The 71,262-nt window shown below is 48.1% G+C and overlaps 2 protein-coding genes across 3 annotated transcripts in view; both read left to right on the top strand.

The window, feature by feature from the left end:
- Positions 1 to 14,665: 14,665 nt before the first annotated feature.
- On the top strand, positions 14,666 to 41,501 carry LOC140703880 (uncharacterized). The gene is made up of 3 exons (XM_078387951.1): positions 14,666 to 14,712; positions 16,106 to 16,230; positions 37,559 to 41,501. The coding sequence occupies exon 3, from the start codon at positions 37,619 to 37,621 to the stop codon at positions 38,939 to 38,941; it is 1,323 nt and encodes a 440-aa protein (XP_078244077.1). The 5' UTR covers positions 14,666 to 14,712; positions 16,106 to 16,230; positions 37,559 to 37,618; the 3' UTR covers positions 38,942 to 41,501.
- Positions 41,502 to 45,603: 4,102 nt separating this feature from the next.
- Positions 45,604 to 71,262, top strand: part of LOC140703819 (uncharacterized) — a 70,766-nt gene continuing 45,107 nt past the window's right edge. The window contains exons 1-2 of one of the 2 annotated variants that reach the window (XM_072987761.2): positions 45,673 to 45,941; positions 53,528 to 53,619. The gene's annotated coding sequence lies outside the window, so the exon portion shown is untranslated. Of the gene's footprint in view, positions 45,942 to 53,527; positions 53,620 to 71,262 lie in introns of both variants that reach the window. The other variant, XM_072987760.2, reaches the window with a different exon arrangement.

The following is a 71,262-nucleotide window of genomic DNA, read 5'->3' as shown; positions in this document are numbered from 1 at the left end:
GACAGACAGGTAACATCAGTGCTGTATGTAACAGGAGCAAACTTTTCTGGAAATCCCCTCTGACCCACACAAAGACACACCACACACACACACACACACACACACACACACACACACACACACACACACCTACTGCCCACTAACACTTCCTTCCAAGTCCTCTGGTGGGAAACGGGGGGGACCATAGAGATGGGGGGAGAGAGGCCGGCAGGTGCCTGGCTTCCGCTTCTGGTCCCCTGGGAGAGGTCGATCCTCTCTACCTCCTTCCTACCTCTATGGTTCCTCCCCTCCCTCCTCGCTTAACGGTTTCCTGAAGGGAGACAAAGGAGGAGGGGTAATAATTATTAAGAATAATTAAGACCCCCGCCCTTTCGTCTTCTTGGGGAAAGGGGAGCCCTCAGGAAGAAATAAGTTAAAATATTAAAAGACAAATTAATATAGGATTTAAATTAAAAGGTGAAAAAATTGAAACTCTCTGCTAAAATGGGGTTCAGGGATTCACTTGTAATTGTCAAAAGCCTGCCTGAAGAGACGGGTGTCTTTAGCCTTTTTTCGGGAGGGTGAGAGGGGAGGGGCCATCCCTGATCTTCCCAGGGAGAGGGGGCCAAAACAAAACTTAAATCACAAAATAAAGCGGGGGGAAGACGAAATGAATAATCAAATGAGAACCAGGGCATGAGCTGAAGGGCCTTGGAAGCCACGGAAGATGCTTTTTCTTCATGGGCACCAAGTTGTCAAAGCCTCGGGTTGACCCAAAAGGCTGGATGAAGGGGAGGAAGAGGGTTCCCATCGGGCGACTGGGATCTGGGGGTCTCGTGGGCTCCCCAGGGGGCCATCTGGTGGGGCCAAAGGGGAGAGATACCTAGGAAGCGGGACTGAGAGGGGCCCTGGGCCTGATCCACCACAGGGCTCTCCTTAGGCTCTGATGACCCTGTGAAGGAGCGCTCTCCAAATCACCCAGTCCTCAACGGTCCTGCTGAGCTCATGCATCAACTCCAGGCTGGGGCTTCTTTTAGGGAGTCCGTCCATCTCATATTGGGGCCTCCTCTTTTCCTGCTGCCTTTCCTCCTTTCCCAGCCCGAGGGTCTTTCCCTGCCTTCTCACGATAAGTCCCAAAGGAGTTTTTGTTGCCTGGGGTTCGAAAGCATCCAAGTTCGGTTTGTGCCACAGCAAAGCCATCTACAAAAGGACGAGATTGAGATGCCATTATGAGAATATTTGGCCCCCAGTGCCCTGGCCCCAACCCCCACCTTGTTAATTCTGCCCGGAGGTCCAGAACTGTGGCTGATGGGGCGATGTGTACATCTGGTTCTGTTGTGAAGGAAGCCCGTTTTGTGGAGAGTGTGTGAGAGCCAAAGCACTCTCCTCCCTTGTCTGTGGACTGCACAGGCTTCCTCCGCTCCAGGGCGAATGACCGATGCACAATCACACACACACACACAGAGAGAGAGAGAGAGAGAAAGGCGAAAGCCTAAACTAAGGCGGGTTCTGTGTGCACAACGGGAATGAAGTCATCAGCAAATGGCTGACAATGAAAGGACCTTATGCACTGACAAAGAGTCAAGGAAGGGCTTCCATAGATGGACCGAGCTATCCTCAGGGAAGGGCTTTCTATCTGATCTTCATTCAAAAGAGGCAAATTTTCACAAATTCTTCCATTCGCAGAAGGGTCAGAAGATCTGCCTCTCTGGAACCTTGAGCACGGCTCCTTCTTTCCATCCTCAGAGGACTGGGGGGTCCCGATCCTTCCTTCCCTCTCCAGACTCCAGGAAGGCCAGAGGTTCCCACCAAAAGCCCTGCACCTTCCAGGTGGGGAGGGGTCTCTGTCCCTTCATAATCTCTCCTCCCTCCCACTTGCTATATCTTCAGTTCCCCCCACCTTTGTTTCTCTTTCCAAGGGGAGGGAAAACACAGTCTGTATCGGCTCTTTTCCCTCCAATCGGAGAAGGGGGGAATGCTTTTCCTAATTTGTCTGTCCCCCCCCCTTTTCCCAAGACTCCCACCTTCCCTCCTCCTTCCCAGTTTAGGGGAGAATCCAAGGTGGGGAGAAAGAGATAGAAAAACCAGGGAGGAGCCGAACAAGGAAGGATTGGGAGGGAGGCAGCTGGGGAGGTGGAAGAGGGAGATGGTGGGGATTTTGGGTAGTGGGAAAACGTTGTGCCTTTTCCTGCCTCCCTTCTTGGGTCTCCATCCAGACCCAGGAAAAGAGATGTATTCCCCTCCTCCTTCTAGATCCCCAAAACTGGTGGGGGGGGAAAGGAGGGATTCCTAAGGAGCCCCCCCCCAATCAGGTCAATGGCAGGGTTAGGATCCCACTAAGAGTTCCTGATCTCTGTGAAAGGGTGGGGGTTGGGGGGCGAGCAGAGAGGCTGGATGGAGGGAGGATTCAGGAGACCTGGGTTCCAATTCCCTACCAGCGGGGGGGGGGAATCCCAGCCCATCCTCCCTCCCTTGGAGAAAAGAAAAAGGCTCAGGCTGGAGGAAGGAAGTTAATGGCAATAATGCGATTAACCAGGCTTGACTCACAGGGTGGGCCTTTCTCCTCCTTCTCTCCTGTGGGGCGGCCTGGCCTCCTGCCCCCCTGGAGAGAGGAGACAAGGTGGAAATGGGAAAGCAGCTCACAAAGGGGCCTGAAGAGAGGTGGAAAAAAAGGGGGGATGATGCCTGGGGAAGAGGGGGAAGGAGGGACTGAAAGAGAGCTAAAGGGTGGAGTGGGGGGCAAGGCATTTTGTTATTTGACCTGCTCTCTTCCCCCTCCCCAATTCCTGATCCCATGGATTTCATGCCTCCACTCCATCATCTCCTCTCCTCCTCTGCTCTTCCTCAGTAGCATGTTGGACGCCTTCCGACCTGAGGGGCTCATCTTCCAGCATCTTTTAGCCTTTTGTTTCTGTCCATGGAGTTTTCTTGGCAAAGGTCCTGGAGTGGCTTGCCAGTTCCTGCTCCAGGTGGATCACGTTGAGTCAGAACTCTTCACTATGACCTGTCCATCTTGGGTAGCCCCGCACGGCATAGCCCATAGATTCTGTGAATTACTCAAGCCCCTTCGGCAGCAATTTGTGAAGGGGAAATGGAATGATAGGATAAAATTTTAAAAGAATCAATGAAGAGGTGTTTTTGCAGAAGAATACTTAATTTGGTTAAATCTATTATGAGTAGAACAGCGATTGAGAGAAGGAGTAAAAATTAAATTGAAGGAGAGGCAACCTGTTCCTGGAGAATTTGAGATGAACAGAAAAAAGGAGAAAGAGAGAATTGGTAGTATTTATAAAATATTGGCAGAAGAGGCAGATCAGTTTAAAACTGATGTGGGAGGCAGACTAAGGAAAAAATAAAGAGGAATGGGAAAGTGTATGGAATAGAAGCGTGTTTAATACCATCTCTCTCTCTCTCTCTCTCTCTCTCTCTGTTATATTAATGGATGGTCATTGGGGTGAGGAGGTGCACTATTATTTTTTTCCGTTTATGTTTTTATTTTTCTCGAATGTAAAATTTTTTTGTAGGCATCCTTCAGTCTCGAGACTATGGTAACATGCTCTGTATAGAGGTCTTGGAACAGCGTCTTTTGTGGCTGAGAAGGCCAATTCTAGAGTGACAATCTCTTCCACATTGAAGACAAATACAGTCTGTCCCCTGTCCAGCTCCCTGGTTTTGCTTGTTTCGGGACTGCCTCTTTGCCTCGGCCTGCTGTACAAGAGTCTCTTCAAATCTGGAGAGGCCAGGATGCACCGCCTGCCTCCAGGCTGAACGCTCAGACGTCAAGGTTTCCCATCTGTTGAGGTCCATTCCTAAGGCCTTCAGATCCCGCTTGCAGATGTCCTTGTAGTGCAGCTGTGGTCTCCCTCGGGGGTGGCTTCCCTGCACTAATTCTCCATACAGGAGATCTTTTGGAATCCGACCACCAGCCATTATCACGACGTGCCCAAGCCAACGTAGACAGCGCTGTTTCAAAGATGTGTACATGCTGAAAATTCCAGCTTGTTCTAGGACTACTCTATTTGGAACTTTGTCCTGCCAGGTGATACCAAAAATGTGTCAGAGACAGCGCGTATGGAAGGTGTTCAGTTTCCTCTCCTGCCGTGCACAAAGGGTCCAAGACTCGCTGCAGTATAGGAGTGTGCTCAGGACACAGGCTCTATAGACCTGGATTTTGGTGTATGCCGTCAACTTCTTATTAAGCCATACTCTCTTTGTGAGTCTAGAGAACATGGTGGCTGCTTTCCCAATGCGTTTATCCAGCTCGACATCTAGGGAGAGAGTGTCAGACATCGTTGAACCAAGGTACACAAAGTCATGAACAACCTCCAATTCTTGCATGGAGATAGTAATAGAGGGAGGTGAGTCCACGCCCTGGCACATGACTTGTGTTTTCTTCAGGCTGATAGTTAGTCCAAAGTCTTGGCAGGCCTTGCTAAAACGATTTATGAGTTGTTGGAGGTCTTCAGCAGAGTGGGCAACAATGGCTGCATCATCGGCAAAGAGGAAGTCCTGCATGCATTTCTTCGCTCTCAATCTAGTGAGATTAAAGAGCTTTCCATCTGATCTAGTCCGGAGATAGACACCTTCTGTTGCAGTTCCAAAGGCCTGCTTCAGCATGACAGCAAAGAAGATCGCAAACAGGGTCGGCGCAAGGACACAGCCTTGTTTTACTCCGCTTCAGATGTCAAAGGGATCTGATGTTGAGCCATCAAAAACTACAGTGCCCTTCATTTCCTCATGAAAGGACCTGATGATATTAAGGAGTTGAGGTGGACATCCAATCTTGGGAAGTATTTTAAAAAAGTCCATCCCTGCTAACCAAGTCAAAGGCCTTTGTGAGATCTATGAAGGCCACAAAGAGTGGCTGTTGTTGTTCCCTGCATTTCTCCTGCAGCTGTCTGAGGGACAATACCATGTCGGTGGTGGATCTATTAGCTCGAAAACCACACTGTGATTCTGGATAAACTCTGTCTGCAAGCACCTGGAGTCTCCTCAGTACAACACGGGCCAGCAGCTTCCCTACAACGCTGAGAAGAGAGATACCACGGTAGTTATTGCAGTCGCCCCGTCACCTTTGTTCTTATACAATGTGACGATGTTTGCATCCTTCATGTCCTGTGGTACTCCACCTTCTCTCCAGCAAAGACAAAAGACTTCATACAGCTCAGTGGTGATGATCTCTTTACAGCACTTCAACACTTCAACAGGGATGTTGTCCTTTCCAGGTGCCTTGCCAGAGGCAAGGGAATCCAAGGCCGCTTTTATTTCTGCTAAAGTTGGTGCACTGTCCAGCTCTTCCAAGACAGGCAGGCACTCAATGTTATTCAGTGCCTCTTCCGTTACTACATTCTCTCTAGAATATAGCTCAGAGTAGTGCTGCACCCAGCGTTCCATTTGCTGTGCTCGGTCCTGGATGATCACACCTGTAGTAGACTTCATGGGAGCAGATTTCTTCTGTATTGGACCAAAAGCCTGCTTGATACCGTCATACATTCCCTTGATGTTACCTGTGTCTGCTGCTATCTGTATCTGGGTGCAGAGCTGGAGCCAATAATCAATGGAACATCTCCTGGCAGTCTGTTGGACTTGGCTACGAGCAGCTCGAAGAGCCTGCAAGTTGTACTCACTAGGACAGGCTTTGTATGCTGCTAGAGCTCTCCTCTTATCCTCGATGGCTGGAATCAGCTCCTCCGAATGGGCTTCGAACCAGTCGGCCATCTTTTTGGTCTTCTTGCCAAATGTGGACAAGGCAGTGTTATAAACAGCGTTCTTGAAGTGTTCCCATCGTTCAGGTGCATTTGCATCAGCCGGGCCTGGAAGGGTTTCCTGAAGCGCTTGGGCAAATTCCTCCACTTTTCTTTGATTGCGAATCTTGTTGATGTCTATATGTGGTCTTCCTTCCTTTTTAGTGTGATACAACCTCTTTGTTCGCAGTTTTATTCTGCTACACACCAGGGAGTGATCAGTATCACAATCAGCACTCTGGTAACTGCATGTGATCGTAATACTGGATAGGCTAGAACGTCTAGTGAGGATCAAATCAAGCTGATGCCAATGCTTCGATCTTGGATGTCTCCAGGAATCTCTGTGTGGAGGCTTTGTATTAAAGAACGTGTTGGTGACACAAAGACCATAATAACAGCAAAACTCCAGCAAGTGTTGGCCATTTTCATTCATCTTCCCAATGCCGAAATGGCCTAGACAGGTGGGCCAAGAGTTGTGATCAGCACCAACTCTAGCATTAAAGTCTCCGAGAATGAACAGCGGCTCTCTTTCAGGGACTTTTTTGATAGTAGCCGCCAAATCGTCATAGAATTTGTCTTTGACTTCTGTTGTGGATGACAGTGTTGGTGCATATGCACTGATGAGGGTGACCAGTCCTGCTGATGAGTGGAGCTGCAGAGACAGGATTCTTTCACTCCCCACAGTAGGTGGAACAATAGATCTGAGCAGAGTATTTCTGACTGCAAAGCCAACACCATATTCCCTGGTCTCATTCAATGGTTTTCCCTGCCAGAAGAATGAGATTTTTTTTTCTTTGACAGATCCCATGTCTGGCAATCTCGTCTCTTGCAGGGCAACAATGTCCATCCACAGTCTACTCAGTTCAATGTCGATTACAGCTGTCTTGCGCACATCGTCTATTTCCTGTAGGTTGTCAGAAAAGCCAGGGAGATAATCTCGAGGCAAAATCCGGAGCCGGAGTCCCAAATGTAAATAAAACTTTTTTAAAACTATATTAAAAAGAAAAGAGTTGCAGGAGAAAAAAAGGCATTCTGCCGACCTTTTTTTTTGCAGAGAGGGATCCCTAGAACGCACGCATGCGTGCACACACACACGCACACGCGCACGCACACACACCATGGAAAGGGTGGAGGAAGTGGAGGGGCAGCCCGCTTTCTTATCCCAACCTCCAAGCTCACCCCCCGACCGCTCCCTCCTGGCCTTCCAGCCCAGGCCTGGCCTTTCTCAAGAGACCTGGAAGGGCTGGGCGTTCAACCCCCTTCTCAGGCCTTCCTGGTGGGTCTGCAGAGGGGCAGGCCCCCCACCTGGCTCAGTCGAATCTCCTTGGCTACCTGGAGAGAAAAGGGCGGTCGGATCTCCTCTCCCTCCTGTTGTTGAAGACTCACAATAAAGCAAGTTTACAATTTGCTCCTGTGACGTTCCTCTTTCATGTCACAACGGTCAGGACACTCTCTCATCCACACTTTATTTACGCTGCCACCAACCACTCCTTCATAAGACTCTTCAGACAAATGTATGATTTTAAAAATAAAAACTTGTATTTTATTGATAACAACAGAAGGAATGGTCAATCACTTTATCAACTAAAATAAAAAGGCAATCAGTAATAATAAAGTATCCCCTCATACACACTATCACTCAGACCTTAACTCTTCATAACTCTCAACTCTAACTCTAACTCTCCATAACTCTTACCTCCTAACTGTCCCACATCATTCACTCCCCCCCCTTATATACACAGCTCCACCTCCTGGAGTCCCACCTCCTGCTCTGCTATAGGCAGATGGGTTCCAGCATAACCATGATAGGCAGATGACGTCATTGCAGCCGTCACATACCTTCCCCCTTAATAAGTTGTTTTGTGATGAAAAGCTATAGTGCTTTTCAACACAAAACAACAGCAAGCAAATACATTATTATCTACAACATTTCAATAACACACATAAAATAACACATTTCTAAGCATACCTATACTTACCACTACTTACATATAATAATGCATTGAAAACACACTCGACATTTCAACACATAATATAACCATTTACATTCACATATACATTAAATGTCCATATAAGTTCATCCGTTGTCTTCTGGTCTTCTGGATAAGGCGTCAGCCACACAGTTCAGAGTCCCTCTGACCATCTTAACCTCGAAGTCATAGTCCTGTAAGAGAAGCGCCCACCTCATCAGCTTACTGTTCTGGGCTTTCATTGTCCTTAGCCACATTAGAGGTGAGTGATCAGTGCACAAGGTAAAATGACGACCCCAGATGTAGGCCTTCAATTTCTTAATTGCAAAAACGATGGCCCAACACTCCTTCTCAATGGTTAGACATTTTCTTCTCACTTGGATTCAGCTTCTTGCTTAGGTACGACACAGGATGTTGGTCTCCGTCGTCATCTTGTTGACACAGCACCGCTCCAACACCGGCATTGGATGCGTCGGTATAGATGATAAACTCTCTGCTGAAGTCAGGAGCATGCAGCACAGGATGGTTGGTTAAAGCTTCTTTCAGCCGACCAAACGCCACCTCGCAGTCTTGGGACCAGGAAACACGGTCACTGCTCCTTTTCTTCGTTAGCTCCGTCAATGGTGCAGCAATTTCACTAAAGCAGGGTATAAACTTTCTATAGTACCCTACCAGACCTAAAAAGGATCTCACTTTCTTTTTGGTATTGGGTCTGGGCCATTTAAGGATTGCATCTATCTTGGCCTCTAGGGGTTTGATAAGACCTCCTCCAACTCTATGACCCAAGTATTTCATTTCAGTGCTACCTAGCTGACACTTACTGGCTTTGACAGTTAACCCAGCGTCTTTTAGCCTTTGTAAAACTATCTCTAAATGATACAGGTGATCTAGCCATGTGTTGCTAAATACCCCAATGTCATCGATATAAGCCACAGTAAATGCACTGAGCCCTTGCAAAGTTTTGTCCATGAGCCTTTGAAATGTAGCTGGTGAATTTCGCAGGCCAAAACTAAGAACCCGGAATTCAAACAGACCAAATGGACTACAAAATGCTGTTTTCTCTTGGTCCTTTGGGTCAATTCTTACTTGCCAGAACCCTTTCGTTAGGTCCAGACAAGATATGAATCTGCAACCCCCAATGGTTTCAATTAGGTCATCAAGCCTGGGCATAGGATACGCATCAGGTTTGGTTACTGCATTTAACTTTCTGTAGTCCATGCAGAACCTGATGGAACCGTCCGGCTTGTCCACTAAGACTACCGGGGCTGACCAAGCACTAGAAGAGGGTACAATAATTTGGTCTTTCAGCATTTCATCCAGTTCTTTGAGCACTTTCTCTACATAAGGACCTGTTACTCTATATGGTGTTAAAGATTGAGAGGAAGCATTCCCTATGTCAATTCTGTGTAGCACTCCCTTGGCAACACCAGGCTTGCTTGAGAACACTTCTTGATATTTTGTAACCAGAGTCCTAAGACTACTCTGCTGTTCACTGGATAGACTAGGGCTGATCTGCACATCTTGTGGATTAAACTTCTGCTGACCCCTCCCTTCCCAGAAGGGTACCTCATGTTCCTCTTTATCAGCAGCTTTCATGGCAAACAGCACCTGGTTCGTTTCTCTATAATAGGGCTTAAGGGCATTGACATGAACAACCCTCCTGCCTAAACTTCCATCGTCCTCAATAATATAATTAAGGTCACTCATTTTCTGAATCACTCTATATGGTCCATCCCATTTAAGTTGTAATTTGTTCCCCTTAATGGGTCTCAGCCTAAGAACCTCATCCCCTGGGTTGAATTGACGTTCTCGTGCTCGTTTGTCATACCACTGTTTCTGTTTGGCCTTTTTAGTTGTTAAATTTTCCACAGCCAAATCCATATTTCTCTTGAGGCAGTTCATTAGTGAATCAATATAAGTTACTACATCGTGGGGATCATCTTCAATACACTGTTCCCAATTCTGCTTGATTAAATCTAGTGGTCCCCTTACATGTCTCCCAAATAATAGCTCGAAAGGACTAAACCCAGTACTTTCCTGTGGGACTGATCTGTATGCATATAAGAGTAGTTGTAACTTTTGATCCCAATTATTTGGATTCTCCTGTAAGTAAGCTCTGATCATCCTGATGAGTGTACCATTAAATCTTTCCGTTAACCCATTACATTCTGGGTGATAAGGAGAAGTTTCGAGGTGTCTGATACCACATATCTGCCATAACCTTTTCATAAGTCTGGATGTAAAAGAGGTTCCTAAGTCTGTGATAATCTCAGAAGGGAAACCCATTCTACTCATATAATTTACTAAAGCCTCCGCTACAGTCTGGGTCTCTATGTTTCGTAAAGGAATTGCCTCAGGGTACCTACGTAGTGGCATGGTCCACAATGGTTAAAATAAATCTGTTCCCTCGCTTAGTGACTGTGGGCAATGGACCTATGATATCCACTCCTAGACGTTTAAAAGGTGTTGAAATTACTGGTAAAGGACACAGCTTTGCTTTTGTCTTGTCACGGTTATGTCCCTGTTTTTGACATACAACGCATCTCTGGCAGAAACTCCTAATATGTTTTCCCATATCAGGCCAATAAAAGTTTTGGGCTATTCTCTGTTTGGTCTTATTTATCCCCAAATGAGCTGAGAAAATGTCTGCATGTCCCTTCTCTAGCAGCATAGGGCGATATTTATCAGGAACAACCAACTGCTTTTTAATCTCAGGCCCTCCCTTTGCCATAATAATCAGTTTTTCCTTATAGAGCAACCCACACTTTATAATGAAACATTCAGGACATTCAAGCGTTAATTCTTTGTCATCCACCTTTTCAAAACAGCTTTTTAAAGTGGGGTCTGCTATCTGATCCCTGGCAAATACACTTTTCTGAGGTATTTCTAACGAAAACGCCTCAGCCTGGGGTATGTTCTCTTCTTGTTCTTGAGAGCCAGCACCATTACTAGCTTCCCTTTGTTCATGTTGTGATCGCGTAATCACCAAGGCACTCTTGACATGCTTTGTTAAGTCAGTGCCAATAAGACAAGGTGTAGGAATTTGAGAAGAAACCCCCATTCGCCAAACTCCTCGCCATCCTTGATAATCAACTAAAACATCTGCCACAGGCAAGCTCACTAACTCCTTCCCAATTCCTCTGAGAGTCATATTCTGATCAGGAATTATACATTCCTGAGGTACAATATCAGAGTGGCAGATCGAGCAAGTGTCTCGTAAAGCAGTGTAATTCTGTCCTAAAATTTTTATCCTGTCCCCAGCTGATTCCAGTAGCTGAGAATTTATCTGAATGTACAAACAATGTCTTATTTCAGCTATTGGCAGATCCTCATACTCTGTATTCTGGCCACTAGAAGTATCCATTTCTGAAGAGCTAGCTGCTGCTTCTGGCTGCGTTCCCATGGCAACAGGGCTATCTCTAGAGGGACTCATTTGACTGTTCTGTATACAATACACAGACTTTGCCTGTTTCAAATTCACCTTCTGAGGAGAAATTTCTTTCTTTTGAGTTGTGTTAAAACACTGGGAAGCAATGTGTCCCCTGCCCTGACAAGCAAAGCAAATTTTATCTCCCCATGAGCCTCTGTTAGTGAACTTATCTGATTTTTCTTTTCCCTCCAAAATCTGGTTCCTGGACTGGCTCTGCCCAGAAGTTTTACCCACAAAATGGCTGCCCATTTTAGCCTGACCCTGACCTGGCTCTTTGGAGTACTTTGGGTCCCATGTTTTCCTCATACCTTTTTCCTCATAACTTACAGGCCCCCTTATTTGTGAAATAAAATCAGCAATCTGCGCAGCCTGTCTAATGTCAGTAGGTTTCCTTTCCTGAACCAAATATTTAAGTTCACCATAGAGTAAGGAATAGAACTGCTCCAAACCTACAATATTTTTACTGTTGAAAAGTCTGTACATTCTCCTGTTCCAACCACCTGTCCAAACATCTCTCTAAGTTATGACCCAGCTGTGTGAAAGTTTCATCTGATTTCTTGGTGAGCTTTCTGAATTTCTGTCTGAGGTGTTCTGAATTAATGCCAAATCTAAGAAAAACCAACTTTTAAAACTCTGAATAATCTTTACTGAGTTCAATTGGCATATCAGCATAGATTTCTGCCATTTTCCCACTAATCAGAGACCTTAAAACTACAATTTTCTCTGCTTCTCTGAGGGAAAAATCTGAGGCTGCTCTCTCAAAACTTGTAAGGAACGCTTCAACCGAATCCCCTTGTTTATAGGATGGAAATTTCTTTAAATCTGCTTTTGATAATTGGCTCTCCTCATTTTCCCTATTATTATTATTGTTCTGGTTCAGTAATTCCATCCTTCTTATCTCCAATGCCATACGCTGTTTCTCCAGTTCAAATTGTCTCTCTCTTTCTTCCTTCTCTAGGGCAATTCTCTCTCTTTCTATTCTTTCCTCCTTTTCCATTTCCATTTTCTCTCTCTCCAATCTTTCCTCTTTTTCTATTTGTCTCATTCTATATTCATGTTCCTGAGCTAATTGAATTTTCCTCAGTTCTGATAACTGTTCCCCATTAATTTCTTCCTCCCGCTCTGAGGTAAATCTGTCCCCTTCTCCATCAATCACCTCTCCAGTTCCCTCAGACATCTCTGGAGATTTAGGCTCACTTTCAGCCATTTTACTGCGCGTCAAAGGCATGTTTCTTACACAAAAGGCTCCTGACTATTTCCAAGCCTCTGTTTAAAATACTTTTTTCCTTTCTGTGTTAAGGTCTGATATATATTAGCAGTGTGTTCCCGCTGATCTGACACTAGAAACTGTAACTAAGCTTCTATGTCGTCTTCTTTTCCCCTTTTCTGGGCCTCTTGCCAACTAAGGATACTTATTTTATATTACTGCCTTTAGAATCACCACAGCTCTCTCCACTCACTGGAGCTGTTTAAAATGGAGATCCCTCAGCTTTGCTGGGCTTGGTCTGTCCTCTCAGAGTTCACCTAACTCAGGACACTCTGACCAACTCGCCACAGCCTCTGCTTTGGGGCTACTCTCCCTCACAAAATGGCCACTACAGAGCTCATAAATCAGTTTTCCACTCTGAAGCTTAAGTGCTTCTCCACTAGATTTGCTCCCCTTGAGTCAAATCTTAGAGATGCCCACACTTTCCACTTCAGGTGACCCTAACTGAAGTCCTTTTGCTCTTGCCACTTTAGCCAAGTCTTTACTGGCCAACTGGACAACTGGACAACTCGTATCCCACACGCTGGCACCAATTTATGTTGTGACGTTCCTCTTTCACGTCACAATGGTCAGGACACTCTCTCATCCACACTCTATTTACGCTGCCACCAACCACTCCTTCATAAGACTCTTCAGACAAATGTATGATTTTAAAAATAAAAACTTGTATTTTATTGATAACAACAGAAGGAATGGTCAATCACTTTATCAACTAAAATAAAAAGGCAATCAGTAATAATAAAGTATCCCCTCATACACACTATCACTCAGACCTTAACTCTTCATAACTCTCAACTCTAACTCTAACTCTCCATAACTCTTAACTCCTAACTGTCCCACATCATTCACTCCCCCCCCCTTATATACACAGCTCCACCTCCTGGAGTCGCACCTCCTGCTCTGCTATAGGCAGATGGGTTCCAGCATAACCATGATAGGCAGATGACGTCATTGCAGCCGTCACAGCTCCCAACACCCAACCTGCAGAAGCAGGAGGTCCACCTGTGGAGCCGCCATTGGCAAGTGGGACCTCCACCCTCTGTGGAAACAGATATGGGGGGGCTTTTCCTCTATCAAATGGGAGTGGGAAGTTTCCACTGCGGGAGGGGTGGGGAAAGGAAGCCCGCAGGGTAGGTTAGGGAACCCTTGAGTCTTCAGGTCCTTTTTTGACTACAATCCCCATTATTCCCAACCATCTGCCATGTGGCCAAGCCTTCCGGGAACTAAAATTCAAAACATCTGGCGGGCCAAGCTGTTCGCTCTCTCCGCTCCAGGATAAGACAGGAATGCCGCCGGTGTGAACCCCAGGCTGCTCCAGCTTTTGAGACATATTATTATTATTATTATTATTATTATTATTATTATTATTATTATTATTATTATTATTATTATTATTATTATTATTATTATTATTATTATTATTAGGCATTTTTATTTCCTGAGAAGGGGAATCAAGTGGCTCACCATATTAAAAGAGCAGAATTAAAAACATCAGAAGTTAAGCATGTAAAGAAACCTGTATAGCAATTAAGAGAAGTGCAGCCTAATTAAAAGTGGGGAAGGGGGGCTGTCCAGGGGACCAGCAGCGAGGGGGGGGAGGGAGGGCCTGGAGCCGGTGACCTGAGTGTCCGAAGTTCCCCTCCCCCCTCCTGGGACTGAACGGGGGGGGGGAGGGCGCTTCTCCTTGAAAGCTCACTCTTTCAAGCATCAGTTTTTCAACACATTTTACATTTCGACTGGGCTGACTTTCCTGGATGCCCTGCAATTCTTTGAACACTATACATGTGAAATTCCTTATTTTGGCATTCCTCCCTGCCTGTCCTCTGGAAAGTGGAGGATTTGAGGAGGTCCGCAGTTTCCCCTCCTTGGACTGAACGGGGGGGGGGCTGTGTGTGCCAGTTGTGGGGTGGGTGTGAAGATGGAGAAGAAGAGGGGGTGTCACGGGAGAGGGGCTTGTGTCTCCGGGCGGGAGGAGGAGGAGGAGGGCCTTCTTTTGGGGAAAGGGGCTGAAAGGCTGCGGGGAAGGGAAGAGACCCCCCAGGCTGCCCTTTTCTCCTCCCCCCAAGAAGACCAAGGGAGGGGGGACGGCTCTTAATTATCCTCATTAATTATTACTGCTCCCCTTCCCTCCCCCCAAACGCCTCCTTTGGGGGGGGGGGAAGGGAGGGAACCATAGAGCTAGGAAGGACGTAGAGCGGCCCCTCCCGCTCTCTCCTTGACCGGAAGCGGAAGCTGGGCGCCTGCTGGCCTCTCTCTCCCTCCCACCTCTATGGTTTTTCTCCCCCTTCTCCCGCTGGAGGACCCGGAAGGAGGTGCGCCGAGGTCGGTAGAGGTGTGTGTGTGTGTGTGTTTTTGTGGGTCGGTGGGGGCGATTTTCAAAGAAACGAACATTGGGGGGGAAAGGCAAAGCCAATCGCCCCCCCCCGCGGTTGCTCCGCCTGGAAGGAAAGAAGGACCCTCGTTTCAACCCCCCCCTTTTATTCCTCTTCTTCATAGGGGGACGATTTCTTCAGGGGAGGAGGGAGGGAGGGAGGGAGACGGTTATGATCCCACGGGTGGGGGAGAACAAGGAAACACTCCTGTCCCCCCCCCCTTGCATGTGTGTGAGTGTGTGTGTGTTCAGGGAATAGTCCTCAGGTTTTTTTAAAGGGAAGGAGACTTGCCCCATTTCTCTCCCTCCAACGCTGTTCTTCCTCTGACTCGCCGGGTGACCTTCTCCCCCCCCCCCCGTCCTCCGCCCACGTTTGCCATGGGGCCTTTGGGGTGGGAGGGGGGCATCCAGGAGGAGGAGATGCCCCGCCCCTCATGGGGAGGAGCCTCAGGGTAGGCGGGGCATCTGTCTCTCGCGCGCCCGCCTCTTCTCCCTCCCCCGCCGGGGGGGGGTGTTTCCTTCTCTCTTTGGAGGGAGGCTGGGGAGCCCCTCCCATCACAGCCCCCCTCCCTCTATGTCTCTGGGTTTGTGGATGGGTGTCTGTGTGGGGGGGGGGGGCTGTCAGGGTTGGCCTGGGGCTTTCCTGCGAGGACCTCCCCCCTCCCCCAACAGTGGGTGGGGGTGAAATAGATGGGGAAGAGAGAAAGGGAGGGGCTCTCCTCCCCCTTTTCTGTCCTCCCCCTCCTTCTCCCCCTTTGGCCAAAGGTTGGGACAAGGACTTGATGGGGGGAGGGTGACCAGAAATGACTTTTGGGGGGGGGAAAGGGAAGAGACAGATCCGGACCCCCTCCCCCTAGCCTTGGGAAGTCCTTCCCGGATGCTGCTGTGCTGCGTGGTTCCCTCCATGGGGTGGGGGGGGCAGACGGGGGTCCACAAGTTCCCTCCAGTTTGGCTCATCCGGCCGTGGCTTCTCACTCTCATCTTTTCTGGTGGCCGGTTTGAGGTGTCCCCCCCCCCAAAAAAATACCGTTTTTTAAAAGTTAAGTTTTGTTCCCTGTTTCAGCCATTTGTATTGCTTCTAATGTGCCCTTTGCCCTCTTTGTGGGGTAAAGGTGGGTCTAATTAGCACTAAGACAAGCCCCCTATGAATCTCTGGAATCCACACATTCATTACTTCATACCCGTTACGTTCCTCTTCAACCCAGGCAAGGGCTCTCAGAGCGGCCGGTTCCCCCGTCCCAACCAGGAGTGTTTGGGGGACGGAGGGCAGGAAAGCCTCTCTGCACATCCTGGAAAGGGGTGGAGGATTAAACGCATGTCATCTTTTCTCCTTCCCGCGTCCAGTGTCCTTTGAGGAGGTGACGCGCCGTATTGCCCCCAACTCAGAGGCTGGGATCTTCTGGATCAAAACTAGAGATGTCTGTGCGGGGAACTCCTGCTGGAGATTTCTCGTATCAAAGTATCTCCAGGTAAGGATCCCATTGCCTCTTGGGCCGAGACTGTGAAGGAATGATGGTCGGTTGCTCCGCAGGGAAAGGAGGAGGACCCCAGTTTCAACCCCTCCTTTTTTCTCTTCCTTGGGGCCTTGCTTGGGAGGGATGGGAGAAGGGGGAAGCGGTCCTAACTGTGCCTCCCCGAAGCTCACCGCCTCCTCCTCCTTTGGCCCAGAGGTTGGGACAGTGACTTGATGGGGTGGCGGGAGGAAAGGGGATTTTGGGGAAAGGTGGGGAGGGGTCCGAGGCGGAACTCCTCCCCCTGGCCTTGGGAAGTCCTTTGCTCTATCCCCCCCCCCCGTGCTTAGAGACCCCCTTTTCCTTTTTTGCTTTTCTTCCTTCCTTCGGGGGGTGGTGGTGGTGGTGGTTTCCAAATGGAAGGAGAGGCGGTGACTTCGCCTCTTCCCCCCCTTTATTCTCTCGCCCCGCCGTTTTCCCTGCCCCCTCCCTCTTTTCTTCCTCCTCCAGACCAACTCTCTGGGTGACTCCACACACACATACCAAGGGATTTGCCCCACGCTTCACCTTGGGGCCTTTTGGATTCACTTTTTTTGGGGGGGGGGAACATGAGGTCCATCCTTGTTTAAAAAGTTACGTTTTGTTTCCTTTTTTGCCGTTTGTTTTGCTTCTAATACCCTGTTTGCCCTCTTACTGGGGCAAGTGTTGGTCTTGGGAGGGATAGGGACACTCTTTCTTGAAAACTCCTTAGAACAGTAGCACTAAAACAAGCCCTGGATAAATCTCTGAAATCAACACATTCCTTCCTTCATACCCATGACCTACCTGTTCAATCCAGGCAAGGGCTCTCGGAGCCGGCCAGTTCCCCCGTCCCAGCCGGGAGTGATTGGGGGACGGAGGGCAGGAGAGTCTCTCTGCATGTCGGGAAAGAAGTGGAGGATAAACGTATGTCGTCTTTTCTCCTTCCCGCTTCCAGTGTACCTTGATGAGGTGACCCCATATTGCCCCCAACTCAGAGTGTGGGATCTCCTGGATCAAGACTAGAGATCTTTCTACGAGGACCACCTGCTGGAGATTTCTGAGATTAAGATCTCTCCAGGTAAGGATCCTGTTGCCTCTTCAGGCTTAGACTGGGAAGGATGATGTGGTTGCCCCACCGAGATGACTCAGTCAACGGAAGTGCCCTGAGCGTCTGTGTCGGGAGCTCAAAGCTCCTGTGCCACAGTCAAAAATGTGACCCTACATTTAAGGAAGCCTTTTGTTCTGCTGCTGCACACGACTGGAGAGTTGGGATCCAGTGCAGGTTTTGGGTCTAACTTTATTTTTAAAGCATCAATTGTCTAGTACGTAAACAATACAGTAGCCATTCTCATAACTTACTCCCTCCTCCCACCCCACTCTCTGTCCCATTGCTGACGTGGGATATAAGAACTTTGAAACATGTTCACATGTCAACCTGGCTCACGACGCCCGCAAATGCAAGAGCCTCAGAGGCTGAGATTAGCTTTGCTACTCATCATTATCTATGAAAGTTTCTCCTTCCTCAATAAATACATTAATGTTGTTCTGTCCATCTAACACATGGCTTAGAAAAGGCTTGTAAACCAAATTTTCCTGATGTCCTCTCTCTCTCTTTCACACACACACACACACACACACACACACACACACACATACACACACATGCTGTGTTGTATATAATGACATTTCCAAGAATTGAACTGTGGATCCCCTCACCCGCTCCCCCTTTGAACCTTTTCTTGCTGGCCATCTCTGTGGGTCTGTGCACATACAGAGGTCCCTTGAAGCATATCTCGTCTGTGTGTGTGTGTGTGTGCGCACGCGCGCTTGCGCACTTCCCTTTGCCTTGCGGGGCTTCTCTCCCTTTCAAGCAACTGGGGTGCAGGCGCTCCTCTTTCCCTCCCTCTCACCTCTTAGTGTTAAGTAAAAAAGGGGGGAAGGCCTGGGGGGTCACTGTGCCTGTGCAGTGGGGAGGGGCGATGGGGGGGCTCATTTGGAAGCCATTTTCTTAAGGAGAGGGAAAGGCTCCTCTGGGCAACGGAGGTGCCTGAGGTGGTTCTCTTCCCTCTGGAGGGGGGATCTCTCAGGTTTTCTCTCTAGGTGCAGTCAAGGAGGGCTTTTTCTGCCTTTTTCAAGGCTTTAGGGCAGGTAGAAGTTCAATAGGATGGGCCGTCCCCTTCCTCCAGGTCTCCACATTGACCACAAAAACTCTTTCTGCATCAATTCAGCTGAGCAGAAACGCCCTTCCTTTTCAACTCCCCCTCGCCAATCTCTCTCTGGTCCTTTGCTTTTTTTCCTTTTCTTGTCTCCTTTTCTCCTCCTCTTCCCCTCTTTCCATTGCTCTTAATCATTGTTCCAGGAATGGATGTCAGGCTGATGGGGCGATAATTATTTGAGTCTCTTTTTTTCCAAGGAAATCTTTGGGTCCATTACAAATATCTTGACACCCCCTCCTAAATTCAGGTTTGGAACATTCCCGTTCTACTTGGCAAAACTACATGTCTTCCTTCTGGAATTGGAATTGTATTTTGTCCGTATGTGTTTGCTTCTGGATTTTACACTTGTATTCTCAGATAAACGGATACATACCGTATTATCTGTAAAAATAGGCACAGGCTCAGTTACATTAACATTTAAATCTTGAAGTAAACGGTTTGATCCACATTAGTTCTTCAGTTAACTCATGAAAAGAACACATTCCTGCTTCTGTGTCACTAGTGGAAATTCCTGTTTGTTTCCTGGACGTCCACATCACACAAGCCTCCCCCAGATAGACTGCTAAACCTGAAATTGCCTTTCTCTCTGCAGGATCAGTTGCCCAGTCAGCATCTGCAGATGCTTTTAATTCAAGACTGCTTCCAACCTTTAGTTTCAGCTTGTGATCCACAGTGCCCTTTAAATACCTTAATAACCTTTTCCCTCCATTCCAATGGTTGACTTGTGGCTTCACACACTTCTGACTTAAGATGTTAACACAGGCAGTGATATCAGGTCTTGTCCATACTGATAAATACAACAAAGACCCTATCACTGATTGATACAAGGGAATGTTTTCAAAATCTCCTGAATCATTATCTTTATAGAACTCTGTCACCATAGGAGTAGAAACTTTGCTCCAGACATGTTACATTACTTAAGCGAGTTCTCTATTTTATCTTTTTGACTTAGAACAAAATGCTCTCATTCAGCCTTGCTCAGATGAACCCCTAGGTAATTTTGAATTTCTCCTAAATAGAGTGGTGCCTCGCTTAACGAGCACCCCGTTTAACGATGAATCTGCATACCGATGCGGATTTTGCGATCGCTTTTGCGATCGCATTACGATGTTGACTATGGGGGAAAATCGCTTTGCGATTTTTCCCCATAGCCCAATTTTCCCCCAGCTCAGCGGTGGGAGCTTTGAAGCCCCGCTACTCAGCTGGGGGAAAATCCCAGCGGTGGCCTCAGAAGGACACTTCCGAAGCCACCGCCTGCATTCCCCTTCAGAAGGGGCATTTCCCCCCAGCTCAGCGGGAGCCCCGCCGCTCAGCTGGGGGAAAATGTCGGCGGTGGCCTCGGAAGGACCCCGGAGCCACCGCGGACATTTGCCATCTGAGCTCTCAAAGGGCCCCCCTCCGACATTGGAGAAAGCCCTTTGAGAGCTCAGAAGGCTCTCAGCAGCGGCAGGGGCAGGGTAGGGGGGTCCCAAAGGCTTCCAGACCTTTGCCTGGAAGCATTCGGGACAACCTCCCACCCTGCAGCCGCTGCCACTTGAAGCCGCCCCGCGCCGCCTACCCCACCCGTTCTCAGACTTCCAGGCGTCTGAGCACGGCTGAGGTAGGCGGCGCGGGGTGGCTGCCGGCGGCGGGGACAGGGTAGGGATGTCCCGAACGCTTCCAGGCCTTTGCCTGGAAGCCTTTGGGGCACCCCCCCACCCTGCAACTGCCGCTTGAAGCCGCCCCGCGCCGCCTACCCCAGCCATTCTCAGACTTCCAGGCATCTGAGCATGGCTGGGGTAGGCGGCGTGGGGCAGCTGCCGGTGGTGGGGATAGGGTAGGGGTGTCCCAAAGGCTTCCAAGCAAAGGCCTGGAAGCCTTCGGGACAACCCCCACCCTTCAGCCGCCAACGCTGCCGCTTGAAGCCGCCCCGCGCCGCCTACCCCACCCGTTCTCGGACTTCCAGGTGTCCGAGCACGGCTGGGGTAGGCGGTGCGGGGCGGCTGCCGGCGGCAGGGACAGGTAGGTGTGTCCTGAAGGCTTGGAAGCCTTCGGGACACCCCCCACCCTGCAGCTGCTGCCGCCGCTTGAGCGCGCCGCCCAGCTGGGGGGAAAGGCCGGCAGGTGCTTGGGAAAGAGAGTGGAGGAGGTCCCCGCACTCCTTCCCGAGAGCCCGCCGCCCAGCTGATAAGCGGTTCCAAAATGGCCGCCCGTTTCGCACCTCGCTTACCGAGGCACCGAAAATGGCAGCCCTATGGAGGATCTTCGCTGAACAGTGATGTTTTGCCCCATAGGAACGAATTAAACAGGGTTTAATACATTCCTATGGGTTTTTTTGTTCCGTTCAGCGATGTTTCCGTATAGCGATATTAATCCTGGAACGGATTAACATCGCTATGCGGGGCACCACTGTACGTCATTTTAAAGTGTTTGAAAACCGCTCAATGCGTTCCAGTGGGCTGAAAACTCACTATCCAGTGAAGATCCTCCATAGGGGCGGCCATTTTCCATGCCTGTGCAGGGAGGAATCTGTCCCTAAGCACAGCGGGGGGCCATTTTCTTCAGCTGGTGGCCATTTTTAAACCCGATGATCAGCTGTTTGCTGATTGTCATAAAGCGAAAACCGGTTCCCGAAGCAGGGAACCGGTCATCGCAAAGCGGAAAAACCCCATTCAAACCATCGTTTTGTGATTGCAAAAACCTCACCGTCAAGCAGATTCGTTGTTAAACGGGGTAATTGTAAAGCGGGTCACAACTGTATTTAACATCCTTATTAGTACCCTGTTTGATCTTCCATGCACAAGTGCATATGGGACATCCTCTATAGCAGAGCTCCAAATCCTGCTGCAGCTGAGAAATTTTTGGCTAGATTCCCATCATGTAACATTGAATCCATCATTGTTTGCAACGTGCCCCCATGTCTCTCTGCCACCCCATTTTCACTAGGATTCATGGGATTTGTAAACCTGTGAAACATTCCTTTCTTCCTTAACCACGCCCTAAACTCATTTGAGATAAACTCACCACCCCAACCAGACTTTAGAGACCCTAATTTTTGGTTAAATCTTTTCTCAAATACAGTGGTGCCTCGCATAGCGATCGCTCCGTTGAGCGACGAAATCGCTTAGCGATGCATTTTTGTGATCGCAAAAGCGATCGCTTTGCGATGTTCCCTATGGGGTATTTTCGCTTTCTGATGATCGCAGGGAAGCGATCATCGCAAAGCCCCTATTTTTGCACAGCTGATCAGTGGTTTCAAAATATCCGCAGGGGAAAAAACATGGCCGCCCGCTGTTTTTTGGGATGGATTCCTCTCTTTGGAGGCACCAAAAATGGTGGCACTTTGGAGGATCTTCGCTCAACATTGAGTTTTAAGCTCATAGATTAATCGCGTTTTAATTCGTTTTTATCGGCTTTTTTATTTCGCTTTGCAATGAAATCGCTTAGCAGCATTTTTTTTGAACGAATTAACGAGGCACCACTGTAGTTCAGCTCAGTCTCTAAACACTTTAAGAACTTCACTTTTGTGTTTGAGAATATGCACAAAGTTGTACCTGGAATAGTAGTGAACTAAAACAAGTAACCACCTATTCTGACCTTTTGTGGGAGATAAAGAGCGTACCAAATCAGCATGAACCAGCTGAATAGGTATTTTAGATGCTACTTGAAGATACAGATTTACTGTAGGAGAGGTTTTAGACTTACTCCTCTTGCAGACACTACAATCAAGATATGTCTGACAAGATATATTGGTGCCAGGTCAAAACTTTCCTGTTCCAGAAGGCTTTTAATTGAAATAATATCAGCGGTGGGTCCTGATGGCAATTTTTAGAGTATATATTTTAATTGTATTTTAATTGTTTTGTCTTTTTATTGTATTTTATATGTTGTAAGCCCCCCAGAGACCTTCGGGTTGTGTGGGCGGCATATAAATTAAATAAATAAATAAGATTTGGGGCACAAATCAGACACGCATGGGCAAGTTTTGTTAAATATCCCGAAACTCGCATGGCCTAGTCTTCTATGTAATAAATGTATGCATTTGTTATGCTAAGGTTTGTTATAGACAGTTTGTATAGACTTCCTTTCAGTCATTACATATAAGCTGTTTTCCAACTTTCCTGTTGTAAGAGTTCTATTACCTTGCTGTAGATACTATTAACCACTAGAAAAAAATTATCTGGTAACCTGTTTTATCCAATCTTGCAACACTCAACAAATTGTTGTGTATTGCAGGTACACGCAACAAAGAGTTATGCCAAGACTTTTCACCAAAACTTTCCCTTGACCTGCAACATTGGTTATTTGTCCGTCTGCCAGACTTGCGTTTGATCTGTCACACGTCTCTAACATTTGTTTGCTCAAAAATGATCAGAGGTTCCACTGTCTAAGACCCAGACATCCAGACTCTGATTCTCAGCTTGTACAACAGATGCTTTTGAACTCAGTCCCGCTTTCTTCTTCTTAGACAGAAGGAATGGTGCAGTTCCTCTTTAAGTGTAAACCTCTAGTGAATTGTGAACCATTTGTCTAGCTGTCCGCCCATTCGTCTCTGCATTGATTTCCTAACAGATTAGGGCCTCAGTATCTAGCGCAACACCTCCTCCCACCTAGATCCGCCCGAATCATTCTAGTCAAGAGTGGCCGCTGAGGGGCCTGACACCGAGGGAGGCCTGGAGAGCAAGAACAAGAAACTGGGCCTTCTCGGCAGTGGCCCCTTGCCTCTGGAACAGTCTGCCCTCAGAAATTGGTCTGGCTCCCTCACTGGGTGTCTTTAAGGGCAAACTCAAGACCTGGCTCTTTAGGCAGGCCTTCCCTCCCGTCATCACTTAATTTATTTCTTCCCTTCTTGAATTATATTAATGCTGATTATTTATTGTACAGTGGAGTCTCGACTTACGAACGGCTCCACTTACATACTTTTCTACTTCCGTACTCCTCTGGCCACAAGATTTCCAATCGACGTAGCCGGAGAATCGACCTACGGACCAAAGAGGAAAAAAAACCAAGCGGGAGAGGCGGGGAAAGCGGGAAATGTGAACTGCTTTCAGTTGACTGTTGGCCAGGGAAGAGAGTAGTCTGCTTCCTTGCTCGTCCCGGCGGCTAGAGAGAGTCTTCAGCGAGTTAGTCTTGGCTGTTGCTCCCTGGTACTGGGCTGTATTTTTATTTTTTGGATTTTTTTTAAATTTTTTTTATTTTTGACTGTCTTTTTTTAAGAAGAGACGCTGCCTGTCCTGGGTGAGTACTACTGTATTCTGTACTGTACATTTACTGGGTTTTTTTGCAGCTTGGTGGGGGGGGTTAGGGCTAGGTGGGGGGGTTACACTATGTTTCTATGCTCTGATGATGGGTCTCGCAGTGTAGATTTAAAATGTGAAGACTCTAATATTAAATTAAAATTAAATGTGAAGATTAGACTATACAGTAATTTTTAAATGTAAAATTTACTGTATTTATTTTTGCATTCTGTGCTTTCTAGGGTTTGTGTATGAGACTTCTCTTTTGTTTTAAAATGTGTGGGTTTCAAATGTACTGTACAGAAATTTTTCTGTGACCGTGGATGGCATGGTATAAAATGGTTTTCCCCCCTTTAAATCAGAAAATTTTCTGTGAGGGTCTGCGCTGGATGGCACGCATTGTCGTTTAGTCGTTTAGTCGTGTCCGACTCTTCATGACCCCATGGACCAGAGCACGCCAGGCCCTCCTATCTTCCACTGCCTCCCGGAGTTGTGTCAAATTCATGTTGGTAGCTTCACAGACACTGTCCAGCCATCTCATCCTCGGTCGTCCCCTTCTCCTCTTGCAGTCACACTTTCCTAACATCAAGTTTTTTTCCAAGGAGTCTTTTCTTCTCATGAGATGGCCAAACCTTCAGGATCTGTCCTTCCAGTGAGCACTCAGGGTTGATTTCCTTCAGAATTGATAGGTTTGTTCTCCTTGCAGTCCAGGGGACTCTCAAGAGCCTCCTCCAACACCACAATGGCATGCACTGTACAGAAAAATGGGGTTTTAATGCTTGCTGATTTTTGAAGCAAGCGAAATGCAGTTTAAGACTCCAAAATTGTATTTTTTCCCTTTAAATCAGAATATTTTCTGTGAGGGTCTGTGCTGAGTGGCATGCTGTAAAATGGGCCTGTGGTGGTTGTAGATGCAGGCAGTTGGGCCTTCCTTCCTTCCTTCCTTCCTTCCTTCCTTCCTTCCTTCCTTCCTTCCTCCCTCCCTCCCTCCCTCCCCCTCTCCCTCCCCCTCTCCCTCCCTCCCTCCCTCCCCCATTGTGCCCTCGCTCCTTTCCTGCCTTTGGCTTGGCTTGGCTTGGCTTGGCTGAAAAAGAGCTTTAAAATGCATTTCAGAATCATGTCTGTCTTTGTGCTGAAGAATTCTGTGGGACAAGAATGCTGGCTTTCAAACAGAGTTAAAGTGCATTTCAGAGTCATGTCTCAATGTTTAAACATGCTTTAAAATGGCTTGGTTGGAAAAAAAATATTTTAAAAGTGCTTTTAAAACATTTTGTGCAAAAATGGACATGATAGAGGACAAAAATGGGAGGGACCTAACAGAAGCAGAAGTTATCAAGAAGAGGTGGCAAAAATACACAGAAGAATTATATCAGAAAGATTTAAATATCCCGGACAACCCAGACAATGTAGTTGCTGACCTTGAGCCAGACATCCTGGAGAGTGAAGTCAAGTGGGCCTTAGAAAGCCTGGCTAACAACAAGGACAGTGGAGGTGATGGCATTCCAGTTGAAGTATTTAAAATCTTAAAAGGTGACGCTGTTAAGGTGCTACATTCAATATGCCAGCAAGTTTGGAAAACCCAACAGTGGCCAGAGGACTGGAAAAGATCAGTCTACATCCCAATACCAAAGAAGGGCAGTGCCAAAGAATGCTCCAACTACCGTACAATTGCACTCATTTCACACGCTAGCAAGGTTATGCTCAAAATCTTCCAAGGTAGGCTTCAGCAGTATGTGGACTGAGAACTTCCAGAAGTGGAAGCTCGATTTCGAAGGGGCAAAGGAACTAGAGACCAAATTGCTAACTTGCGCTGGATTATGGAGAAAGCCAGAGAGTTCCAGAAAAACATCTACTTCTACTTTATCAAGTACGCAAAAGCCTTTGACTGTGTGGACCACAACAAACTATGGCAAGTCTTTAAAGAAATTGGAGTGCCTGACCACATTATCTATCTCCTGAGAAACCTATATGTGGGACAGGAAGCAACAGTTAGACCTGGATACGGAAACACTGAGTGGTTCAGAATTTGCAAAGGACTACGACAAGCTTATTTAACTTGTATGCAGAATACATAATGCGAAAAGTTGGACTGGATGAATCCCAAGCCGAAATTAAGACTGCAGGAAGAAATATCAATAACCTCCAATATGCAGATGATACCATTCTGAGGGAAGAAAGTGAGGAGGAATTAAAGAACCTCTTAATAAGGATGAAGGAGGAGAGTGCAAAAAATGGTCTGAAGCTCAACATCAAAAAAACTAAGATCATGGCCACTGGTCCCATCACCTCCTGGCAAATAGAAGGGGAAGATATGGAGGCAGTGACAGATTTTACCTTCTTGTGCTCCATGATGACTGCAGATGGTGATAGCAGCCATGAAATTAAAAGACGCCTGCTTCTTGGGAGTAATGTGGTGACAAGCCTTGACAGCATCTTAAAAAGCAGAGACATCACCTTGACAACAAAGGTCAGTGATGTATGGAAGTGAGAGCTGGACCATAAAGAAAGCTGACTGCCGAAGAATTGATGCTTTTGAATTGTGGTGCTGGAGGAGGCTCTTGAGAGTCCCCTGGACTGCAAGGAGAACAAACCTGATGTTGGGAAAGTGTGAAGGCAAGAGGAGAAGAGGATGACAGAGGATGAGATGGTTGGACAGTGTCATCGAAGCTACACACATGAATTTGAGCCAGATAGTGGAAGACAGGAGGGCCTGGTGTGCTCTGGTCCATGGAGTCACGAAAAGTCGGACACGACTAAATGACTAAACAACAAAAAACAGAACTTGTGTACTGTGACAAACCCAGACCTACTGGGATCTGCCACACAGTTACACTAAGCTGCCACCAACCATTCCCTTTAAAAAGTCACACAGACCAGGGATGGATTTTTAAACAAATAAAAGAATAAGGTTTATTTAAATACACACACAGGAAAATAAAACAATCAGGTGAATAGGATAAAGTAACGTGGCTTATTCTCACTCATACAAGCATACAGTTTGGTTCACCCAGAACCCTTAACTTAAAGCACAGACCCTGAACCTATCAGTTCTGGCTAACCAACAGACACCTGAACCTATCAGGTTGGTACTCTGACACACAGAAGTACCCTGTCTGACACACAGACTCCCACAACAGCTTCTTCTTCCCAGCTGCTGCTGCGTCACAACCCAGTGTCTCTCAGTGTCTGTCTCAGCATCTCCCTCTCACCACACAGGCATCACATATTTATACAGTACAGCCCCTCCTCCTGATGTCCCGCCTTCCACTCCCCATAGGATGGAACTTTCCCTCCAAACCCATGACAGACAGGTAACATCAGTGCTGTATATGTAACACCTCCCCTCTTTATAAGTTGTTTTGTAGGGGGAAAGCTAAGGTGCTTTTCACCAAAAAACAACCTGTATAAAATATACAACAACATTTATACATACCATATTATACTTACATATACTTACACTCTAAGTTAACCATAGCACATAGGCATTTAAACATTTACCATATACATTACATCAATTTACCTTTATTCATACAAACCAATTCAAAACCAGGTACATTTAACTTTTTGTCATCATTATATACACATAGTCCATGTTCTTTCGCCGTCTTCATTCTTCAGGTCTTCTTGATAAGGCGTCAGTAACACAGTTCACTGACCCTCTGACCACCTTCACTTCAAAGTCATAGTCCTGTAGGTTTAAAGCCCACCTCATAAGTTTGCTATTGTGGGTTTTCATTGTCTTTAACCATTGCAATGGTGAATGGTCAGTACACAGAATAAACTGTCTTCCCCAGATGTAAGGCTTGGCCTTCTGGATCGCGTAGACTATGGCCAAACACTCCTTCTCCACGGTTGCCAAATGTCTCTCACCTTTCTGAAGTTTCCTACTCAGGTAGGACACTGGATGCTGGTCACCATTCTCATCCTCCTGGCACAGAACTGCTCCTACCCCGCTGTTAGACGCATCGGTGTAGATGATGAACTCCCGGTCGAAGTCTGGAGCACGCAGGACTGGATAGTTGATTAACGCCTCCTTCAACCTCTGGAACGCCGCCTCACAGTCGCTGGTCCACGGGATGCGGTCATCAGCCTTCTTCCTCGTCAGATCGGTCAGCGGAGCCGCAATCTCGCTAAACCTCGGGATGAACTTTCTGTAGTAGCTCACCAACCCAAGAAATGATTTGACCTTTTTCTTGGTGTTGGGTCTAGGCCAATCACGAACAGCTTCTATTTTGGCCTCCAGGGGTTTTATCATTCCTCCCCCTACCATGTGACCCAAGTATTTTATTTCTGGGCTACCCAGCTGACACTTGCTGGCCTTTACTGTTAGCCCTGCTGCACTTAACCTCTGCAGCACTAACTCCAGGTGTATCAGGTGATCTTCCCAGGTATTACTGAAGATCCCTATGTCGTCAATGTAGGCCACTGTAAAGTCACTGAGCCCTGCCAAAGTCTGGTCCATCAGCCTTTGGAATGTGGCTGGTGCATTTCTGAGACCAAAGCTCAGGACTCGAAACTCATAGAGACCAAAAGGGCTGCAAAAGGCAGTCTTTTCTTGATCCCTGGGATCAATTCTTAATTGCCAATATCCCTTTACCAGGTCCAATGATGAGATGAACCGACAACCCCCTATGGTTTCAATCAGGTTGTCTAGCCTGGGCATTGGGTAGGCATCAGGAGTGGTTACACGGTTTAATTTCCTGTAATCAACACAAAACCTAATGCTCCCATCAGGCTTGTCCACAAGGACTATCGGAGAGGACCAAGGACTAGAAGAGGGGACGATTATGTTCTCCCTCAGCATCTCGTCCAGCTCCTTCCGCACCTTGTCCCTATAGGGTCCCGTTACTCGGTATGGGGATACTGCCTGCGGGGGTGCATCCCCTGTGTGGATCCGATGCATCACTCCCTTCACTATCCCCGGCTTGTTGGAAAACACCTGTTGATATTTACTAAGCAGCATTTTTAGTTCTTGCTGCTGGTCTTGGGTGAGTGCAGGACTGATCTTTACCTCCTCTGGGTTGTATTTTACTTCCCCTCTACCCTCCCAGAAGGGCAATTCAGCTTCCTCACTCTCAGCTGCTTTTATCGCGAATAAAACCCTCTGTTCCCCTCTGTAGTAGGGTTTTAGGGCATTCACATGAACCACCCTCCTTGCTTGGTTCTCCTCCTGCTCTATAAGGTAGTTCAGGTCTGACATCTTGGAAATGACCCTATATGGTCCTGCCCATTTGAGCTGCAGTTTATTCTCTCTGCAGGGCCTAAGCCAAAGCACTTCCTCCCCTGGGTCAAAGTGCCTCTCTCTAGCTTTGTGGTCATACCAAGTTTTCTGTCTGACCTTCTGAGCTTGCAGGTTTTCTGCTGCCAGCTCTAGATTTCTCTTTAGGTCATTCATCAAGGTGTCTATGTATGTCACAACGTCTTGTGGGTCATCCTGGGTGATCTGCTCCCAATTTTGTTTGATCAAATCAAGGGGCCCTTTCACCCCTAAGTGTGCAGCAAACATGTCAGAGTGACCCCTTTGTAAGATCATGGGGCGATACTTTTCAGGTACCACTAGCTGACTCCTGATCCCATCTCCCCCTTTTGAGATATTCCTCAGGGTTTCTCTATATAAAATCCCCTTTTTCTCCAGAAATCTCTCTGGGGTTTCAGGTGTTAGCTGGGCGTCAGTCACCTGTTCAAAACACTTCTGGAGAGTGGCGTCTGCCTTTTGCTCTTGTCCAAATCTGCTGTCTGTGGTTAAGGTTTCCACCACAGCTTCTGAACTCCCCTCTGCTTCCGTCTCTGGCTCATCATTACCCCCCTGAACTGTCTCTGTGGTGGCTTGTGAGCGTGTAATCACTAGCACCCTTTTCACATGTTCAGCCAGGTCATTTCCCACGAGCACGGCTGCTGGCAGAGTAGATGAAATCGCTAGCCGCCAAACTCCCCTCCAGCCTTGAAAGTTGACAGGCACCTCTGCTACTGGCAGAGAGATTACCTGCCCCTCAATCCCTGCCACCTTCATGCTCTCATTTGGGATTATAAACTCCCTAGGGATGATATCTGGATGGCACAGGGTTACCTGGGAACAAGTGTCCCGCAGCCCCCTATACTGACGGTCAAGTATTCCTACGTCCACCCCGGCTGTTTCAAACAATTGAGAATCTGTTTTCACCAGCAAGCAGCGTTTTACCTCTATAAGAGGACCATTTTCCTCAGCCTGATCAGCAGAGGCAGCTGTCCCAGACTGAGTAGTCATGGCAACAGGCTCCCTCTGTGACACTGAGCCTTGCTCTTTCTGGACACAGAACACAGCTTTTGGCTTGGTCCCACTAGACTCCTGAGGTACCATTCCTTGTAGCTGCTTTAATTTCTCACAATCTGAGATTAGATGACCCTTTCCCTGACAGAAATAGCATTTTCTGGTGTATTTTGATTCTCTCTCATCTTGTTTTGGTTTTCCCTCCAAAACCTGAGGTCTTGGTTTCATGTCTGAGGGCTTCCCTTCACCATGGGCCCCTCCCCCTTGCTGGCTTTTCCCTGGTCCCTGAGAGTACTTGCTGTAGGTTTCTTTGGGTTTACCCACAGATTTCCCCTCACCCAAGGGCTTTCTTATTTGGGAAATAAAATCTGCGATTTCTGCGGCTGCTGCCACAGATTTCGGTTTCCTTTCCCTCACCTGGAATTTCAATTCCCCATGCAGGACTGAATAGAACTGTTCCAGGGCTATCAAGTCTTTAAGCTGCTCATAGGTCTCTATTCCCTCCTGCGATAGCCATTTCTCAAGCAGCCTCACCAATTGGGCCCCCACTTGGGTAAAAGTCTGTTCTGGTTTTTTAGTGAGGGACCTGAATCTTTGTCTCAGCTGCTCTGCATTTATCCCATGTCTGGCAAACACCAGTTTTTTAAACTCTGCAAAATCTTTCATCAGTTCCTCAGGCATCTCGGCATAAACCTCAGCCAGGCTACCACTGATTAAAGACCGCATGATGGTCATCTTCTCAGTTTCCCTCACTGAGAAGTCCACAAACGCTCTTTCCACTAAGGAAAAGAACACCTCAGGACAATCTCCCTTGTGGTACACAGGGAATTTCTTCAGGTCAGCTTTAGACAGTTGGCCTCCCTCAGAATCCCTATTATTATTATTGTTCTGATTCATCAGTTCCAATTTTTTTAATTCAAACGCCATTTTCTCTCTCTGCAATTCCAATTCAATTCTCTGTATTTCAAATTGCCGCTGTTTCTCTCTTTCCCTTTCCTCCATTTTTTCTCTCTCTAATCTTTCCTCCATTTCCCTCACCCTCAGTTCATGCTGTTGGGCTAGGATCAATTTTCTGAGTTCTGGGTTCTGCTCTCCTGTGCTGTCACCCTGCACTGAGCCAAATTCATCCTCAGAACCTTGGTCAATCTGGGGGTCTTTCACTTCACTCATGTCTGCCACTTGGCTTCGAGTCAAGGGCATAATCCCCCCTCAGAACAGGCTGCTTTAAAAGTCAAGCCTCAAAATAAAACGACCACTTTTTTCCTTTTTGCCTCAGAACCAGCTCTCCCTAGAGATTGCTGCTGTTCTTCAGCACTAAAGTTGCAACAGTATCGAGTCAGAGCCTACCCCCCTCTGCTGGGCCTCTCAGCTGGCAAGCTAGCTCGCTGTTGCTACGCAGTTTTGCCTCAGCGTTTTCCCGCCAAAACTAGGCTGCCTCAGAGCACCTTAATCTAAGTCTCCCCAGTTGGCACGTTCTTCTACTAGCGCACCTCCCCGTGAGGTACACCTAGAAGATTACCTACGCGCCTCAGACTGTCCCTGACTAGACCCCCCTTGCTCTGGGCACACTTGCCAAGGCTTTGCTGGACCACTGGACAACTGGACCAGTCGTATCCCACACGCTGGACACCAATCAATGTGACAAACCCAGACCTACTGGGATCTGCCACACAGTTACACTAAGCTGCCACCAACCATTCCCTTTAAAAAGTCACACAGACCAGGGATGGATTTTTAAACAAATAAAAGAATAAGGTTTATTTAAATACACACACAGGAAAATAAAACAATCAGGTGAATAGGATAAAGTAACGTGGCTTATTCTCACTCATACAAGCATACAGTTTGGTTCACCCAGAACCCTTAACTTAAAGCACAGACCCTGAACCTATCAGTTCTGGCTAACCAACAGACACCTGAACCTATCAGGTTGGTACTCTGACACACAGAAGTACCCTGTCTGACACACAGACTCCCACAACAGCTTCTTCTTCCCAGCTGCTGCTGCGTCACAACCCAGTGTCTCTCAGTGTCTGTCTCAGCATCTCCCTCTCACCACACAGGCATCACATATTTATACAGTACAGCCCCTCCTCCTGATGTCCCGCCTTCCACTCCCCATAGGATGGAACTTTCCCTCCAAACCCATGACAGACAGGTAACATCAGTGCTGTATATGTAACATGTACTTCAGCTCAAATCCTGGAATTTGCCTCATGAATATTCTCTGCTCTAAGTCTGCATTTAAATTGGGAGAAGAGGTATCCATATGATGTACCTCACATTTTCGTGACACAGCTAGTCTGAAACTAGTCTGAAAGTTTCACTTTTGAAACTTGAATAAAACTACTTTTGGCCATATCCAGGTATCACTCCCCCCATTTTAAATTCTGACAATCGAAACAATGCTGAATTTAAATCTGCTTCTCCTTGTATAGCCATTCCTGGGCTTGGAGATGAACGAAAAGCAACAGACAAAGGCAAAGATCTAGATAGAACACATACAAATAATCCCTGAATAATACAAAACGTATCGTAGGGTGGAGAAATCCAGCTTCCATGAAGTTATCCAAGACCAATCCCATGAACCTGAATTCAACTCTTTTATCCCTATTCTCGCGATTCCTGTCAATCAAGTCTGCTCACACATCATTGACCGAATACTACTCCTTTGGAGGCATCCTGGTACATACAACCTTTTTGATTTATATTAGGCACACAGGCCACCATGATGCAGCAGCATCCTCTCAGTGGCTAACCTCTGTTGCAAAAACATGTTCTTGATGGAAACTACTTCAGCCTGTAATTTTGCTTGTCTTTCCGTAGTGACATTCTCCAAGAGATCTGTGGCTCCTGAAGTGTTCTATACAGATTCTGCCAAGGCGTGACTGTTTTTGTACATTCTGCTGCCTCTACTGCTGGACAAAAGGCTCCTTCCTACTTTAGTCTCTGTGGACCATTTCCAGGCCTCCAGACAAGACCCTCTTGGTGACCCGTGTGGCTCAAGTAGAAGAACTTGGATCTTATTGAATACCTTCTTCAAGAAGGGCCCTTCGGGCAGCATAATCTGCTCAAGGTTGTCTGTCGTGAAGACAGATGCCTCATCTGTGGGTAGAATGCCCTTCAGAAACCAAAGGGTTTTTGATCTGTTCACTTCCCTTCTAGCTCTGCAGTTCTAGTATTCTAGTAACTCTATACCTATTTCCCCGGCCATCTCTGCTTCCTATCCTGTTTTCAGAAATGCATCATGATTCTCTACCCATAAGAACATCTCATAAATTCTACATCCCGTCCCTTTCATGGACCTGTCCTTTCTCTTCTCCCACTGAAGGATAATCTCTGCAGACTTTGTCAGTTCCCTGCATTGAGCACTCACTACTCTTTACCCATTCTCGAATCCAATAATTGAGCTGCATCTCATTTATCCACATTAACTGTTCCTTTTCTAACACTGTCCTTCCCCCCCCCCATATTAATTTTTGCTAACCAACCCTTTAGTTCAAATATTTGTTTTCTCTTTAATAAATTTGAGAAAATCCTTTCTAATTTTCTGGAAAATTCACGAAAGTCATAGGGAGGATTAAAAAAAAGAATTAAAAAATTGATCTTCGGTACAGTTTTCATTTTAGACGAGACAATTCAACCAAATTGTGAAGGTTGGTCTTCCTATAATCACTTAAATTATTTTTAATATCTAATTTCAAGTTTTCAAAATTTTGTTTTTTAAAATCTTTTAATTTTAGTAACATTTAGTAACATTTATTCCTCCTTTTCATAGTAACTGTATTTTTCCTCATTCTAATAAAACAACGTCATCTCAAATTTATTCCCGTTTATTTTGTCCTTTCCCCGCTGATTAGAACTGCTGCTGATCATCACCTTAAGAGGCATCTAGAACAGAGTTTCCCAACCGTTTTTGAGTCATGATCCGCTTGTATAATTGCTACGCAATCTACAGTGGGGTCTTGACTTGAGAACTTAATCCGTATTGGAAGGCGGTTCTCAAGTCAAAAAGTTTGCAGGTCAAATCTGCATTTCCCATAGGAATGCATTGAGAACCATTTGATCCGTATCTGCTCTTTTCCGTCCATAGAAACTAATGGGAAGCTGCTATTCTGCCTTCGACCACTAGAGGGGCACTGTTAGGTTCCCCGAACCTACTGGTTCTGGGGGATTTCAACGTGCACGCGGGGGCGGAGACCTCTGGTCCAGCTCTTGAGTTCCTGGAGACCATGGCCTTCTTGAACATGTCCCAACATGTCAACGGCCCCACTCACGTGGGGGGTCATACACTTGACCTGGTTTTCTCTACCAATGGGAGTGAGAGTGGTCCGATGGTGACTGACCTTGAGTCGGTACCCTTGTCATGGTCGGATCACCACCTAATAAAGTGTACCATTAAAATGGCTCTTCCCCCCCCTGCAGGGAGCAGGGATCTATTGTGATGGTCCACCCTCGAAGGCTACTGGATCCGGTTGGATTCCAGGATGCCATGAGAGGTGTTACGGCTGACCTGGCTGGCGCTCCTGTCGAGGCTCAGGTGGATGGCTGGTTTGCTGCCGCGACTAGGGCTGTTGACATGATCGCACCTAAACACCCTCTCTGCTGCAGAGACCGCCCGGCACCCTGGTTTAATCGGGACCTCAGGGCGAGGAAGCGGGTCAGGAGACGGCTAGAGCGCAAATGGAGAAAGGTCCCGACGGATTTTAACAGGATAGCTGTCAGGGTCGCTACTAACCTTTATCTTGCTAAGGTAAAGGCTGCTAGTAGATCATACCTTGCTAACCGGATAAGCGAGGCGTCCAACCAGCAGGCAGAGTTATTCCGTATAGTACGCGACCTCTCCGGAATTGGTCCGGGCGATGGGCCTCCCCCTAGTTTTTCGCCGGACCAATTTGCAGCATTTTTAAAATCAAAAGTGGAGGCCATCCGCCGGGACCTCTCTCCTTTTTTGAGCACAGTGAGTCGAGCTGAGATGTCCAGCGCTCCGTCTTGCCCGGTGATCTTGGACACCTTTCAGCCTGTTACGCCTGACACTGTCTCCAGGGCGCTTGACCGCTGTCGTGCCACCACCTCCTCTTTGGACTCTTGCCCGGCCTGGCTAATCAAAGCAGCCAGGCCGCTAACAACGGAGTGGGCCACGGCTATAATAAATGGGTCTCTCCTTGAGGGCAGATTTCCATCTGCCCTGAAGGACACACTCATTAGGCCCATCAGGAAGAAACCTAGTTTGACGGCGGACGAAATTGGCAACTACAGGCCCGTCGCCAATGTTTCTTTCCTTAGCAAGGTAGTCGAGAGGGTGGTGGCCGACCAGCTTCAGGCGCTCCTGGATGAAACAGATGCCCTGGATCCATTCCAGTCGGGCTTCAGGCCGCGCCACGGCACAGAAACGGCTTTGGTCGCCCTGTGTGATGACCTATTGAGGGAGGCTGATAAGGGCAAAGTGTCCCTGTTGGTCCTCCTCGACATCTCAGCGGCCTTTGATACCATTGACCACGGTATCCTCCTGGGGAGGCTCTCCGAGTTGGGAATAGGTGGCCTGGCATTGTCCTGGCTCTGTTCCTTCTTGGAGGACCGCCCCCAGAGAGTTCAGCTTGGGGAGAGAGTCTCGGCCCCGTGGAGCCTCAATTGTGGGGTTCCACAGGGGTCGATTATCTCCCCAATGCTATTTAACATCTATATGAGGCCGCTGGGTGGGGTCATCAGGGGGTGTGGTGCTTCGTGTCACCAGTATGCGGACGACACGCAGCTCTACATCTCCTTTTTGCCAACTGCAGGAGAAGCCGTCCTGTGCCTTCAGCGCTGCCTGGGGACTATACTGGAATGGATGCAGGAGAACGGGCTTAGGCTGAACCCGGACAAGACAGAAGTACTGAGGGTGGGCCCTGAGGGTGGGCCCTGAGGGTGGGCCCTGAGGGTGGGGTGGGCCCTCCCACAGTTGGGCCCTCCCACAGTTGGGGCCTCCCACAGTTGGGGATTTGGGAAACTCCCTCTCTTTTGGGGGGGTGACTCTCCCTGCAAAGGATGGGGTACGCAGCTTGGGATCCATCTGGACCCGGTGCTCTCCATGGAGTCACAGGTGGTGTCGGTGGTCCGCACTGCCTTTTTTCATCTCAGGCAGATAGCCCAGCTGCGGCCCTACCTGGAAGTGGGGGCACTCACCATCTTAGTACACGCGCTCGTAATCTCAAGATTAGACCACTGTAATGCGCTCTACGTGGGGCTTCCTTTGAGGTTGCTGCAGAAATTACAGGTGGTGCAGAATGCGGCGGCCAGATTACTCAGTGGAGTGAAAAAATTTCAACATATTTCGCCCACTCTGGCCGCATTGCATTGGCTGCCCGTCAGGTTCCGCATCGACTTCAAAGTGTTAACGCTTACGTATAAAGCCCTAAATGGTTTAGGGCCTCGATACCTGGCGGAACGCGTACTCCCACCAAGTTCTACCCGGGTCACACGGGCGAGCCAGGAGGTGAGGCTGAGGAGCTTAACACCGAGGGAGGCCCGAAAAGAGAAAACAAGAAATAGGGCCTTCTCGGCGGTGGCTCCTCGCCTTTGGAATAATTTACCTCCTGGTATTCGCGGAGCTCCCTCGCTGGGCACCTTGAAGAATCTATTAAAGACTTGGATGTTTCGGCAGGCCTTCTCACCAGATTACTTTTGATTTTCTTTTCTCCTTTATTGTTTCCTTACTTTTAATTGTTTTGTAATTATGCTGTTTTATCTTATTGTATTTTATCTCTGTTGTTGGCCGCCTAGAGTAGTCCACAGCAACTAGATAGGCGGGATATAAATAAATAAATAAATAAATAAATAAATAAATAAATAAATAAATAAATAAATAAATAAATAAATAAATAAATAAATAAATAAATAAATAAATAAATAAATAAATAAATAAAATTTTGTTTCTTTTTTTCTTAGGTCAAGAAAGGTTCAGGGAAGGCAGGGAAAATACAGTCCAAGCAGTACCAGGCAGTCTGAAGACTGCCTCCCAATCCACTCTCTAAACGCTGGGAGGAGTGAGGAAGCAGACAGGCACCCTCTTCACTGGCCAACAGTTAACGGAAAGTTCACATTTTGCACTTTCCCTACCTCCCACGTGGGTTTTTTTTAGTTCTTAACTCAAATCTAAGTATGTAAGTCAAGTCAATATTTTCCTATGAGAGTGGTTCTTAAGTCAAAATGTTCTTAACTCAAGTTGTTCTTAAGTCAAGACCCCACTGTACAATTTTCATTAAAAAGCATTTTAATGCGATAACGACATCACATCAAAATAGACTTTTCAGAATAGAATTTGATGCTAATAATTAAGGGAGGGATGCAAATCGGCCTCTACCAAATTAAAATTGAGCGGGAAATAAAGTTAATATACTTTGCGTTTGAGGTACTTTTTTGTGTGTGGCAATGTTCCTTCCTTCATGACTCCTTTCCCTGAAAGGTTCCTCAGTGAAGTGCCACTCCCACCTCAAAGTCAAAGGAACGCCCACAGGTCCAGCCACAAACACACCCTGGTTCTCCTTCCTCACCTTTTTGCCTGTTTTTCCTTCCTCATCTGTTACTCAGATGGAGTACTAATGAATTTCTACTTAGCCCTGCAGATTTCTAAAGTGGTTGTTTCTCTTCTTTTTCTAATCTACCAGACGATCAACAGGAGAAAAAGAATCATCCAGCAACGCCAGGAGCATCCTCAGCAGAAACACATGAACAAGGAAAAAATCAGAGAATTGAAAATCCAACTGGGCAGGAATGGATGTCACATGAAAGAACTCACGCAGGGCAAAAACCAAATACATGCATGTCACCTCAGTAGACATCAAATAACTTATACAGAGGAGAATCTGTATCCATGCATGGAATGTGGAAAGAGCTTCAGTCAGAGCAGTAACCTCAGAAGACATCAAAGATCTCACACTGGGGAGAAACCATATAAATGCATGGAATGTGGAAAGAGCTTCAGTCGCAGCACTTACCTGAGTTCCCATCAAAGAACTCACACTGGGGAGAAACCATATACATGCATGGAATGTGGAAAGAGCTTCAGTCAGAGCAGTACCCTGAGTTCACATCACATAACTCACACTGGGGAGAAACCATATACATGCATGGAATGTGGAAAGAGCTTCAGTCAGAACAGTACCCTGAGTTCACATCAAAGATCTCACACTAGGGAGAAACCATATACATGCATGGAATGTGGAAAGAGCTTCCGTCACAGCAGTTCCCTGAGTTCACATTACAGAACTCACACTGGGGCAAAACCATATAAATGCATGCAATGTGGAAAGAGCTTCAGTCAGAGCAGTGCCCTGAGTTCACATCAAAGAACTCACACTGGGGAGAAACCATATACATGCATGGAATGTGGAAAGAGCTTCAGTCATAGCAGTACCCTGAGTTCACACCAAAGAACTCACACAGGGGAAAAACCACATAAATGCATGCAATGTGGAAAGAGCTTCAGTCACAGCAGTCACCTGAGTTTACATCAAAGAACTCACACTGGGGAAAAACCATATAAATGCATGCAATGTGAAAAGAGCTTCAATCACAGTGGTCACCTGAGTTCACATCAAAGAACTCACACTGGGGAGAAACCACATAAATGCATGGAATGTGGAAAGAGCTTTAGCCAAACCAGTATCCTGAGTAGACATCTACGAACTCACACTGGGGAGAAACCATATACATGCATCGAATGTGGAAAGAGCTTCAGTCAGAGCAGTGCCCTTAGCTCACATAAATCTACTCACACTGGGGAGAAACCATATAAATGCATGGAATGTGGAAAGAGCTTCAGTCACAGCAGTACCCTGAGTTCACATCAAAGAACTCACACTGGGGAGAAACCATATACATGCATCGAATGTGGAAAGAGCTTCAGTCGTAGCAGTGCCCTTAGCTCACATAAAAAAAACTCACACTGGGGAGAAACCATATACATGCATGAAATGTGGAAAGAGTTTCACTCAGAGCAGTGCCCTGAGTTCACATCAAAGAACTCACACCGGGGAGAAACCCTATAAATGCATGGAATGTAGAAAGAGCTTCAGTCATAGCAGTAGCCTTAGGTCTCATCTAAAAATTTACACTGAGGAGAAAGCATTGAAATACACAGAATGTAAACAGAGCCTCATTAGGAGCAATTATCTTTCTTCATATCAATACATTGAATGTGGAAAGCCTGAATTAGACCAATAGCCTTAGTCATCATTGTCGCGATGACCTCTACCTGAAGAGATAAGGATCATGGGTCAGGGAGTCACTGTGGGTGCAACCTACCACCTTTAGTGCCTGCAGTAAGTGCTTTAAGCCTCAGAGGTGTGTAGTAAAAGCCCCATGGACAAGCCCAACTTTAAAAGAAAACTTTGCTTACTCTCAAAGCAATAAACGAATGAGTGCTTCTTTGGCCAGACAACACCCTGAGCGAGTAGGACCTCTCAATATTACAGTAACAATGAGTGCCCTTCTCAGATCCTCACTAGATTTAGGTGTAATCCTGCTGTTCAAGAGACCAGTCCTCTATTGAATAATTATTGTTGTATTTATTAAGAAAATAAAATGATTTCATTAGAATATAGTTGTAGCCTTAATGGCGTAAGCAGGAGGCATATCCATTTGTTACAATGATTAAAATAAGTCTACTATTTCTAAGTAAAATAACAACTAGAACCTAAGTTATCATCTTTGCTCTCACTTCATGTTAGCATCTAGGGAAGCTGGGTGATTTCCCCCCTGTTCTCTTTCAAAACGCAAACCTCTCACATTCCACAACATCCACCATCAATCTCACATCCAGGAACAACCATTTTTCTACATATCTCTGGACCACCTTCTTTATGACGCTTCCAAGCTGTTAAATAATTAAGTCCAAGTGAGTTTAACATGGTTCACCATCTACATTTCACATGAGAAGATCAAAGCCCAGGTGGCTTATCTTTATGCTCTGTTTCATCTTCTCTGGGCCTCTTTAGCCTTGCTTCCTTATCTTCATGCCAGGCAAAGCAACTCTGCACAACAATCCCATGAGAACATTTCATTGCTTTTAAATTCATCTTACACAGAACCTAACAGACTACATCTTTGTATGACGACAAGTTCCATTTTCCTATTTCCTCACACTCATCAAAGAACAAAGAATGGGGCAGAAAGTATAGAAGTTCATGCAATGTGGATTGAGCTTCAGTTGGAGAGATAACCTTAGTTGTGTGCATTATTTAAAAAGAATTATCCTTATGTGATGCAGATTTTTTTATCCTAAAAATAACACTGCTTTTTAAAAGGTGCTTCAGAGGTGCATTAAAATTTAAATGTTTTAGAAAAATCACAGCTGGGGATATAGTTTACATTGCAACCCCTTGTTTTGGTACAAAAGCTACTGATAAGTTAAGAACGCATAAGTAGCTCGTTCAGTTTTGTGTTATCCATTGGAAAGAATAGACAGGAAAATGCTGACGTAATATGAAACCGAGAGAAAAGAGAAAAAACAAGTGAATATTGAAGTCTGTTTTTGATGTATTTAATTTATAACGGTAATTAACAAAGGGATGTGGAGAATAATAATATATTGTACAATGGAAGCTTTTACAGAATTTGTGTAAAATGAAAAAAAAGATGGATGTTTTGAGGCAAACTGATGAAAGATGAGCAAGTAGCAGAGACAAAAGGTGTCAATTGTTTTAGAAGACTTTGCCCTCGTAAATAATAGTAGTAATTGAGTTTTGAAGAGGCAACCAATGAATATGCTGTATTTTTTTTTATCAACAACTAGACATTTCTGTGATAATGAGATTTGTTCAAACTTTGAGTTTTTCAAGCTCTGATCTCTTCAGGCCCTGGACTTCATTGGGTCAGGGTTGACTCAATCCTTTGATTTTCAACATCTCAGCTTCTCAGAGGTTGGCAAGCCCAAGCCTCGGGAAGAGGCTGTTTTGCCGACAGATGAAGAACAAACACTGTTATTAGAAAGGAATGGAGAACCACACAGGACTTGTTTTTATGGGGTACAACAAAACACAATGGAACTGATGCAGGGTGAAATTCCTTAGAAAAGAGGAAAGATAACCGTGTGGCAGTGACAGCCAGCAATGGATTTTACATACGGCTGGGTGAGAAGAACATGTTCTGTGTGTTAATAACCCGCTTAGAACCAAATAATGCTTTTGACTTTGTATACATTTATTTTTAAAGTTTAAATACTTTTGCATGTCTCTCATTGAAAATGATAAGGTTTTTTTGCTTTTTATCATTGTATTCTTAGAAACTTCAAAGTGTTCAGAAGATGTATTATCTGTCTTTCTAGGTTATGAGCTCTGGTGTTTTAATGTGCTTGTATTTTTGATTCAAACATGTCTTAAAATTTGCCTAAAACCTAAGTTTAAACACCCGCATCTTTTTCCAAGGTGCAAGGATGTATTTTAAGTAAGACTACAGTTTTTGCATAACTAGAGGACTTATGGCTTTGAAGATCTGTACCTACAGTTTTTTTCCTCACAGATGTAAGACTTCCTCTCATTTTTTTTGATTTGGTATATTTAAGTATGGAACCTAGAAATGATGTCAATAAAAGAAGTTGTGCAGAATTAACACGTTTTGGAATTGCCTGGAATCATTACAACAATGAAAAGACTTCTTATGAGATACCCAGATGAGCTTCAAACACCTTGTCACTGATTGTCTTTGTGAGGGAGAAGGTCAGGATGAACTCTTCCCGACTGGAGTGCCGTCCTTTCTTGAGGAGAGGATGGAGAAGCTCATAAAGCCAGAGAAAGAACATGTGATCTATCAGAGAAGCAACAGCTCTGTGGGGTGAATGGGATGAGAGATATCAGATGAGAACGATCACAGAGAAAACCAGGAAGATAGAGATAGGTCTTGGTGAAGAATCAAAGTTTCAGAGCAGTGAAGGGATGGGAGAGACTGGAAATAAAGAGCCAGGAGTGCCTAAGGTGGAAGTTTGAGTGAGGGAAGCAGAAGACCCATCAGAGGGAAGGAAGGATCCACTGGGTAAGGGAACGTTAAGAACTGCGGAGGTGAAGGAGAAAAAAGAAAGGAATAAGACAGGAAGAGGGAAGAAATATATCGGGAGGATAAATATAGAAGGGGCAGCGGAAGCTGGAGAGGCAGGAGGGCAAAAGAAGGAGAGGATATTATTTCAAGGTTGGAAGATAATATGAATGGAGGACCCCTGGACCAAACGGGGAGAAATGTGGAAAGGAGAAGTAAGACCTGAGAAGCCCTCCTATTGGGTAGAGAAAGAGAAGAGAGTGGGGCAGAAAGATGAGGGAGGAAAGAGGCATGCTAGCCAAAGAGATAAAGGGAGAGTTGGATCAACCCCTCAGATATGAACCCCAGTGGGTCAGTTGTCTTTTTTGGAACCCAGAGGGGAATTTGCACATCTCCAGACATCTGAGAATACCGAACCCCCACAGTCTGGTTTCATTGTGGAAATCACTCCTTTTCTGCAATCGTATTAGCACTGATGAATCCTAGAATCTCCCCCGTGCCTGGGAGGTCTGTAAATTTCTGTAGGATTCCTGCGGAGTCAGGTGTCCTCATGATTCGTAGCTATCAAAGACATGGAGAGGCCATGGAAATGCACGGAATGTAGGAGGACCTTTAATAAAAAGAGTCATTTTCCTAGTCATCCAAGATCTCCTATAAAGGGGAAACCCACTGCTCAAGTGAAACTGCTACCGTGTTTTCCCGAAAGTAAGCCCTACCGAGCTTTAAGGATTAAAAGCAGAGAGTGCAACAGTGCCTAGTGTAAGCTCTCAACTCTCCTAGGAGAATGCTGAGGCTGGAACAGAGAAGTTCTGGGGGTTCAGCATACTCCTATCAAAGCTGTAATGAGTCCTTCTTACAGCCAGGCTGTCTCACTGACACCCTCTCCCACGTCTGTTCCCACTTAACAATTAACTGAGCCTTCCCTGAAACTCCCACCCTTCCTCCTTCCCAGCTTAGGGGAGAATCCAAGGTGGGGAGAAAGAGAGAAAAACCAGGGAGGAGCCAAACAAGGAAGGATTGGGAGGGAGGCAGCTGGGGAGGTGGAAGAGGAAAGAGACGGTGGTGGTGGTGAGATTTTTTTGGGTAGGGGGAAAACGTTATGCATCTTCCTGCCTGCCTTCTTGGGTCTCCATCCAGATGCAGGGAAAGAGATCTATTCCCTTCCTCCTTCTAGATCCCCAAAACTGGGGGAGGGAAGACAGGAGAGATTCCCAAGAATAGGGTTGCCAGACATCGGGCAAAGGGAGGACATGTCCTCCTTTTTAGCCTAATGTCCTCCGGCCTGCAGGCAAAGCTAAAAACCATTAGAATATCAGGCTTTTGTATATTTTAGGTTATAATTTCAGATGACAGGAGGGGCCTCATGCCCCCTTCCAGAGAGGAGACAAGGTGGAAATGGGAAAGCAGCTCACAAAGGGGCCAAAGAGATAAGAAAAAAAGGGATGATGATGCCTGGGGAGGAGGGGGAAGGAGGGACAGAAAGAGGGCTAATGGGCGGGGTGGGGGGGAAGAGCAGACTTTGCTCAGAAGATGGAGGGGAAGCTCAACTGCCAGATGAGCATCTCCAGAGAAATGGGGAGGAAGAGGAGACCCTTGGCCTCAGGAGAGGTTCCACCCCCCAAAAGGGGGGCATCACCTCTTTTCCCTTCTCATCTCTCACTCACTCCCACCCCGGCACCTTTTCGCCCCTCCCTCTTTCTCCCTTTCCTTGCTATGGGAGTCCCTTTTCAGGCCACATTTTTAAAAAAGGGGGGAGGGGAGAGAAATGGTGTCTCCCTCTGGTAGCCCCAGAGCAGGAAAACAGCTGGTCTCTGCCCATTGGACTACCCTTCCCCAACCCAAACAAATATTCTCCTTTCAGCGAATCCCCTGCTGAACTGCATCAAGACCCAGAGGGAGGACCAGGGTGGGGCTTTGCAGTGGGGGGGAGCCAGGATTCTCGGGAAAGGGGATTCTTCATTTCGGGAGGTGGGGTGGGGAGGCAAGACATTTCATTATTTATCCTCTTCTCTCCCCCCTCCCCCAATTCCTGATCCCATGGATTTCCTGCCTCCACCCCATCTTCTCCTCTCCTGCACAGAGGAAGAATTCTGGAGAACCCCAAAGCTGGCAGGTCGGAGGCAGAGGGTGGTCGGTCTGGGAGGCTTTTCCTTCCCGATCCAGGACTTGGAGGATAACCTCGGCTTCTGGCTGTGGGCGGCCAGACCTTCCTTTCTCCTCTGCCTTGGGAGGGGGAGGCCAGGGCAGGAGGGGGGGCCTTGTCCCTGAAAGCCAGAGAGGGACCGACCGGGGTGTCTTGGCAGGTGTCGAGGGCATCGCCTCCAATCCTCCCTCCGACTTCCTGCCCTAAAAGGCCCAGCTCTTCCCAGTAGGCCACACAGCCTTCCCCCCATGTAAGGATCTGCCCTCAGAGCCCCACCAGGAATCCCCATAGGGACCAGATCAAGAGGGATCTGAAAGGGGGATCCCAAGGGGACCCCGAGATCTTCCAAACCAGGCTTGGATGGGGGAGGGGGGAGTTGGCCCCGGAGGGAGAAAGTCTCCTGTGATGCCTTTCTCTGGTCTTTGGAGAAGGGGAGCACCTCCCCCAGATGTCAGATCTGCTCCCTCCCTCCCTCTCTTGGCCCTGCCTCCCCCTCCCCAAGGGCCAAACCCTGGACCCCCGCCTTCATCTACCTCCTTCTGGCTCTCTTCTCATTTCCACAACCACCCCACCGCCCCCAAAAAACCTTTCCCCATTTCCTGCCCACCCACCCACCCCCAACTTCAGTCCCTTCCTATGTTTTATTTTCAAAACCCTTGTGTGGGGGGGCATCTTCTCTCCCTCCCTCTCTAGCCCCTTTTTCCTCCTCATCTTTTCCTGACCTACTTCACCATCATCATCATCATCATCATCATCATCATCATCATCATCATCATCATCATCATCATCATCATCTGCCGCCTTCCCCTTCAGTCCCTGTTTCAAAGGAAAGGGGCTGTCAAAGCTCCCCAACTCATTTTCCTGAGAGGGAGGTGGACACAGCTGTGTGTCCTGAAGAGGCAGGCTTCCTTCTTGGCCCCTTTCCCCGGGGGGAGGGGAGGGACACTTGCAGCCTTTTCCAAGATTTGGGAAAGTGGGAGGGGCTGGGATTTCCCTACGGGGGGGGTGAGGGAAGAAAGGGGGAAGAGCCAAGTTACTTTTCTTCCATTCTGTTTACAGTATTTACACCCACCGGTGCCTGCAGGATTCAGGGCAAAAATTTGTGCTTGTTGGGGGTGGGTGGGTTAGGTCTCCAATGAGGAGGGGGCGATCGCATGCACCCGGGTGCTTTGCTCGGAGGAGATATGGGTCCCCCTCCTCTCCCCCACCCTGGATCCCCTCTCCCCCCTGAAGATCCCCCCCAGAAGATCCCCCACAGGGGGAGGGACAACCTGCATTGCAAAGCCTTTTGCACAAAGAGAAGTCTTTCCTCCCCCCCCCGTCCGAAATGCATGAAGATCTCCTCCCCACCCAATACACGGGATGCACCGAAAGTGCTGCCAGAAACTCCCGAGGAGACCCTCTTCGGAAAGTGGATTCCCAAAGACCTGAGGGGGGGGGCAGAAGAAGAGGCACAGCGCGCTGTTTCAGCTTCCGGTTACCGTTTGAAAAGCGCACCAGGAGGGGGCTCCTCTAAGTCTTTCGTAACTCTAGGGTCCCCGGAAGGGAGGTTTCCTTGAATGAAGAGCCCGGGGGGGGGGGGGAGGCTGAGAGCAGGCGACGGAAGATGATGATGATAACAATGGAGGGTATGCCTTCCAGACCCCCCTTTTCTTAATGCCTCTTCGCCCCCCTCCCCTCCCTTCATGAAACCCTTTGGGGGGGGTTGGAGGAAGAGAACCTAGAGCTACGAAACAGGAGAGAGGAGCTCGTTCCCCTTTTGGACCGTTCTCCAAACCGGAACCGGAAGCGGTGGGGGAGGGAACATCTGTCCTTCTCATCTCTATGGTCTCCGAGGCGTCTCCTCCGGAGTTTCTCTCCGCAGGACTTGCAAGGAGGTGAGCCATATGGGGGTGGGGGGTGGGAAGGGTGCATAATATTTGGGTTTTTTTTTTAAAGGAAAGCAAACAACCCCCCCAAAGAGGGGGGAGGGGCTCTTTTCACTCCAGATGGCAAATCCGCCCCCCCTTCCCTTTTTGGGGGTTCTCCCGAATTACCCCCCCCTTCCCTCCCGGAGTCTCTCCTAGTTGGGGATATTCCGCGGGGGGGGGGGTGGAAGGTGGGAGCTCGGGGAATCCCCCCCCCCGCGAAGCAGGGAGATTCCCCTCCCCCCATGTCCACTACCTGTGTGTGTGTGTTTGGTGCGTGAATGGGGGGGGCTCACAAAAGGTCCCTCCCTCCTTCCCTCCCAGCTTTTTTCCTTCACCTGCTGCTCTATTCTCTGGCCCACCGGATGGAAGCAGGTGAAAGGCCGCCTTCCAGAGGGAAAGCCTTTTCCTCTTCCTTCCTCCCGGGATCTCTCCAGAGGGATCCTTTGGCTTCTTCTCTTCTCCCAGGGAGTGGGGAGGGGAGAGTGATCTGATCTCTCCCGGTTCTTCCCGGGACTGAATGAGAAGAGATCAAACGCCAGATCCCTCCAACCTTTGCAAGGCGGGTGAGCTCTTTTGAGTGCCATCCGAGGCACCGCCATACTATTAAAACACCCATCATCATCATCAAACTTGTTCTGACTTGGGTGACCCTTTCCCCAAAGTTTCCCAGAGAGAGAGTCCTCAGAAGTGGTTTCGTCTTTTCCTTCTCTTGGGAACGGAGGAGCTGGGCCAAGGCCCGCCCCGGCTGGCTCTTCTCGCGGGAGGTGGCCCATGGGGGGGGGGGAATTGAACTCCCAGCCTCCGGCTCCCCAGCCACTGATCCTGAACCCCAGAGCTATCCAGCCATCTACTCTCCCATCAGCAGAATGCTGTTTCTTTCTGCAGTTTGGATATCATAGCATTTGAGCCCCGTCACTGGCAGTCCCAGGAGCCTTTTGGCGAGGGGGCCGCCACCCCCAGGTCTCCCGTAGCCAATGTCGAGGGACAGAGAGGCCACGGAGATGGGCTTGACCCAACCTGTTCTTCTCCGCCCCTGGCAGACATTGTAATGACATCATACAAGATGCTGCTTTTTTTAAAACAATCAAAACTTTACTTGTCAGTGTGACAAACCCAGACCTACTGGGATATGTCACACAGTTACACTAAGCTGCCACCAACCATTCCCTTTAAGAAGTCACACAGACCAGGGATGGATTTTTAAACAATAAAAAGAATAAGGTTTATTTAAATACACACAGGGAAAAATAAACAATCAGGTGAATAGGATAAAGTAACGTGGCTTATTCTCACTCATACAAGCATACAGTTTGGTTCACCCAGAACCCTTAACTTAAAACACAGACCCTGAACCTATCAGTTCTGGCTAACCAACAGACACCTGAACCTATCAGGTTGGTACTCTGACACACAGTAGTACCCTGTCTGACACACAGACTCCCACAACAGCTTCTTCTTCCCAGCTGCTGCTTCGTCACAACCCAGTGTCTCACAGTGTCTGTCTCAGCATCTCCCTCTCACCACACAGGCATCACATATTTATACAGTACAGCCCCTCCTCCTGATGTCCCGCCTTCCACTCCCCATAGGATGGAACTTTCCCTCCAAACCCATGACAGACAGGTAACATCAGTGCTGTTATGTAACACCTCCCCTCTTTATAAGTTGTTTTGTAGGGGGAAAGCTAACGTGCTTTTCACCAAAAAACAACCTGGGTAAAATACACAACAACAGTTATACATACCATATTATACTTACTTATACTTACATTCTAAGTTAAACCATAGCAAATAGGCATTTAAACATTTACCATCTACATTACATCAATTTACCTTTATTCATACAAACCAATTCAAAAACAGGTACATTTAACTTTTTATCACCAATATATATATATAGTCCATGTTCTTTCGCCGTCTTCATTCTTCAGGTCTTCTTGATAAGGCGTCAGCAACACAGTTCACTGACCCTCTGACCACCTTCACTTCAAAGTCATAGTCCTGTAGGTTTAAAGCCCACCTCATAAGTTTGCTATTGTGGGTTTTCATTGTCTTTAACCATTGCAATGGTGAATGGTCAGTACACAGAACAAAATGTCTTCCCCAGATGTAAGGCTTGGCCTTCTGGATCGCGTAGACTATGGCCAAACACTCCTTCTCCACGGTTGCCAAATGTCTCTCACCTTTTTGAAGTTTCCTACTCAGGTAGGACACCGGATGCTGGTCACCATTCTCATCCTCCTGGCACAGAACTGCTCCTACCCCGCTGTTAGACGCATCTGTGTAGATGATGAACTCCCGGTCGAAGTCTGGAGCACGCAGGACAGGATAGTTGATTAACGCCTCCTTCAACCTCTGGAACGCCGCCTCACAGTCGCTGGTCCACGGGATGCGGTCATCAGCCTTCTTCCTCGTCAGATCGGTCAGCGGAGCCGCAATCTCGCTAAACCTCGGGATGAACTTTCTGTAGTAGCCCACCAACCCAAGAAATGATTTGACTTTTTTCTTGGTGTTGGGTCTAGGCCAATCACGAACTGCTTCTATTTTGGCCTCCAGGGGTTTTATCACTCCTCCCCCTACCATGTGACCCAAGTATTTTATTTCTGGGCTACCCAGCTGACACTTGCTGGCCTTTACTGTTAGCCCTGCTGCACTTAACCTCTGCAGCACTAATTCCAGGTGTATCAGGTGATCTTCCCAGGTATTACTGAAGATCCCTATGTCGTCAATGTAGGCCACTGTAAAGTCACTGAGCCCTGCCAAGGTCTGGTCCATCAGCCTTTGGAATGTGGCTGGTGCATTTCTGAGACCAAAGCTCAGGACTCGAAACTCATAGAGACCAAAAGGGCTGCAAAAGGCAGTCTTTTCTTGATCCCTGGGATCAATTCTTAATTGCCAATATCCCTTTACCAGGTCCAATGATGAGATGAACCGACAACCCCCTATGGTTTCAATCAGGTTGTCTAGCCTGGGCATTGGGTAGGCATCAGGAGTGGTTACACGGTTTAATTTCCTGTAATCAACACAAAACCTAATGCTCCCATCAGGCTTGTCCACAAGGACTATCGGAGAGGACCAAGGACTAGAAGAGGGGACGATTATGTTCTCCCTAAGCATCTCGTCCAGCTCCTTCCGCACCTTGTCCCTGTAGGGTCCCGTTACTCGGTATGGGGATACTGCCTGCGGGGGTGCATCCCCTGTGTGGATCCGATGCATCACTCCCTTCACTATCCCCGGCTTGTTGGAAAACACCTGTTGATATTTACTAAGCAGCATTTTTAGTTCTTGCTGCTGGTCTTGGGTGAGTGCAGGACTGATCTTTACCTCCTCTGGGTTGTATTTTACTTCCCCTCTACCCTCCCAGAAGGGTAATTCAGCTTCCTCACTCTCAGCTGCTTTTATCGCGAATAAAACCCTCTGTTCCCCTCTGTAGTAGGGTTTTAGGGCATTCACATGAACCACCCTCCTTGCTTGGTTCTCCTCCTGCTCTATTAGGTAGTTCAGGTCTGACATCTTGGAAATGACCCTATATGGTCCTGCCCATTTGAGCTGCAGTTTATTCTCTCTGCAGGGCCTAAGCCAAAGCACTTCCTCCCCTGGGTCAAAGTGCCTCTCTCTAGCTTTGTGGTCATACCATGTTTTCTGTCTGACCTTCTGAGCTTGCAGGTTTTCTGCTGCCAGCTCTAGATTTCGCTTTAGGTCATTCATCAAGGTGTCTATGTAAGTCACAACGTCTTGTGGGTCATCCTGGGTGATCTGCTCCCAATCTTGTTTGATCAAATCAAGGGGCCCTTTCACCCCTAAGTGTGCAGCAGACATGTCAGAGTGACCCCTTTGTAAGATCATGGGGCGATACTTTTCAGGTACCACCAGCTGACTTCTGATCCCATCTCCCCCTTTTGAGATATTCCTCAGGGTCTCTCTATATAAAATCCCCTTTTTCTCCAGAAATCTCACTGGGGTTTCAGGTGTTAGCTGGGCGTCAGTCACCTGTTCAAAACACTTTTGGAGAGTGGCGTCTGCCTTTTGCTCCTGTCCAAATCTGCTGTCTGTGGTTAAGGTTTCCACCACAGCTTCTGAACTCCCCTCTGCTTCCGTCTCTGGCTCATCATTACCCCCCTGAACTGTCCCTGTGGTGGCTTGTGAGCGTGTAATCACTAGCACCCGTTTCACATGTTCAGCCAGGTCATTTCCCACGAGCACGGCTGCTGGCAGAGTCGATGAAATCGCTAGCCGCCAATCTCCCCTCCAGCCTTGAAAGTTGACAGGTACCTCTGCTACTGGCAGAGAGATTACCTGCCCCTCAATCCCTGCCACCTTCATGCTCTCATTTGGGATTATAAACTCCCTAGGGATGATATCTGGATGGCACAGGGTTACCTGGGAACAAGTGTCCCGCAGCCCCCTATACTGACGGTCAAGTATTCCTACGTCCACCCCTGCTGTCTCAAACAACTGAGAATCTGTTTTTATCAGCAAGCAGCGCTTTACCTCTATAAGAGGACCATTTTCCTCAGCCTGATCAGCAGAGGTAGCTGTTCCAGACTGAGTAGTCATGGCAACCGGCTCCCTCAGTGAGACTGAGCCTTGCTCTTTCTGGACACAGAACACAGCTTTTGGCTTGGTCCCACTAGAATTCTGAGGCACCATTCCTTTTAGCTGCTTTAATTTCTCACACTCTGAGATTAGATGACCCTTTCCCTGACAGAAATAACATTTTCTGGTGTATTTTGATTCTCTGTCATCTTGTTTTGGTTTTCCCTCCAAAATCTGAGGTCTTTGTTTCATGTCTGAGGGCTTCCCTTCACCATGGGCCCCTCCCCCTTGCTGGCTTTTCCCTGGTCCCTGAGAGTACTTGCTGTAGGTTTCTTTGGGTTTACCTACAGATTTCCCCTCACCCAAGGGCTTTCTTATTTGGGAAATAAAATCTGCGATCTCTGCGGCTGCTGCCACAGATTTCGGTTTCCTTTCCCTCACCTGGAATTTCAATTCCCCCTGCAGGATTGAATAGAACTGTTCCAGTGCTATCAAGTCTTTAAGCTGCTCATAGGTCTCTGTCCCTTCCTGCGATAGCCATTTCTCAAGCAGCCTCACCAATTGGGCCCCCACTTGGGTAAAAGTCTGTTCTGGTTTTTTAGTGAGGGACCTGAATCTTTGTCTCAGCTGCTCTGCATTTATCCCATGTCTGGCAAACACCAGTTTTTTAAACTCTGCAAAATCTTTCATCAGTTCCTCAGGCATCTCGGCATAAACCTCAGCCAGGCTACCACTTATTAAAGATCGCATGATGGTCATCTTCTCAGTTTCCCTCACTGAGAAGTCCACAAACGCTCTTTCCACTAAGGAAAAGAACACCTCAGGACAATCTCCCTTGTGGTACACAGGGAATTTCTTCAGGTCAGCTTTAGACAATTGGCCTCCCTCAGAATCCCTATTATTATTATTGTTCTGGTTCATCAGTTCCAGTTTTCTTAATTCAAACGCCATTTTCTCTCTCTCCATTCTTTCTTCTCTCTCCAATCTCTCTATTTCAAATTGCCGCTGTTTCTCTCTTTCCTCCATTCTTTCTCTCTCTAACCTTTCCTCCATTTCTCTCACCCTCAGTTCATGCTGTTGGGCTAGGATCAATTTTCTGAGTTCTGGGTTCTGCTCTCCTGTGCTGTCACCCTGCACTGAGCCAAATTCATCCTCAGAACCTTGGTCAATCTGGGGGTCTTTCACTTCACTCATGTCTGCTACTTGGCTTCGAGTCAAGGGCATAATCCCCCCTCAGAACAGGCTGCTTTAAAAAGTCAAGCCTCAGAATAAAACGACCACTTTTTTCCTTTTTGCCTCAGAACCAGCTCTCCCCAGAGATTGCTGCTGTTCTTCAGCACTAAATTTGCAACAGTATCGAGTCAGAGCCTACCCCCCTCTGCTGGGCCTCTCAGCTGGCAAGCTAGCTCGCTGTTGCTACGCAGTTTTTCCTCAGCTTTTTCCCGCCAAAACTAGGCTGCCTCAGAGCACCTTAATCTAAGTCTCCCCAGTTGGCACGTTCTTCTACTAGCGCACCTCCCCGTGAGGTACACCTAGAAGATTACCTACGCGCCTCAGACTGTCCCTGACTAGACCCCCCTTGCTCTGGGCACACCTGCCAAGGCTTTGCTGGACCGCTGGACAACTGGACCAGTCGTATCCCACACGCTGGACACCAATCAATGTGACAAACCCAGACCTACTGGGATATGTCACACAGTTACACTAAGCTGCCACCAACCATTCCCTTTAAGAAGTCACACAGACCAGGGATGGATTTTTAAACAATAAAAAGAATAAGGTTTATTTAAATACACACAGGGAAAAATAAACAATCAGGTGAATAGGATAAAGTAACGTGGCTTATTCTCACTCATACAAGCATACAGTTTGGTTCACCCAGAACCCTTAACTTAAAACACAGACCCTGAACCTATCAGTTCTGGCTAACCAACAGACACCTGAACCTATCAGGTTGGTACTCTGACACACAGTAGTACCCTGTCTGACACACAGACTCCCACAACAGCTTCTTCTTCCCAGCTGCTGCTTCGTCACAACCCAGTGTCTCACAGTGTCTGTCTCAGCATCTCCATCTCACCACACAGGCATCACATATTTATACAGTACAGCCCCTCCTCCTGATGTCCCGCCTTCCACTCCCCATAGGATGGAACTTTCCCTCCAAACCCATGACAGACAGGTAACATCAGTGCTGTTATGTAACAGTCAGCTCATAGGTTCTGATCTGTCCATGAGATATCAGGAAAGAGATCTTCATGTGCTGGTGGCCTGCTCAATGAAAGGGTGCGGCGGCGGTGAAGAAGGCCAATTCCACGCTAGGGATCATTAAAAGGGGGACTGAAAAATAAAAAAGCCAACATGATAATGCCAGTTTGCAAAACAATGGTAAGGCCGCGCCTGGAGTATTGTGTACAGTTCTGGTCACCGCACTTCAAAAAAAGACGTGGTGGAACTGGAAAAGTTTAAGGCAGAAACCTAGTTTGGTGGCGGACGAAACTGGCAATTATAGGCCTGTCGCCAACATTTCTTTCATTAGCAAAGTGGTGGAAAGGGTGGTGGCCGATCAGCTTCAGGCTCATGCCCTGGATCCATTCCAGTCGGGTTTCAGGCCGCACCATGGTACAGAAATAGCATTGGTTGTGCTGTTAGATGACCTATTGAGAGAGGCTGAGAGAGGGAAAACGTCTCTGCTGGTCCTCCTCGATATCTCAGCCACCTTTGATACCGTCGGCCATGGTATCCTACTGAGGAGGCTCTCAGAGTTGGGAATTGGTGGTCTGGCGCTGGCCTGGCTCCGATCCTTCTTGGAGGATCGTCCTCAGAGAGTACAGCTTGGGGAGAGTCTTTTGGCCTCGTGGAGTCTCAATTGTGGGGTTCTGCAGGGCTTCATTATCTCCCGAATGCTGTTTAATATCTATATGAGGCTGCTGGGTGGGGTCATCAGGAAGTGTGGAGCTTTGTGCCATCAGTACACTGATGACACCCAGCTCTACATCTCCTTTTCACCAACTGCAGAAGATGCCGTTCTGTCCCTTCAGCGCTGCTTGGAGGCTGTACTGCAATGGATGCAGGAGAATGGGCTGAGGCTGAACCCGGACAAGACGGAGGTACTGAGAGTGGGTGGCCCCACCATCACTGGTTTCAGAAACTGCCTCTTATTTGGGGGGACGACTCTCACCACAAAGAGCAAGGTTCACACCTTGGAGATCCATCTAGACCCGGCATTCATCATGGAAACCCAGGTGGAGTCAGTGATCCGTTCTGCCAATTTCCATCTGTGGTGGATTGCCCAGCTGCGTCCCTATCTTGCTTTTGGGGCGCTCACCACTTTGGTACATGCACTTGTAATCTTGAGATTAGACCACTGTAATGCACTCTATGTGGAGCTACCTTTAAGGTTGATGCGGAAGCTCCAAATCGTGCAGAATGCGGCAGCCAGACTTCTCAGTGGGGTGAGGAAACACCATCATATCTCTACCATTCTGGCCATTTTGCATTGGCTGCCCATTTGGTTCCACGCTGATTTCTAAGTATTAATGCTAACTTATAAAGCTTTAAACAGTTTAGGGCCTCGATATTTGCCGGAATGCCTACTCCCATCAAAATCTACCCATACCACTCGATCTAGCCAGGAGGTGAGGTTGAGGAGCCTGATGCCAAGGGAGGCCCGGAAGAAAAAAACAAGAAACTGGGCCTTCTCGGCAGTGGCTCCTTGCCTTTGGAATAAACTCCCTCCTGAGATTCGTATGGCCCCTTCTCTGGGCATTTTCAAAAGCCAGTTAAAAACTGGGTTGTTTAACCAGGCCTTCCCTCCAGCCACTATTTGATTTTTAATTATTTTTTCTTTCCATCTTCACTAATTGATTATTGATGTTGTATATTTATGTTATATTTAAATTGTTTTATTGTAAGTGTTGTTAGCTGCCCAGAGTGGTCAATTGACCAGATGGGTGGGAAATAAATACAATACGTTAATTAAATAAATGAAAAGGTACAGAAGAGAGTGCCTTAAATGATGACTGGACTGGGGTGCCTCCCAGATGAGGAAAGGCGACAGCGTTTGGCACTCTTGAGTCTAGAGAAAAGGCGCCTGAGGGGGGACTTAATGGAAACATATCAACTGATGCAAGGGATGGCTAAAGTGGAGAGAGGGAAGCTCTTTTCCCTCTCACACAATCCCAGAACCAGGGGACATCCACTCCAATGGAGTGCTGGGAGAGTGAGAACAGAGAAAAGAAAATATTCCTTGACCCAGCTTGTTGTTAGTCTGTGGAACACCTTGCCACAGGATGTGGTGATGGCATCTGACCTAGATGCTTTGAAAACAGGATAGGACAGATTTCTGGAGGAAAAGTCCATCACAGGTGACAAGCCATGATGGGGATATAGAATCTCAGATGCAGGGGAATTGCATCAATAGACAGGTACCTTGTCTTACGTGCTTCCAGAGGCATCCAGTGGGGCCACTGTGAGATACAGGAAGCTGGACTAGATGGGCCCTCAGCCTGATCCAGCAGGGCTCTTCTTAATGTTTTTAATTTCTCTTTCTAAAATTTCTCCATTGGTGGAACACTCTTGGCCTCCTCTGAACTTATTCCAATTTGTTAGCATCCTTCTTGAAGTGTGGTGTCCAGAATAGGACACAGTCGTCGTTGTTTAGTCGTTCAGTCATGTACGACTCTTCGTGACCCCATGGACCAGAGCATGCCAGGCCCTCCTATCCTCCACTGCCTCCCGGAGTTGTGTCAAATTCATGTTGGTTGCTTCGATGATACTGTCCAACCATCTCCTTCTCCTCTTGCCTTCACACTTTCCCAACATCAGGGTCTTTTCCAGGGAGTCTTCTCTTCTCATGAGATGGCCAAAGTATTGGAGCCTCAGCTTCAGGATCTGCCCTTCCAGTGAGCACTCAGGGTTGATTTCCTTTAGAATTGATAGGTTCTCCTTGCAGTCCAGGGGACTCTCAGGAGCCTCCTCCAGCACCACAGTTCAAAAGCATCAATTCTTCGGCGGTCAGCTTTCTTTATGGTCCAGCTCTCACTTCCATACATCACTACAGGAAAAACCATAGCTTTGACTATGCGGACTTTTATTGGCAAGGTGATGTCTCTGCTTTTTAAGATGTTGTCAAGGTTTGTCATTGCTTTCCTCCCAAGAAGCAGGAGTCTTTTAATTTTGTGGCTGCTGTCTCCATCTACAGTGATCATGGAGCCCAAGAAAGTAAACTCTGTCACTGCCTCCATATCTTTCCCTTCTATTTTCCAGGAGGTGATGGGACAAGTGGCTATGATCTTTGTTTTTTTGATGTTGAGCTTCAGACCGTTTTTTGCACTCTCCTCTTTCACTCATTACAAGGTTCCTTAATTCCTCCTCTTTCTGCCATCAGAGTGGTTAGTTAGGCATCCTTCAGTCTCGAAAGACTATGGTAGCGTGCTCTGTGTGGAGAACTTGGAACAGCGTCTAGTGTGGCTGAGGAGGCCAATTCGAGAGTGACAATCCCTTCCACACTGAAGACAAATCCAATCTGTCCCCTGTCCAGCTCCCTGGTTTTGCTGCTTTTGTGATTTCCTCTTTGCCTCGGCCTGCTGGGCAAGGGTCGCTTCAAATTGGGAGAGGCCACGATGCAGTGCCTGCCTCCAGGCTGAACGCTCAGATGTCAGGGTTTCCCATCTGTTGAGGTCTATTCCTAAGGCCTTCAGATCTCGCTTGCAGACGTCCTTGTATCGCAGCTGTGGTCTCCCTCTGGGGCGATTTCCCTGCACTAATTCTCCATACAGGAGGTCCTTTGGAATCCGACCATCAGCCATTCTCACGACGTGCCCAAGCCAACGTAGACGTCGCTGTTTCAGCAATGTATTCATGCTGAAAATTCCAGCTCGTTCTAGGACTACTCTGTTTGGGACTTTGTCCTGCCAGGTGATGCCAAAAATCCGTCGGAGGCAACGCATATGGAACGTGTTCAGCTTCCTCTCCTGCCGTGCACAAAGGGTCCAGGACTCGCTGCAGTACAGGAGTGTGCTTAGGACACAGGCTCTATAGACTTGGATCTTTGTATGTGTCGTCAGCTTCTCATTGAGCCATACTCTCTTTGTGAGTCTAGAGAACATGGTGGCTGCTTTGCCAATGCGTTTATCCAGCTCGACATCCAGAGAGAGGGTGTCAGAGATGGTTGAGCCAAGGTACACAAAGTCATGAACAACCTCCAATTCTTGTGTAGAGATGGTAATGGAAGGAGGTGAGTCCACGCCCTGGCCCATGACTTGTGTTTTCTTCAGGCTGATTGTTAGTCCAAAGTCTTGGCAGGCCTTGCTGAAACGATTCATGAGTTGTTGGAGGTCTTCAGCAGAGTGGGCAACGATGGCTGCATCATCTGCGAAGAGGAAGTCCCGCATGCATTTCAGTTGGACTTTGGTCTTCGCTCTCAATCTGGAGAGATTAAAGAGCTTTCCGTCTGATCTAGTCCGGAGATAGACACCCTCGGTTGCAGTTCCAAAGGCATGCTTCAGCATGACAGCAAAAAAGATCCCAAAAAGTGTTGGTGCGAGGACACAGCCCTGTTTCACTCCGCTTCGGATGTCAAAGGGGTCTGATGTTGAGCCGTCAAAAACTACAGTGCCTTTCATTCCCTCATGGAAAGATCTGATGATGTTAAGGAGACGAGGTGGACATCCAATCTTGGGAAGTATTTTAAAAAGGCCATCCCTGCTAACCAGATCAAATGCTTTTGTAAGGTCTATGAAGGCCACTAAGAGCGGCTGTTGTTGTTCCCTGCATTTCTCCTGCAGCTGTCGGAGGGAGAATACCATGTCAGTGGTGGATCTATTAGCTCGAAATCCGCACTGTGATTCTGGATAGACTCTGTCTGCAAGCACCTGGAGCCTCTTCAGAACAACACGGGCAAGCAGCTTCCCTACAACGCTAAGAAGAGAGATGCCACGGTAGTTATTGCAGTCACCCCTGTCTCCTTTGTTCTTGTACAATGTGACAATGTTTGCATCCTTCATGTCCTGTGGTACTCCACCTTCCCTCCAGCAGAGACAAAAGATTTCGTACAGTTCAGTGGTGATGATCTCCTTACAGCATTTCAGCACTTCAGCAGGGATGTTATCCTTTCCAGGTGCCTTGCCGGAGGCGAGGGAGTCCAAGGCCGCTTTTATTTCTGCTAGGGTTGGTTCGCTGTCCAGCTCTTCCAAGACAGGTAGGCACTCAATGTTATTTAATGCTTCTTCGGTTACTACATTCTCTCTGGAATATAGCTCAGAGTAGTGCTGTACCCAGCGTTCCATCTGCTGTGCTCGGTCCTGGATGAGCACACCTGTAGCAGACTTCAAGGGAGCAGATTTCTTCTGTATTGGACCTAAGGCCTGCTTGATACCGTCATACATTCCTTTGATGTTACCTGTGTCCGCTGCTAACTGTATATGAGAGCTGAGCTGGAGCCAATAGTCGTTGGAGCATCTCCTGGCAGCCTGTTGGACTTGGCTGCGAGCAGCTCGAAGAGCTTGCAAGTTGTACTCGCTAGGACAGGCTTTGTATGCTGCTAGTGCTCTTCTCTTAACCTCGATGGCTGGCATTAACTCCTCTGAATGGGCTTCGAACCAGTCAGCCACCTTTTGGGTCTTCTTGCCAAAGGTGGACAAGGCGGTGTTATAGACAGTGTTCTTGAAGTGTTCCCATCGTTCAGGTGCATTTGCAGTAGCCGGACCTGGAAGGGCTTCCTCAAGTGCTTGGGCAAATTCTTTCACTTTTCTTTGATCGCGAGTCTTGCTGATGTCAATACGTGGTCTTCCTTCCTTTTTCGTGTGATATACTCTCTTTGTTCGCAGTTTTACTCTACTACACACCAGGGAGTGGTCAGTATCACAATCAGCACTCTGGTAACTGTGTGTGATCGTAATACTAGGAAGGCTGGAACGTCTAGTGAGGATTAGATCGAGCTGATGCCAATGCTTGGATCTTGGATGTCTCCAGGAAACTCTGTGTTGCAGCTTCGTGTTAAAGAATGTGTTGCTGACGCAAAGACCATAATGGCAGCAAAGCTCCAGCAAGCGCTGGCCATTTTCATTCATCTTTCCAATGCCAAAGCGACCTAGACAAGTGGGCCAAGAATTATGATCAGCACCAACTCTAGCGTTAAAGTCTCCAAGAATGAACAGTGCCTCTCTTTCAGGGACTTTTTTGATAGCAGCTGCCAGATCGTCATAGAATTTGTCTTTCACTTCTGGAGTGGATGACAGTGTTGGTGCATATGCACTAATGAGGGTTACTGGTCCTGCTGATGAGTGGAGCTGCAGAGACAGGATTCTTTCACTCCCCACAGTAGGTGGAACAATGCATCTCAGGAGAGTATTTCTGACTGCAAAGCCAACACCATATTCCCTGGTCTCATTCGATGGTTTTCCCTGCCAGAAGAATGAGACGTTTTTTTCCTTGACAGATCCCGAGTCTGGCAATCTTGTCTCTTGCAGGGCAACAATGTCCATCTGCAGTCTACTCAGTTCCATGTCAATGACAGCTGTCTTGCGCAGATCGTCTATTTCTTGCAGGTCATTAGGAAAGCCGTAGTCAGGAAAGCCAGGGGTCATTGTCCGTACATTCCAGGTGCCCAGCTTTAGGGCAGGCGTTTTCTTACGATTGTTGCATGGTGCACAGTTATCGATCTGCTTGTCGGGTTTGACCCTAAACCCCACGCACCCCGTGAAGTTAACAGACCGTGGCGAGGTAGCACCTTACTGGCTGGGGGCTGCCCAGCTTAAGGCGGGCGGTATCTACCTGGTGAGGTGTAATGACCTCTCCCACCGTCAGAAGTAGCCCCTGGCGTCATGCTCTACGCCAATTGAGCAAGGACTTATAACCGGTAACTGCTACTTCCCGTGTTGTTTCGACGCTGTATGCGAAGCTGGAGTGTCCTCTCCAGAGCACGAAGCCTGGGTAAAATAGTATGGAGGATAGGCTGTTACCCAAGCAGCAAATCCCCCTCTCCACGTCACTGAAATTGTCCAGTGGAAAGGCAAGAGCCAGTACAATTGGTTCCAGTGACGTCGCAGGAGTTGGCGGAATGATATAAACTGCCTCCGGGACTCCGGCTCCGGATTTTGCCTCGAGGTTATCTCCTGAAGCCCTTTCCATAAGTGGATATAGCCACAAGGCAGTGGAGGTTTGAAGTCGGAGTTTTCCTTCTCCTAGATGGGCTGCCTTCCAGGGCTGACGAGCCCCACCTACCCGGCCTCCTCTCTAATAGTGTGGAAGTGTTCTATGTTTGTTGTCATTCCAATGTATCAAATTTCGGTAAAGATAGGATTTGAAGATTTAGCACGCCATTTGACAAGCTCTCCTGCTCAGCCTCCTTCAAAGCTAAAACTCCACCTTCCCACAGGCCATGCATATCTACCGTGTTAACGACGGAGATGGGATCGTAGATAGAATAGGAGTATTTGACAGTTTCGAGCGCCGTTAGGCGCGCGGTCCTGGGAAGTCCCAATTTAACCATGCGGTGGGGGGTGGGGACAGAGAGAATAAGCCAGAAAAGCCCATAAAGCCAGTACCTCGGCTTCCTTCCTAGACAAAACTTCCTGAGGAAATGGAGGGAGCTCTCCTGGGAAGTCCCAATTTAACCATGCGGTGGGGGGTGGGGACAGAGAGAATAAGCCAGAAAAGCCCATAAAGCCAGTACCTCGGCTTCCTTCCTAGACAAAACTTCCTGAGGAAATGGAGGGAGCTCTCCTGGGAAGTCCCAATTTAACCATGCGGTGGGGGGTGGGGACAGAGAGAATAAGCCAGAAAAGCCCATAAAGCCAGTACCTCGGCTTCCTTCCTAGACAAAACTTCCTGAGGAAATGGAGGGAGCTCTCCTGGGAAGTCCCAATTTAACCATGCGGTGGGGGGTGGGGACAGAGAGAATAAGCCAGAAAAGCCCATAAAGCCAGTACCTCGGCTTCCTTCCTAGACAAAACTTCCTGAGGAAATGGAGGGAGCTCTCCTGGGAAGTCCCAATTTAACCATGCGGTGGGGGGTGGGGACAGAGAGAATAAGCCAGAAAAGCCCATAAAGCCAGTACCTCGGCTTCCTTCCTAGACAAAACTTCCTGAGGAAATGGAGGGAGCTCTCCTGGGAAGTCCCAATTTAACCATGCGGTGGGGGGTGGGGACAGAGAGAATAAGCCAGAAAAGCCCATAAAGCCAGTACCTCGGCTTCCTTCCTAGACAAAACTTCCTGAGGAAATGGAGGGAGCTCTCCTGGGAAGTCCCAATTTAACCATGCGGTGGGGGGTGGGGACAGAGAGAATAAGCCAGAAAAGCCCATAAAGCCAGTACCTCGGCTTCCTTCCTAGACAAAACTTCCTGAGGAAATGGAGGGAGCTCTCCTGGGAAGTCCCAATTTAACCATGCGGTGGGGGGTGGGGACAGAGAGAATAAGCCAGAAAAGCCCATAAAGCCAGTACCTCGGCTTCCTTCCTAGACAAAACTTCCTGAGGAAATGGAGGGAGCTCTCCTGGGAAGTCCCAATTTAACCATGCGGTGGGGGGTGGGGACAGAGAGAATAAGCCAGAAAAGCCCATAAAGCCAGTACCTCGGCTTCCTTCCTAGACAAAACTTCCTGAGGAAATGGAGGGAGCTCTCCTGGGAAGTCCCAATTTAACCATGCGGTGGGGGGTGGGGACAGAGAGAATAAGCCAGAAAAGCCCATAAAGCCAGTACCTCGGCTTCCTTCCTAGACAAAACTTCCTGAGGAAATGGAGGGAGCTCTCCTGGGAAGTCCCAATTTAACCATGCGGTGGGGGGTGGGGACAGAGAGAATAAGCCAGAAAAGCCCATAAAGCCAGTACCTCGGCTTCCTTCCTAGACAAAACTTCCTGAGGAAATGGAGGGAGCTCTCCTGGGAAGTCCCAATTTAACCATGCGGTGGGGGGTGGGGACAGAGAGAATAAGCCAGAAAAGCCCATAAAGCCAGTACCTCGGCTTCCTTCCTAGACAAAACTTCCTGAGGAAATGGAGGGAGCTCTCCTGGGAAGTCCCAATTTAACCATGCGGTGGGGGGTGGGGACAGAGAGAATAAGCCAGAAAAGCCCATAAAGCCAGTACCTCGGCTTCCTTCCTAGACAAAACTTCCTGAGGAAATGGAGGGAGCTCTCCTGGGAAGTCCCAATTTAACCATGCGGTGGGGGGTGGGGACAGAGAGAATAAGCCAGAAAAGCCCATAAAGCCAGTACCTCGGCTTCCTTCCTAGACAAAACTTCCTGAGGAAATGGAGGGAGCTCTCCTGGGAAGTCCCAATTTAACCATGCGGTGGGGGGTGGGGACAGAGAGAATAAGCCAGAAAAGCCCATAAAGCCAGTACCTCGGCTTCCTTCCTAGACAAAACTTCCTGAGGAAATGGAGGGAGCTCTCCTGGGAAGTCCCAATTTAACCATGCGGTGGGGGGTGGGGACAGAGAGAATAAGCCAGAAAAGCCCATAAAGCCAGTACCTCGGCTTCCTTCCTAGACAAAACTTCCTGAGGAAATGGAGGGAGCTCTCCTGGGAAGTCCCAATTTAACCATGCGGTGGGGGGTGGGGACAGAGAGAATAAGCCAGAAAAGCCCATAAAGCCAGTACCTCGGCTTCCTTCCTAGACAAAACTTCCTGAGGAAATGGAGGGAGCTCTCCTGGGAAGTCCCAATTTAACCATGCGGTGGGGGGTGGGGACAGAGAGAATAAGCCAGAAAAGCCCATAAAGCCAGTACCTCGGCTTCCTTCCTAGACAAAACTTCCTGAGGAAATGGAGGGAGCTCTCCTGGGAAGTCCCAATTTAACCATGCGGTGGGGGGTGGGGACAGAGAGAATAAGCCAGAAAAGCCCATAAAGCCAGTACCTCGGCTTCCTTCCTAGACAAAACTTCCTGAGGAAATGGAGGGAGCTCTCCTGGGAAGTCCCAATTTAACCATGCGGTGGGGGGTGGGGACAGAGAGAATAAGCCAGAAAAGCCCATAAAGCCAGTACCTCGGCTTCCTTCCTAGACAAAACTTCCTGAGGAAATGGAGGGAGCTCTCCTGGGAAGTCCCAATTTAACCATGCGGTGGGGGGTGGGGACAGAGAGAATAAGCCAGAAAAGCCCATAAAGCCAGTACCTCGGCTTCCTTCCTAGACAAAACTTCCTGAGGAAATGGAGGGAGCTCTCCTGGGAAGTCCCAATTTAACCATGCGGTGGGGGGTGGGGACAGAGAGAATAAGCCAGAAAAGCCCATAAAGCCAGTACCTCGGCTTCCTTCCTAGACAAAACTTCCTGAGGAAATGGAGGGAGCTCTCCTGGGAAGTCCCAATTTAACCATGCGGTGGGGGGTGGGGACAGAGAGAATAAGCCAGAAAAGCCCATAAAGCCAGTACCTCGGCTTCCTTCCTAGACAAAACTTCCTGAGGAAATGGAGGGAGCTCTCCTGGGAAGTCCCAATTTAACCATGCGGTGGGGGGTGGGGACAGAGAGAATAAGCCAGAAAAGCCCATAAAGCCAGTACCTCGGCTTCCTTCCTAGACAAAACTTCCTGAGGAAATGGAGGGAGCTCTCCTGGGAAGTCCCAATTTAACCATGCGGTGGGGGGTGGGGACAGAGAGAATAAGCCAGAAAAGCCCATAAAGCCAGTACCTCGGCTTCCTTCCTAGACAAAACTTCCTGAGGAAATGGAGGGAGCTCTCCTGGGAAGTCCCAATTTAACCATGCGGTGGGGGGTGGGGACAGAGAGAATAAGCCAGAAAAGCCCATAAAGCCAGTACCTCGGCTTCCTTCCTAGACAAAACTTCCTGAGGAAATGGAGGGAGCTCTCCTGGGAAGTCCCAATTTAACCATGCGGTGGGGGGTGGGGACAGAGAGAATAAGCCAGAAAAGCCCATAAAGCCAGTACCTCGGCTTCCTTCCTAGACAAAACTTCCTGAGGAAATGGAGGGAGCTCTCCTGGGAAGTCCCAATTTAACCATGCGGTGGGGGGTGGGGACAGAGAGAATAAGCCAGAAAAGCCCATAAAGCCAGTACCTCGGCTTCCTTCCTAGACAAAACTTCCTGAGGAAATGGAGGGAGCTCTCCTGGGAAGTCCCAATTTAACCATGCGGTGGGGGGTGGGGACAGAGAGAATAAGCCAGAAAAGCCCATAAAGCCAGTACCTCGGCTTCCTTCCTAGACAAAACTTCCTGAGGAAATGGAGGGAGCTCTCCTGGGAAGTCCCAATTTAACCATGCGGTGGGGGGTGGGGACAGAGAGAATAAGCCAGAAAAGCCCATAAAGCCAGTACCTCGGCTTCCTTCCTAGACAAAACTTCCTGAGGAAATGGAGGGAGCTCTCCTGGGAAGTCCCAATTTAACCATGCGGTGGGGGGTGGGGACAGAGAGAATAAGCCAGAAAAGCCCATAAAGCCAGTACCTCGGCTTCCTTCCTAGACAAAACTTCCTGAGGAAATGGAGGGAGCTCTCCTGGGAAGTCCCAATTTAACCATGCGGTGGGGGGTGGGGACAGAGAGAATAAGCCAGAAAAGCCCATAAAGCCAGTACCTCGGCTTCCTTCCTAGACAAAACTTCCTGAGGAAATGGAGGGAGCTCTCCTGGGAAGTCCCAATTTAACCATGCGGTGGGGGGTGGGGACAGAGAGAATAAGCCAGAAAAGCCCATAAAGCCAGTACCTCGGCTTCCTTCCTAGACAAAACTTCCTGAGGAAATGGAGGGAGCTCTCCTGGGAAGTCCCAATTTAACCATGCGGTGGGGGGTGGGGACAGAGAGAATAAGCCAGAAAAGCCCATAAAGCCAGTACCTCGGCTTCCTTCCTAGACAAAACTTCCTGAGGAAATGGAGGGAGCTCTCCTGGGAAGTCCCAATTTAACCATGCGGTGGGGGGTGGGGACAGAGAGAATAAGCCAGAAAAGCCCATAAAGCCAGTACCTCGGCTTCCTTCCTAGACAAAACTTCCTGAGGAAATGGAGGGAGCTCTCCTGGGAAGTCCCAATTTAACCATGCGGTGGGGGGTGGGGACAGAGAGAATAAGCCAGAAAAGCCCATAAAGCCAGTACCTCGGCTTCCTTCCTAGACAAAACTTCCTGAGGAAATGGAGGGAGCTCTCCTGGGAAGTCCCAATTTAACCATGCGGTGGGGGGTGGGGACAGAGAGAATAAGCCAGAAAAGCCCATAAAGCCAGTACCTCGGCTTCCTTCCTAGACAAAACTTCCTGAGGAAATGGAGGGAGCTCTCCTGGGAAGTCCCAATTTAACCATGCGGTGGGGGGTGGGGACAGAGAGAATAAGCCAGAAAAGCCCATAAAGCCAGTACCTCGGCTTCCTTCCTAGACAAAACTTCCTGAGGAAATGGAGGGAGCTCTCCTGGGAAGTCCCAATTTAACCATGCGGTGGGGGGTGGGGACAGAGAGAATAAGCCAGAAAAGCCCATAAAGCCAGTACCTCGGCTTCCTTCCTAGACAAAACTTCCTGAGGAAATGGAGGGAGCTCTCCTGGGAAGTCCCAATTTAACCATGCGGTGGGGGGTGGGGACAGAGAGAATAAGCCAGAAAAGCCCATAAAGCCAGTACCTCGGCTTCCTTCCTAGACAAAACTTCCTGAGGAAATGGAGGGAGCTCTCCTGGGAAGTCCCAATTTAACCATGCGGTGGGGGGTGGGGACAGAGAGAATAAGCCAGAAAAGCCCATAAAGCCAGTACCTCGGCTTCCTTCCTAGACAAAACTTCCTGAGGAAATGGAGGGAGCTCTCCTGGGAAGTCCCAATTTAACCATGCGGTGGGGGGTGGGGACAGAGAGAATAAGCCAGAAAAGCCCATAAAGCCAGTACCTCGGCTTCCTTCCTAGACAAAACTTCCTGAGGAAATGGAGGGAGCTCTCCTGGGAAGTCCCAATTTAACCATGCGGTGGGGGGTGGGGACAGAGAGAATAAGCCAGAAAAGCCCATAAAGCCAGTACCTCGGCTTCCTTCCTAGACAAAACTTCCTGAGGAAATGGAGGGAGCTCTCCTGGGAAGTCCCAATTTAACCATGCGGTGGGGGGTGGGGACAGAGAGAATAAGCCAGAAAAGCCCATAAAGCCAGTACCTCGGCTTCCTTCCTAGACAAAACTTCCTGAGGAAATGGAGGGAGCTCTCCTGGGAAGTCCCAATTTAACCATGCGGTGGGGGGTGGGGACAGAGAGAATAAGCCAGAAAAGCCCATAAAGCCAGTACCTCGGCTTCCTTCCTAGACAAAACTTCCTGAGGAAATGGAGGGAGCTCTCCTGGGAAGTCCCAATTTAACCATGCGGTGGGGGGTGGGGACAGAGAGAATAAGCCAGAAAAGCCCATAAAGCCAGTACCTCGGCTTCCTTCCTAGACAAAACTTCCTGAGGAAATGGAGGGAGCTCTCCTGGGAAGTCCCAATTTAACCATGCGGTGGGGGGTGGGGACAGAGAGAATAAGCCAGAAAAGCCCATAAAGCCAGTACCTCGGCTTCCTTCCTAGACAAAACTTCCTGAGGAAATGGAGGGAGCTCTCCTGGGAAGTCCCAATTTAACCATGCGGTGGGGGGTGGGGACAGAGAGAATAAGCCAGAAAAGCCCATAAAGCCAGTACCTCGGCTTCCTTCCTAGACAAAACTTCCTGAGGAAATGGAGGGAGCTCTCCTGGGAAGTCCCAATTTAACCATGCGGTGGGGGGTGGGGACAGAGAGAATAAGCCAGAAAAGCCCATAAAGCCAGTACCTCGGCTTCCTTCCTAGACAAAACTTCCTGAGGAAATGGAGGGAGCTCTCCTGGGAAGTCCCAATTTAACCATGCGGTGGGGGGTGGGGACAGAGAGAATAAGCCAGAAAAGCCCATAAAGCCAGTACCTCGGCTTCCTTCCTAGACAAAACTTCCTGAGGAAATGGAGGGAGCTCTCCTGGGAAGTCCCAATTTAACCATGCGGTGGGGGGTGGGGACAGAGAGAATAAGCCAGAAAAGCCCATAAAGCCAGTACCTCGGCTTCCTTCCTAGACAAAACTTCCTGAGGAAATGGAGGGAGCTCTCCTGGGAAGTCCCAATTTAACCATGCGGTGGGGGGTGGGGACAGAGAGAATAAGCCAGAAAAGCCCATAAAGCCAGTACCTCGGCTTCCTTCCTAGACAAAACTTCCTGAGGAAATGGAGGGAGCTCTCCTGGGAAGTCCCAATTTAACCATGCGGTGGGGGGTGGGGACAGAGAGAATAAGCCAGAAAAGCCCATAAAGCCAGTACCTCGGCTTCCTTCCTAGACAAAACTTCCTGAGGAAATGGAGGGAGCTCTCCTGGGAAGTCCCAATTTAACCATGCGGTGGGGGGTGGGGACAGAGAGAATAAGCCAGAAAAGCCCATAAAGCCAGTACCTCGGCTTCCTTCCTAGACAAAACTTCCTGAGGAAATGGAGGGAGCTCTCCTGGGAAGTCCCAATTTAACCATGCGGTGGGGGGTGGGGACAGAGAGAATAAGCCAGAAAAGCCCATAAAGCCAGTACCTCGGCTTCCTTCCTAGACAAAACTTCCTGAGGAAATGGAGGGAGCTCTCCTGGGAAGTCCCAATTTAACCATGCGGTGGGGGGTGGGGACAGAGAGAATAAGCCAGAAAAGCCCATAAAGCCAGTACCTCGGCTTCCTTCCTAGACAAAACTTCCTGAGGAAATGGAGGGAGCTCTCCTGGGAAGTCCCAATTTAACCATGCGGTGGGGGGTGGGGACAGAGAGAATAAGCCAGAAAAGCCCATAAAGCCAGTACCTCGGCTTCCTTCCTAGACAAAACTTCCTGAGGAAATGGAGGGAGCTCTCCTGGGAAGTCCCAATTTAACCATGCGGTGGGGGGTGGGGACAGAGAGAATAAGCCAGAAAAGCCCATAAAGCCAGTACCTCGGCTTCCTTCCTAGACAAAACTTCCTGAGGAAATGGAGGGAGCTCTCCTGGGAAGTCCCAATTTAACCATGCGGTGGGGGGTGGGGACAGAGAGAATAAGCCAGAAAAGCCCATAAAGCCAGTACCTCGGCTTCCTTCCTAGACAAAACTTCCTGAGGAAATGGAGGGAGCTCTCCTGGGAGCTCTCCTGGGAGCTCTCCCTGTCCCCACCCCCCACCGCATGGTTAAGGAACTAGATTTGGTGGACAGAGTGCCTGAAGAACTTTGGATAGAGGCTCGTAACATTGTCCAGGAGGCAGCAACGAAAACCATCCCAAAGAAAAGGAAATGCAAGAAAGCAAAGTGGCTGTCCAACGAGGCCTTAGAAATAGCAGAGAGGAGAAGGGAAGCAAAATGCAAGGGAGATAGGGAAAGTTACAGAAACTTGAATGCAGACTTCCAAAGAATAGCAAGGAGAGACAAGAGGGCCTTCTTAAATGAACATTGCAAAGAAATAGAGGAAGATAACAGAAAAGGAAAGACCAGAGATCTGTTCAGGAAAATTGGACATATTAGAGGAACATTTTGCGCAAAGATGAACATGATAAAAGACAAAAATGGGAGGGACCTAACAGAAGCAGAAGACGTCAAGAAGAGGTGGCAAGAATACACGGAGGAATTATATCAGAAAGATGTGGATATCCCGGACAACCCAGACAATGTAGTTGCTGACCTTGAGCCAGACATCCTGGAGAGCGAAGTCAAGTGGGCCTTAGAAAGCCTGGCTAACAACAAGGCCAGTGGAGGTGATGGCATTCCAGTTGAACTATTTAAAATCTTGAAAGATGATGCTGTTAAGGTGCTACATTCAATATGCCAGCAAGTTTGGAAAACTCAACAGTGGCCAGAGGATTGGAAAAGATCAGTCTACATCCCAATCCCAAAGAAAGGCAGTGCCAAAGAATGCTCCAACTACCGTACAATTGCACTCATTTCACACGCTAGCAAGGTTATGCTCAAAATCCTCCAAGGTAGGCTTCAGCAGTATGTGGACCGAGAACTCCCAGAAGTACAAGCTGGATTCCGAAGAGGCAGAGGAACTCGAGACCAAATTGCTAACTTGCGCTGGATTATGGAGAAAGCCAGAGAGTTCCAGAAAAATATCTACTTCTGCTTCATTGACTATGCGAAAGCCTTTGACTGTGTGGACCACAGCAAACTATGGCAAGTTCTTAAAGAAATGGGAGTGCCTGACCACTTTATCTGTCTCCTGAGAAACCTATATGTGGGACAGGAAGCAACAGTTAGAACTGGTCATGGAACAACTGAGTGGTTCAAAATTGGGAAAGGAGTACGGCAAGGCTGTATATTGTCCCCCAGCTTATTTAACTTATATGCAGAATACATCATGCGGAAGGCTGGACTGGAAGAAACCCAAGCCGGAATTAAGATTGCCGGAAGAAATATCAACAACCTCCGATATGCAGATGATACCACTCTGATGGCAGAAAGTGAGGAGGAATTAAAGAACCTTGTAATGAGAGTGAAAGAGGAGAGTGCAAAAAACGGTCTGAAACTCAACATCAAAAAAACTAAGATCATGGCCACTGGTCCCATCACCTCCTGGGAAATAGAAGGGGAAGATATGGAGGCAGTGTCAAATTTTATCTTCCTGGGCTCCATGATCACTGCAGATGGAGACAGCAGCCCTGAAATTAAAAGGCGCCTTCTTCTTGGGAGGAAAGCGATGACAAATCTGGACAGCATCTTGAAAAGCAGAGACATCACCTTGCCAACAAAAGTCCGAATAGTCAAAGCTATGGTTTTTCCTGTCGTGATGTATGGAAGTGAGAGCTGGACCATAAAGAAAGCAGACCGCCGAAGAATTGATGCCTTTGAATTGTGGTGCTGGAGGAGGCTCTTGAGAATCCCCTGGACTGCAAGGAGAACAAACCTATCAGTTCTAAAGGAAATCAACCCTGAGTGCTCACTGGAAGGACAGATCCTGAAGCTGAGGCTCCAGTACTTTGGCCATCTAATGAGAAGAAAAGACTCCCTGGAAAAGACCCTGATGTTGGGAAAGTGTGATGGCAAGAGGAGAAGGGGACGACCGAGGATGAGATGGCTGGACAGTGTCTGCGAAGCAACCAACATGAACCTGACACAACTCCGGGAGGCAGTAGAAGACAGGAGGGCCTGGCGTGCTCTGGTCCATGGGGTCACGAAGAGTCGGACACGACTAAACGACTAAACACACACACACTCCTGGGAAGTCCCAATTTAACCATGCGGTGGGGGGTGGGGACAGAGAGAATAAGCCAGAAAAGCCCATAAAGCCAGTACCTCGGCTTCCTTCCTAGACAAAACTTCCTGAGGAAATGGAGGGAGCTCTCCTGGGAAGTCCCAATTTAACCATGCGGTGGGGGGTGGGGACAGAGAGAATAAGCCAGAAAAGCCCATAAAGCCAGTACCTCGGCTTCCTTCCTAGACAAAACTTCCTGAGGAAATGGAGGGAGCTCTCCTGGGAAGTCCCAATTTAACCATGCGGTGGGGGGTGGGGACAGAGAGAATAAGCCAGAAAAGCCCATAAAGCCAGTACCTCGGCTTCCTTCCTAGACAAAACTTCCTGAGGAAATGGAGGGAGCTCTCCTGGGAAGTCCCAATTTAACCATGCGGTGGGGGGTGGGGACAGAGAGAATAAGCCAGAAAAGCCCATAAAGCCAGTACCTCGGCTTCCTTCCTAGACAAAACTTCCTGAGGAAATGGAGGGAGCTCTCCTGGGAAGTCCCAATTTAACCATGCGGTGGGGGGTGGGGACAGAGAGAATAAGCCAGAAAAGCCCATAAAGCCAGTACCTCGGCTTCCTTCCTAGACAAAACTTCCTGAGGAAATGGAGGGAGCTCTCCTGGGAAGTCCCAATTTAACCATGCGGTGGGGGGTGGGGACAGAGAGAATAAGCCAGAAAAGCCCATAAAGCCAGTACCTCGGCTTCCTTCCTAGACAAAACTTCCTGAGGAAATGGAGGGAGCTCTCCTGGGAAGTCCCAATTTAACCATGCGGTGGGGGGTGGGGACAGAGAGAATAAGCCAGAAAAGCCCATAAAGCCAGTACCTCGGCTTCCTTCCTAGACAAAACTTCCTGAGGAAATGGAGGGAGCTCTCCTGGGAAGTCCCAATTTAACCATGCGGTGGGGGGTGGGGACAGAGAGAATAAGCCAGAAAAGCCCATAAAGCCAGTACCTCGGCTTCCTTCCTAGACAAAACTTCCTGAGGAAATGGAGGGAGCTCTCCTGGGAAGTCCCAATTTAACCATGCGGTGGGGGGTGGGGACAGAGAGAATAAGCCAGAAAAGCCCATAAAGCCAGTACCTCGGCTTCCTTCCTAGACAAAACTTCCTGAGGAAATGGAGGGAGCTCTCCTGGGAAGTCCCAATTTAACCATGCGGTGGGGGGTGGGGACAGAGAGAATAAGCCAGAAAAGCCCATAAAGCCAGTACCTCGGCTTCCTTCCTAGACAAAACTTCCTGAGGAAATGGAGGGAGCTCTCCTGGGAAGTCCCAATTTAACCATGCGGTGGGGGGTGGGGACAGAGAGAATAAGCCAGAAAAGCCCATAAAGCCAGTACCTCGGCTTCCTTCCTAGACAAAACTTCCTGAGGAAATGGAGGGAGCTCTCCTGGGAAGTCCCAATTTAACCATGCGGTGGGGGGTGGGGACAGAGAGAATAAGCCAGAAAAGCCCATAAAGCCAGTACCTCGGCTTCCTTCCTAGACAAAACTTCCTGAGGAAATGGAGGGAGCTCTCCTGGGAAGTCCCAATTTAACCATGCGGTGGGGGGTGGGGACAGAGAGAATAAGCCAGAAAAGCCCATAAAGCCAGTACCTCGGCTTCCTTCCTAGACAAAACTTCCTGAGGAAATGGAGGGAGCTC

Source organism: Pogona vitticeps, chromosome 2 (genome assembly GCF_051106095.1).
Source record: "Pogona vitticeps strain Pit_001003342236 chromosome 2, PviZW2.1, whole genome shotgun sequence".
In the NCBI taxonomy this organism is placed as follows: Eukaryota; Metazoa; Chordata; class Lepidosauria; order Squamata; family Agamidae; genus Pogona; species Pogona vitticeps.
Note: the sequence above shows the minus strand (reverse complement) of the source record. Positions and strands in the feature narration are given on the sequence as shown.

Coding starts and splice junctions, on each gene's coding strand:
- LOC140703880 (XM_078387951.1), top strand. CDS start 37,619: ATGAACAAGGAAAAAATCAGAGAATTGAAAATCCAACTGGGCAGGAAT.